A 72,089-nucleotide genomic window follows, 5' to 3' on the forward strand; every position below is an offset into this window, starting at 1 on the left:
TGCAAATCTTACCTCCCTCGCTGCTGTCAGTTTATAAATACAATGTTTCTGTATGTACAAAAGTATTTAGTGTGCCTCAAGGCTCTATTCTAGGACCACTGTTATTTGCTAAACACATGATGCTACTGGGTGTAGTTATCCCTGTCATGATATGACATTAGCTTTCAATGTTATGCTGATGGCACTCAACTACATGCATCAACCAAATTAAATGGCAGGCACCAGCTTAATGGACTGTGGGTTAAAACTGAGGATTCTATTGAGGATTTTATTAGGCCCAAAGGCAGTTAAAAGAAAATTGTCTGCAGACTAAGTCTCATTGGCTTCTTGAAAAAAAATCAGTAGCAGAACTATGGATTCTAACTTCTCATTTGATGCACATCTAGATAACATTACGAGAACAGCTTTCAGCAATGTACGTAAGTTAACAAATATACTATATGTAGTCCTTACAAGATGAAAACAGTTCATGCTTTTATCACTTCTGCGTTCCACTATGTTCAACTGCTGTTATGCTTTGCTAACAGAAGTTCCAGTAAACATGCTTCAATTAGTCCAGATTGCAACAGCCAGTCCTTATTAAATCCAGAATGTTTGTCCATATTAGTCTTGTGTTATTTACACAGCAACAGCTTCCAGTCAATGCCTGCATGGACTGGAAAAATACTAGTACTGAGGTTTAAAGGTATTAATTGTCGTTCCTGACAGTATCGCCGTACAGTTTTAATTCATCACCACTGTAATCTTTAGTTCTACTTTTTAATGAGGCAAAAATTAATGTTAACTGAGGTGTTGGTGCTGTGATGAGCTCTGATCTGGGTCTTCCCTCATGCAACAGTCTTTTGCATTAAGACACATCATGTGTTAAGTACAATGTTTTCCCAATATACCTAACTATGTGTTGTGCCTCATTTTGGGATAAACACTGGCTTTTGATGCCTAATTTGATGATGTTGCATTAAAGTGATGTGGCATTTCTGCTATGGCTCCTCCTGCGCTTTGGAGCTGCTTCACCTCAGAAGCGTGAATGGCATTCGCATGTGCCATTCACGCTTCTGTGCCGATGAAAAGCCTCCCCTGGATGCTCCAGAGGTTTTATTGATTAGTCTACCATAGAACTTCCAACTGTCATGACTTGTAATTAGCTTCTTTATGGCCAATTCCCATATTAACTCCTAACCTGTCTCTTGATGTTATAAACCTGATATTAGCTCATATTGCACTACCTACTTTATCCTTTAGGAGTTCAATACTATCTAACGTCTTTCAAGTGTTTTAACATTTGAAACTTGGTCACTGCTGGCTTAATATAATCCTACATTTGTAAATTGACATAATAATCCCCATTATTTGTTTGTAGCTAGAGGACGAGTTGCCATTTTAACTTTTTGTCCATTTTGGTGTCTTTATGTCATGCTCTTAGGAAGCCACTGTTGCCACTGGCATCTCAACCTAGAGTTCTATAAAGCTGCTTTGAGACAATGTCGCTATACAGTACAATTGGAACTGCATTATTTGTATGTACTATTAACAGTTCCTAACTCTGTAAAGATTACATGACTTACATATTTGTTTCTTAGACAATAATGTTCATCATTAGTATGTTAAAGTTTAACACAGTTAGAGTTTGTCATTCATTTAGCGTCCATACAGTCCACAAAAGGAAAAGTAGCACAATATTTTTTTTCTGTGACGTCATGGAAACCATATATTCAGCCAACAACAGTCTACTCATGTTGAAGTTATAAGGAGAGTTTCAGGCCTGAATGCATTCTGAATGTGGCACAATACAGGGCAGCTAATCAGAACAGAGGTCATTTGCATATGCCAGTATTAAAAGCATAATAAAAAAACAGCCTGTTTATTAATGATAAGGAGGTTTGGGTTGCAAAAAAACAAACAAATGCTATACGTGGCCTTCATAAAACACAAGAAAAGCATAGGATGTGGCCCATTTAAGAGGACTAATTTAATAATAGGACAGAAAACACATCAAAATGAAAACCCCAGGTACCTGCTGAGAAACAGTATAAGAGGTTTTCTAATAGGTATACAGTTGAGTATTATTACAAGATCATCAGAAAAAAGGATAAACAAATCAGACTCAAGATCATTACTGGGCAAAACTGTGAAACTGCTGGATGGTGGCACAAACTCCTGCTGTGGCAGTTTGCTCTGACGTGCTGAGTTTGGGCGTGGCGGTCCGTGTGGAAGTCAACGGGATGAGGGCTAGGACATGGTCATTTGTCATAGCGTCAGCGGATTCAATAATTAATGGGCCATATCGTGCCGCAGCTCAGCCAAGGCCAGTCGGCCGGCCCTCTCCATCGCAGAAACCATATTGCGCCCTCGGTGCAATCCATGACTGCCTCCTTCTTCTTCTTCCTTTTTTTAAATTCCTCATCATTAAGGGACGTTCACTTGCTTTTATGTGACATTTATTTGCTCGCCGTGACAAAGTGGTGCCTTCTCCGGTTCACGCTCTCTTTCTCACGTCCCCCCAGCGCCTACTGTTTTAAATCATTTGTCCCACGGGGTAGAAAGACCTCTTGAAGCTGCTGAGATAGATAATTGCCTATAGTACAGTGCAGACATGGTGATGGAGAAAAAAAAGAAATTGCCTTAAATGTAATATATCATCACCCCAACTGTGAAGGTGTTATTTAGACTAATGCGCTGTCTCTTTTTTGCCCTAAAAAAGGAGGCCTGTTAATGTAAGCACAGATGTAGCCCTGTGCATCCGAATGGCAGACCGAGAGAGAAGGGGGGGGGGGGGGGGGGGGGGTGGGTAAAAAGGAGAAAATATAGCAGTGAGCTCTTTCACATGGCTGTGTCCTTGTTTGAGAGAGCACTGAAAGGTGAATGCTGCTGGGCCCTAAACACATAGGGAAGTTTAGGCAGCATTTGAACAGCTGGAGGAGGCCCGTGTTTACCCGGCTGAGAGAACAATGGCAGCTACTGCAGTCTCCCAGAGCCTGTCTCAATACAGCTGCTACCGGTCAGCAGAGGAGAGGTGAGCCGAGAAAACATGGACCGGTCCTTTTGATTAATGTATGCATGAGCGTGGGAGTGTGAGAGTGTGTAGCTGTTTTAGAAATGGTACATCATCACTGTTACCTACACTGGAAAAGCAGAAGTGCTATAGCCAGAGTTGCCAGTTTCCTGTAGGTTTCCTGTAGCTACAATATTTTTTCATTTTATCAGCTCCATCAGCACTGTGCAAAAGTCAGAGGCCATTCAGTAATTATTAAATTTCTAGTTAAAACAGGCATTAGGAACACATTATTCATTTTTTAGCATTAGGGAGGAGGAAATGTGTTAAACAGAAAATTACATAAAAAAGTCTCAACAAAGTTTTCCTTTCCTGGACAATTTTATATCTCCTCTGAATATCTCCTAGAAATGAATGACTTGTGCTTAAGGGTCATTTTGACCAAAAATTAAATAGATTTTTGCTCAGTGTTGTAAGACCTAAGAAATGACGCCAGAATCATCAAACAACACAGACCATATAAGTATTCTATATTTGCTATGGTATTGAGGTGCACTACACTGAAAAGGCTAATACGTTAGATTTACTTGATTGAGGTGTGTGTATAATTTTCTATTAATTACACAATTATAGCCAAAAAAGACAAATTGTGTTGACATTTTTATGTGGAAATGATGCAAATTTGACTCAAGTAAATTCAACACATCACTTTTTTTTGTAATAGTTCACTGGATATTCTCCACTGATACATCATAATGCATTATAGTCGTTACAGGCATACATTCAGACCAAACCTGCGCATTGTAGAGAGAGAGAGAGAGATACAGAGACAGAGACAGAGAAAGAGAAAGAGAAAAAAGTTGGAGTAAGCAGCACCGCGCCATCCACAGCCGTCCCGATAAGATGCGTGTGAATGAGTGTTCCGCTCAGTGCACATGCACCATTGTCGTGTGATGCGATATCGAATCCGTACTTGTGCGGGGTTTCGAATAAAAGGAGTGAAATAAATGTATTCTGTAGATGAGAACGTCACAGTTGGGTAGAGTCTCATCTAAGAAAGGCCATTCCGGCACGCCATTAGTTCTGTTTCATCAGACACCATGTTCTATTTTTCCCCCCTCTCTTTTTTCTGTTCCTCTCATTCCATCTCCATCTCAGCCCACAGGCAGGGAAAAAGATGTGTGACAATCTGATGAAGCTCACACAGTGTGAAAATGCCACCCTTCTCTCGCCTGGTCTTTTGTTTACATTGACATTTACCATAAGGGGAAAAAAATGATCAGCCGTGTGGAACTGTCCGAAGTCAAAAACAACGCTGTTGTCATTTATATACAAAACGAGAACTATGCACTGTTGGTCTGGCTTAGCTCATCTATCGCAAGTGCTTTGTAAAACAAACAGAAAGACATAGAAATAGAAAGTTCAAAGTATCGCAAGTACTGAATAACAATCACAGTTCCACCGGATGTGAGTAATACCCAACTTACTGCAAACTGGCCCTTAAAATGAAGTCGATTTCAGTTTGTGTTAATCATCTTCTTGCCCAGTGGTTCTCATTTCGGGTCCACAGGACTGCACATTTTAGAGCTTCTCTTGCTCCCAATGCACCTGATACAACCAATGAACAAGCTCCCCCTGAGATTAACAGGATGTGGGAACACTACAACATGCAGGGCAGTTGTAAACCTACGAAGTTCACCTTTATGGTTAGTGTTTCTGATAAAATGACCAATGAGTGTAGATACAAGGTGTATTTATTAGGTTTCTGACTCCTGGTGACCATGAGCGTTTCTCCACAATATCCTGTCTTCTGTTTGGCTCTTTAGGTTTCTTAATGCCTTGCTCATGATTCAACATCAATGTTCAAAGACATAACGATTTTCATGTCTTGTTATTTTATTGTCCAGCTTTCGTATTCATACAGAATCACAGAGGGGACCACAGCCTGGACAATTCTGATCTTTGTTTTTAGAGACACATCACATTACATTTGAAGATCTTCTCAGGGGTGTCAGTCTTTGTCAGACTGATGACTGATGGATCATTGGCATCTAGTAACTGATTCATCTACACTGAAAAAGAAAAAAAAAAACATCAAAACTTAAACAACAAACTTTATTTACCTTATTTTGCTTTAATTTAATTTATTTCTTAGAAATATTGCCTTTTACTGTAATTTAATACATTATTTCAAATGGTTCCACACAACTGTGTTAAATAGCTTCTAAAACACTTGATTAATACGTACTCAACAAATCCAAGTACATCACACTAAAGAGATACAAACAAATCAATTACTTAAATGGACTGATTATGCATTACCCAAAAATGAATTGTTGGATTTAATTAAAAATGTCAAGTATTGCCACATAGCGGTGTTGTGTAGTTTTAAAGTGCTGAAGTGAGTAATATGTATTCAACTCAAATATGGTAATGTTTAAGTTAGTAGGTTTAAGTTTGGTTTACATAATTTTGTGAAGTTTTAAATGTGCTACTTAGCTATTATAGAATAGCTCTGCAGTTGATTACATGGTAACTTGCACTTGCAGGCAACAACAATGTGGCTAAGCAGTTAACTGTGGAGTATAGGAAAGATGCTCATAAAGTGGAAGATAGGCCAGGGTTGAAGACAACATGAAGAGGCTGAGTAAAACAAGAAAAAACATACACAAACAGATGATGCCAGAAGCCAATAAAACAGATTACTTTACCCAAACAAACACATATGAATTAAAATGGACAGTTTCATTGAAAAAACTTATCTAACTCTGAGGGATCTAAGGGCATTTTCTCTATTTCTCATATCTTCTTAAATTCACCTTTTTCTTAAATTTGAATTTAAAACCAATGACAGAGTGATTTCATTTGTAATGATTCTGGTATTCAGTACCCATTAAATGAACACATCTGTGAAATAAGAGTGATAATTTGTTTTTTTTTTTAACCTCTGTCCTTTAAATGAAAAAAAAGTGAAAATTGACCATTCATTTTTACAGTACTTTAACAGTGAGAATATTTTTTCCCCACATAAGCATGTGGCCCTTTTGTGAAAGAGTGAAATGGTTTTGCCAGAAGGTGACAGCAGACCAGGGTTCACTCGAGGTGTTCAGATGCTCATTTTCTCTTTGGTGCTGCATCACCACCCCTCTCCTATCCCAGGTGGCCATGGGGCCAGGCCCGGCTGCAATGCGATAGGCTTAATCCCATTTAGTCTAATTGCATCTACAGAAGGAGCTCTTTTGCTATGTTTGGTCACGTCCCTGCTTGCCTTCCCTCTGCTCCCATCACACACACACATCCCTGTCACTTCTAAGCATGGTCTTGTAGCATGCAGCCGAAGAAGGTGTGAGAGAATGACAGGTTGATCATCTGCCCAAAAGATAGTAAAGGATGTTAGGATGGCATGAGCCCATGAGCTTCTCCCAAAGGGACCGAGAGAGACACTGCACAGGAGCTGACAGGATAATGAGAAAGAGGGAGTGAGAGAGAGAGAGAGAGAGAGAGAGAGAGAAGGAAAGAGAGCTATTCTTGTACGTTTCTCACTTGTTATCCTCTGCACAATTGATGGAGGTGGCTTAGACATTCAGACAAGTCTTAAATGGGTCAGTCATAATGGACAGTGAAACATCATCACCACAATCACCCTCAGAAAGCCCTTCATTACATACACACTCCTGCAGGACTGGCCTATGGGGTAGTGAGGTGTTAGAGGTGCCTTGTCCAATTAAACCTACCTACTGGCCAGGAAAGCTAAAACAGCATCAATCACACACATATGCAGCATCGCCATGACAACAAGTCTAATCGCCTCATCTTCAAAAATGATTAACACTGTATAAAAAGTTATTTGTTGTCTGTGCAACTGAAACAAGGTGAAACACTAGATGATCATCACAAATTACCACTTTGGTCCTGTCTGTCATCTTTCAGAATGTTGGATAAGCTTCATCTTAATTGTCTTCTTTTATACTGTAACTGTACAAATGTCAAAGCACAACAGAAATATATTCATTATAATATTTTCATCCAAAAATGAAATAAAAAACAGGTTTTCTCTCTATTCAGAGACAACAATCTAGTTTCTAGAATATCCATGTTTTTTTTAACCATATTCTGAAGAACAATCCTAATATATTTCCTAACATATTGCTCATATCTGGATTTATATTAGATTTTGTCTTAAAAATGACATGAAACATTTCATAATAATGATAGATTGTTTTCTTGATTAAATAATAAAACAATAAGGTTTCAGTGATCTGTGCCATAAGATCTTTTCTCTTCAGTTTGTTTTCATGATGAAATAATATATTAATTGTAACATTGTCTGCAAACTAGATTTCAGATTTTTTAAATTATGGAGTTGCTGGCACATTTAAGAAATCTCGTTTGCACATGTAAATGTATTTTTTGCAAAACTTCCAATACAAAAAAAAATGTGAGTAATAAACTGCCAAAGATACTGTATGTGTCTTTTTGTGATTGGTTTTATCTGTTTGCTTTTTATTTAATTCATTATCCTTCATGGCCACTGGTTGGATTCATTCGAATGGCCATTGGGTGGATTCACTCAGAGTGAGCACTAGTTGAATTCGTTCAGAAAGGGCATTGGTAGGATTCACTTAGAGCAGGCATAGATTGGATTCACTCACAGTGCTCATTGTTGAATTCATTCAGAACTGGCATTTGTTGAATTCATTGGTTGGATTCACTCAGAGTGGGGACAGGTTGGATCCATTCAGAAGTGGCATTGGTTGGATTCACTCATAGCGGACACTGGTTGGATTCATTCAGAGTGGTCACTGGTTGGATTCACTCATAGCGGACACTGGTTTGATTCACTCAGAGCAGGCACTGGTTGGATTCACTCATAGCAGACACTGGTTGGATTCACTCAGAGTGGGCAGTGGTTGGATTCACTCAGAGTGGGCACTTGTTAGATTCATTCAGTAATCATATTGTGGACTCATTCAGAGCGTGGCAGTAATTGAATTCACTTAGAACAGGGACTGGTTGTATTTATTTAGAGTAGGCATTTGTTGCATTTATTTGAAACAGGCCTAGGTTGCATTCATTCAGAGTGGGTGTGAAATGCAAAGAAACATTCAATCCATACCACATTTGAGTTGGTAAGTGGAAGAGGAGGTCATTTTTGTACATACAGTGATGTCTTGTGGAAAGAACATCTGTCTAGCATATTTGCCAGTAATTTGAACTGAAAGGAGATAAAGAATAATTAAGACCCAGACTTGAAGAGGACTCATTTTTTAGGCTTTGCCCTTGACAAGGTCTTAGACTCATTATTCTGATTTTGATTATAGATTAAGACTGAGGCGTTTATATGCACTCTACTCAACAATCCAATGGAAATCTCAGTTTACATGCACACTACAAGTAATCAGATCCAAAATTATGTGCATGTGTAGAGAACCACTTAGTGTAGACCTTTCCCTGACAATGAGCATCACTGAGTCCAGTCAGAGTGAGAAGAGTAGCAGTGCTACCTCAGTTTTCCTTTGGCTTTTTAAAAATTTGCTCTATGCTTTGTGTAAACCCACTGACATTCATTGCCTCATATACTTGTTTGAACAGCTTCTTACCGCGAGCTAAATGGCCATCCAAAAATTGGATGGCTTCTAAAGATTTAAATAATTTAAAGCATAAGGCGTTTAAAGTTTAAATAATAAACTTGTTCTCTTCTGCACACCAATTTCTGGCTCCTTTAGACTCAGGCTTAACTCTGTCTTGATTAGTCATGGTCTTGATGGTCTTAACTACAGCTTTACACCCGTGGCATATCTCAATAAACCTTTCTTTATTTACAATCACTGGCTTCAAGCCAACGGAAGATAATGCACATCACAACGGGAACTGGAAAATAGTTCCAATCAGTTTAAACAACTGCGATCAGGTGATTGCGTTGAGCTACCGTTAGCATGGCAGACAATTCACTGTTATGTTTTTGAACCTGCCTATAGTGTTAATTAAGTAGAACAACACAGTAGTGTAGCACTTTAAACTGGTGACACAATGCTACATAACAAAGTGAACTACAATTTCTTATTACATTGAATGGAATTTTTGCAAAAGTTACATAAAGCTTGCCCAGTTTCGTAAACATACCTACAAAAAAGTATATCAGTAGTTCATTACAAGAGAACAGAATACTGCATTCCCCAGGACTTACATAAATGTACATGTAGATGTAGTGTAATGTAAGCAATCCATGATATAAAGATATAATCCATGATATAAAGCTTTGTGTAAGTATTATGTAAACATTGTTTATGCTGTATGGCAACAAAACAAGGCTGTTTACAGCTTTCCAACACTGACGAATTGGCAAAATATGATTATTTAATATAATTTTCTTAAAGTAAAAAAAGAATAGCTCATTATCAAGGATTAAATATAGATGCAATGTAACAGGCTGGTTTTGAAAAACAAAGCGTAAGCTTTGTTTATGCATTATGTAAACATTGTTTATGCTGTATTATATGTCAACAAAACAAGGCTCTTTTTACAGCTATTCTACACAGCATTTGCTTATTAAATCTATTCAGCTCTGCAGGGAATAGTCCACCTCTTTTAGCTGCTATGCATTTACAATGGCTTAGATGAGATCGGATACAAGAAAACTGTGAGATCTATCATAGCCAGAGGAAAGGGGGGTGGGGTTGGGGGGGTTGTATAGAGTAAAATAGCAAATGGTGTAATCTTAGACTGATATTAAAAAAAGCAGCATTTGGAGATTTGGATTACATTTTTTTAGTAAAATAGATTGGTCTCTCTTTCTCTCTCTCTCTTTCTGTCTCTCTCTCTGTTTCCAGGGAGGAAGAGAGAGAGAGCCTTGTGGGCTTATGTAAGGAGTTGTGTGGGTTTGAATATGATTATTCTCTCCCAAGTTAAAGCAATTTCCTGCTAAAAGGGGGAAAAAATCACCTAGCTTTTGTGTGCAGGTGAGCTGCCTGCAGACAACTACACTTAAGACTGTCACCTTCCTGCAGCAGCTCCAGATTCAATTAATATGCAAATTCACCTGACTTGATGCGGTGGCACCTTAACAAATAACCCTGAACAGAGATAAGGTTGTTTAGGGCTGCTTCTTTTAATAGACTCCCACGCAATGTCAAATTAACGAGTGGCAGGCTAGCGAAAGACCAGCAGAGCCAAAAGCATTTCTGTATTCAGCCGTTTCTGCAGTGGAATGCAAAGCGGCCTGTGCTGCATTAGCCGCCTCTCTTTGATTTAGCATCAGTCATCTGCTTCTACATAAAACTAATTTAAGAGGAATATCTATCGATTCTTTTTGCCCCATCCTTTGTGCCATTTACAAAAAGGGCGAGACAGAGGGATGAAGAAAGATGAGATCCATCCTGAGCCTGATTGATCTGTGTCCCCAGTGAATGTTCAGTCTGGCTTGCAAGCCTGCTCTTCCTGTGAATGTCCTGGTTGGCGATGCTACAGGGTCAACTCCCTCTCTCTCCCCCCCCCCCTCTCTCTCTCTCTCTAATGATATTCCACCTTCATCGGAAGAGTATATGAGCTGAAACCGCCGCCTTGATTGCTCAGCGTCCACCAACTCAGCAGTTTTACAAGATTCGTTTCTCAAATGCTCACACGTGGCTGCCTTTGATTGGAGCTGCTGCTTTTTAAAGTTCGCATCTTAAAATGCTTCAATGTTTACAAGTAATTATTGGGAGTGGATTCAATGAAGGAGACTGCCTCTCCTCAAGAAGGGCACCATAAAAAGGGGAGAAAATGAGTGTCAGCGTGATAATAAAATGAGCAGGCTGCTGCAAGAATGCAGAGATACATCAAGTGTTGGAACAATGCTGAATGCTTCCACTCCACATCTTATTCAATGGAATAGCTTGGCAAAATGAACATAATGAACATAATTTTACCTCAAATGTAATTGAACACTTAAGTAGTAACAGAATACATGTAACAGCTTTACGTAATCATGATTCAAACAAGAGGTAACTGTAGTCTGTGGAAAAAAGGCAGTAATCTGTTTACAGGTGCTTACTAGAAAAATACAGTACAAATACTAGCAGGATTACATTCACCACTCACATAGCAAATAACATTTTTGGATGGCAAAAAACAGCATTATTTCATTCATTATCTGTTCATTTCTTGCCATCTTTTGCAGATGACATGAACTCGCTCCACCAATGTTAGCTGGATTTGCAGTTGGTATAGCTAACCACATGGTTGCATCCCAGCAAATACAACTTTTAACAAGCCTTTAACAAGGATAAGTGTGTCCTCTGCTTTGTCATGTATGTTGCTAAATCGCCAAAATCAGCGTAAACCAGGTTACAGACATCTGAGCTCAGTGAAAGTACACAATGGCAACATTTAGAAACGTACAGGACTCCACGCAGCCATGAATGAGACATGAAACATGTTTTAATAGTAAATTATTAAAACAGCAGTTGACTGTTTCTTTAAGCAGCTTCTGACAATTCTATGACATTCTGTTAACTATAAAAATTGTCAAAGGGAAAAAATGACAGATTTTTTTCTGTACTTTTGCTGTACTTTTTTAGTAATTTTAACATTAGCACTGCAGCTTCAATGTAAAGCTAAAGTAGCAAACTTTGGACACCAATCATGCCTTGGCTGAGTAACCTCATTTGAGGTAAGACAGTTGCATAAATGTAATTCATGTATTAATATAATGTACTATTGCTTTAAGATATAACAGGGGTGGCAACACACCAGTGGGACTGTATCAGTGTGCAAAATACTCTTTGGTATTTGGGGGGTCCCATGTTGGCTGGCTACTCCAGCATTGGCTAGCTGTTAACTCACTCACCTTAGTGTCACTGATGGTAGCTTCAATGGCACCAAAATGTTCAGTTCAACCATTGTTGTTTTGGAAATGCTCTGGTTTGGTAATGCAGGCTTCCTCACATTAATTGAGGTCTAGTGTTTGAAGAAAAGAGTATCAACTCACTCTTTTCACTAAACTCTTGGGAGATTGGACAGGTTTTCAGATTTAGAAATATGCTAAAGCATATTGTAAAGTTTTTCAGAGGTATCCTGGGCATAGTTACAGTTGCCATGTTATGAAAGACCAATATGGTGAAAAAGTCTGCACAGCGCCACCCCAAGCAGACCCATGCTGCATTGCTAGATTAAAGAATATTAAAGGTACCTTCCCTGAATTTGAATTTGAAAAAGTGGTGGGCATCAAAAAGTTGTAGGTCAAATGCCCATTTCCCTCAATATTCTGACAGTTATGAGGGAAAACAAGGTTACAAACAGATAAGTCTTAAATGAATCAATTATTATGGAAAGTGAGACACCACTACCATCAGAAAGACAGTAATTGCAGAGCATAACAGCCCATCCACACTATATATAGTCACTGTTGGATCAAAACCATGCAGCATTACAGTGTATTCACTGCCCAATGGCCTTAAATACAGCTGATCTAATAAGATTTTAGGTCTGGAACTATAAGATATATTGACTAGATTTAAGATCATTTTTCTGAATCCCATGTTTTTTTAAGGTGTCCAGTCTGTCTCTTTTGTTTTTCATCCTCCGCGTATCCGATCTTGAAACTTTACACAACTCAGTGGTACAGTCCATCTTAATTTGGTCACACAATATAAAGAACAGCTGTCATCTTCAAATGATGAAAAAAGTAAAAAAATGTGAAAACAAGGTTTATTAAGTTTGAAAGTTGATCTGAATGTGAAGATATGCTTAAAGCAAAGATTACATGAGATATTATAATGTTTTTTTCAGTGCAGCATCAGCTTGGCCTTACACACACACACACACACACACACACATGCATACACACTCTGCGACAAAGGCGGAATTATCAGGCTGAGGGCTGATCATGATTAAAGTGTCCCTCACTCACCTGCCCGAGTCCAATCAAGGCAGCCGGTGATTGCGCTGGTGAAGTGACCATGTGCGCGTGTGTGTGGGTGCGTGTGTGTGTGTGCAGAATGGGCAGCTGGAATCCTGTGAGAACACCCCTCTCCCCTCCTCCCCTTCAGTCAGAGGTGAATCAATCATCTCCAAAGATGTCAGCATCTGCCCATGCAATTTTATATGGGCCTAAATGGCAGATGGGGATGTTGTTCTCTGTTTAATCAGTTCCACCAAACACGGTTTTATCTCGTCCAAAATGAAACCATCTGTACCACAGAGAGGTGTAAAGGTTCAAGCTCGGATAGGCAGAGGATGGGAAGGATGGAGGAAAAGAGACAGTTGGGCCACCAGAAAAAAGACAAAGACTTCAAAAAATGATATCTTGGCAAGTGATCATTGTAAATCAACTCAAGATAATTAACATTTCTCATGATAAAAGAGATCAGATTCTAAAATCTGATATCTTCTTAGCAACTAGATCAGAGCTAGCTAACAGGCTAAACTGCTCACCCATTAATATTCACTGTTAGACTTTCTAAAAAGTAAAGAATATTGTTTAAATGTCTTACATGCTCTGAATGTCAGTGTTTTTGGTTAGATCTGCAATAAGTAAAACAAATGTCTGGCACTGTGAGTTTCATGCTAACACAACAGGAAGCAGCACAGAAGCGCTAGTGGAAATGAGCATTACTGTTGCTGTGGTGTTTTGTTTGATTCTAACTTAAATTATTTGTTAAACATGTATGTATTGTATCATATATATGTTACTTTAAAAGCACGCCATTATATTTTATGCATTACAGAGATTTAACCACAAGTAAGATTGCTTTGTGTCATGCCTATGGACACCACCTACCTGTGATAAAATAACAGTAATGCCTAGGCTCTCATCATCATAGCTTATTACCTCATCATAGCTTACTGCTGTATTAGATTGTTGTTAAAATAATATAAGATCATTTAAGATAAGCAAAAATAATGCTTGAAATAATGTGATACACTGACTAGATTTATGATGACTTCATAGGCCGAGATATGATTTTCCTCCAGTGAAGGACATGTTATAATAGCCTGCCAGTACTACCATATTCAGTATGGCCTTTTTCACTCTCTCTCTCCTGCTCCCTTTCCATCCTCTCACAGGACTATTACCCATGGGCTCCAGCCATTATATCCAGGCCCATTTATTTTCGGCACCTCGAGCCAGGCACTTGGGGCGTAATTTAGTCTCGAGGAATGGTGCAGTGGCGAGTGTTGGGGGGTGGACAGACAGGTCTGATGAATCCCCTTTGTTTTAAGTGGAGATGATGGCTCCCAGTGAGCAGCCGCTGCATTTAAAGGGCCAGTTTAGGGGGCGGCAGCAAGAACCGGGGCACAGAAAAAGACGGAGGCCTAGTGAAGCTCCCAGCACAGTGCGTTCTAAAGAAGCAGCGCCTAGCCCTCTCCATCTGATAGACATCATTAATACTGAGCTGTCATATTCACACACCAGGGGCCGCCAGGCAGGGAAAAGAAGCACCTCAACCGCAACCCCCCTTTCATTTGAGAGACTGTCATTATGCGCTAAATTGGAGAGTGTAGGGATCGTATTCTTTAGCATGACGCTAATATCCGCAGGGCTGCTCCATCACCGAAAATGTCTAAAGATGAAATTAGGTAGGAGGAGGAGGCCATTTGCTTTACCATTTCCCTCCCCTGAAATATGCCTCTGTTTGCTAATTAGATCTCAAGAGTTGTCAAAAGCCCAAGAATGACTTTGAAGGCAGATGAAAAGGCAGCTAAAACTTTGGCTTCATGAGAGAAGTAAACAAAAAAATCAGTTCAAGTTTTCTCGGCGCCCCATCTTTTTCTGAGATAGACCTTTATACCTCTTCAACAAGCTCTGCTTTAGTGTAGGCAGTCGATAGCACTTCAAAACAATTGGGAGACAGGAGGGTTTCAGAGCGAGATTTTCAAAAGCAGAATCGATCTGATCCATCCACTGTGTCTCAAAGATTTTTTTCTTCGTGTAATTAATTTCCGTCAGGAAAACAGCATCCTTATTGATTCGCTTCCCTTGTGTGAGCTTCAAAGTGCATCGGTCCCCATTCTGAGGTGAAAAAGCCCTTGTTATCAGAATTTCTTCAAAATTTTCTTTGGAAAAAGACCACAAGGAGGTTTTTCTAGAAAAACCTAGCAAAACTGGTTCAGCCCTGGCTTATTCTCCACATCCTGATCTTAAACCTCATTGGCTTCAACAGAAAGATAGCATTTGGCAAAGATTTGGCAATCTTTTTAATTTGCTGATTTGCCCCTTAAATTGCCCCCCACCCCTATTTTGAAGATTCCCCAACATTCACTGCAGCAGAAAAAGGCAGCAGGCTGCTGCTGATAGGATGGTCCCCTTGTTTACATGAAAGGTTGTGTCCCTACCCTCCCCCATTCCAGGCCATACCCTAAAGCAGAGGCATTAATTAAATTTTCTGCTTGGTTTGAAGATGAGAGCTGCTGACCTGATCTCCAGGAAGCTGTCCTCCTCCTCCTTCTCCTCTTCCCCATCTGACTGGCCCACCCCCATCACGTGACACTTATACGACGGATATATTGTGACGCGGATTTAGATCCAATAATTTGTTCCGGAAAAAATGACTTTAAGCGTCACATAGTCATGCTAACCCGAAACAATGGGGTGGTGGGGGTGGGGGTGGGGGGATGGGGGGGCTCGTGGAACCGGGGGGCCGTGGGACGCCGCTATCTCCAGCCCACAGCAGCGCTGGCTGTTGCCGTGGCTTTATCTGCCCGCCGGATGAATATTTAATATCGGAGCAAGCCAAGAAGAAAAAGAAGAAAAAAAAATGCTCTAAATAAGTGCGGCTGATGAAAGATTCTGATTCCCTGCCGTGAGAGGAACGCCATGGCGGATTGAGAATTTCCGAAGCGGCAAAGCAGAGGAGGACTGGGGTGATGGTGAGGCTAAGAGGGGCAGGAGAACAGTCAAGAGTCAAGGAGAACTTTACCATCGTCCCATCCATAAACAAGTATACAGTGAAATGAAATAACCTTCTTTCAGTACTGAACAAAACATAGCCAGTGTTTGCTGGGCCCAGCGAGGGGGATGTCCAAGGAGGGAGTGCAAGGGGATGCCACTGTTTAAAAAAAAGTGAATAAACCCCCCCCCCCTTTAAACTGCCAAGCCCTTTCCATCCCCTTTTGATTACTGTTGTCATGTGATATAACTAAATGGGTCTATCATACGTACAATTCCATTCTTATGTAAGATTTACATGCCAAGTTGCCATGCACCTATTTGAAGTAAACTTATATTTGTCCAGTTGTGTGAATCTAACGCCTTACTTAAAATATTTTACTGCTCGATCACTGGCAGACCAGAGCAGTGCAGAAAAAGTGCAAGGTACACACAGACTACTCAAGACAGCACAACACATTAAATTACAGCACAAGTACACTTGCGGTAAAACTGTAACATTAAATGCAGTAAATATGCAAAGAAAGACAGTATGAGGCAGATTTAGTGTTATTTACAGGAATATGAGCAGTGCAAAGAGCATAAACCCAAGTAGGAACTGTGCCAATTAAAAGGTTAAGAGTTAGATGTAAGTTATCCCTTAAAATCTACAGTGTGTTTTTCTTCATGACATATTTAATTGCGTCTAACTGTTACTAAGTTTCTATATGAGTTTTCTTTTATGGTAAAATTTTACCATTTGTTCACACTCTGAAGTACAATGTGATGGCAGGACAACATTGAATTCTGAACCTTCCATTGTCTCCAAGTAAGCTTTTTGGTCAGCAGGTGTGACAGCAAAACTGGAATTAGCCAGAATGCAACATGGCAAATTAGCTGGCCTGTGAAATGCTTTGCAGGTAAGATTCAAAGTAATCTGGGAAATACTGAAAAAGCGAAGCTTAACCTGATATTGTGACAGTGTTATGGCTCTATCTGTACAGCAGTTGTGGCTGAAGATTTTACCAATATTAAATCACATTTACTACCATGTTTTGGGTGTCTTTGCTTTACTTTTTCTTTTTAACATGCAGAACGTTTGCCTGCACGATAACACTGTGTCTTGTGTTCTATTCTTTAAACATACAATATAATGAAACATATCATTACATTTAAATTGTAGAATAAAATGAAACTGCATTCTAAGGTTGTGGGGTATAACACAGGAGTGCCCAATCCTGGAGATCTACCACCCTGAAGGCTTCCAACATCCTTGGCTTTAATATTCAGATGTCCCTGAAAGCCTTGATTACCTGGATCTGTTAGTAGATCTCCAGCAGCAGGATATTGTCAACCCTAGTATAACAGGTATACTATAACCCGTGTCTGAAATAATGTAACCTAACATTGCTATTACAAGATACACATGCAGTATACACCTTGTACTATACAGCATTTAATTTGATTTACAAAGTGGCTACAGTAAGTTCAGAGATGGCCATTAACATGAGCATTCAAATGCTGTGTTTGGACCTAAGAAAGATACAGTGAGAGAGAGATAGAGGGGCCTTGAGGCTGTAGGCCCAGCTTATGATCCAACAGAGCTACTGGCCTTGAGCCTCCTCTGGGGTTAACCAGCGATTGTGTCCATTTTGGAGATTTATCTGCTAATTGCAGTGTCTAGACGGCAGTGATCGTGCTAATATAGGTGGCAATTAGCAGGGCCGGAGAGTGAGCATGCAGACAGAACAGCAGAACATGGTTGTTTCTCTGTCTCTCTTTCTCTCTATCCCTCCCTCTCCCTCTCTCGCTCCCTCCTCGCCTGCTCTACCTGACTGAACGGACAGGTGCCAAACGTCGCAGATGGGAGATCCAAGCACGGCAGGTTCACGTCAAATGCTCATTTCCAGAACACTGACAAAAAGCTGTGACAAGACTGCAGCAGAAGCAGACAAGGCTCAGAGGCGGGAGAGGCATTACTTTAGATTAGGAGATGATTATCGTGCACATGCAGTAAATTTAGATATAGCCATGCACTTCTTAGTTCTGGGTTGCATGGTATAACAGATAACAGACGCCTGAAAATAGTATAACATAACATAGACATTAAAATCCACTGTAATATCATGTATCTCGTGTAATATTAGTTGCACAATCTGATTGGCTGAAAACTGTTCTACCCATGTAGTTGATACTCCTGACTTCTAATCTAAATACACCTCGGTTCTTCTACTGATGTTTTACTATGAAAAATTGATCAATTGAGATGACAGCAACTGTGTTCATGTGGTCAGCTGAGGTATGGTTAATGTAGCCTGCATAGGTGACTGCTCCATTGCATATTTCAGAGTTGTATTTTAAGTTCTAAATACAATGCACTATTTAGTTTAGAAAAAAAAAAAAATAAGAAGTCCATATTTTCAATATGTTAAATTCAGCAAATAAACAGTACTTGTGCATTAAAACGTGCAGAGATGTGTTCTCTATAGAGAACATATTCACTTACTGTCACTTAGAAAGTCAACAAAACATCTCATTTGACCAGTGCCACCCAAACTTTTGCAAATGACATGGTTTTAATATAAGAATATCCCACAAGTAATATTCTGCATCACAACTGAATGCAACATGGGCTCCATTTCAAGCAAATAGTATAATAGTGAGGTTAGTTAACTACTGCATTGCTTTATATGTACTGTACAAAATAATGAACCAGAGCATGTGTGTAGATTGGTGTCCTCAGTGCTGTCCTCAGTCTTGTTACTCCTCCACAGGGGAAAGATATTTCCAAAAAAGCCCATTTCCAGCGAGCTGAGAGGGTTTTGGTCATACATATGGATCCCGCTGGCTAGGCCATGCATTAACGACCTCCCCCTGGAATCTAAAACAGTGTAGCGGGGGCAGAGAGGAGCTCCTGGGGGAAATCAACATATCAGCAGCAATTCAGGTCAGATCCTGTGTTACAGCTCTATTTGCAGCTCAACCAACACTTATTCACACTGTGTACAACCCCTGCATGGTAGTATTATGTGAGTATTGAAAAGGGCTGGGGAAAATATTTTTCTTTTCTCACTACAAAATAAAAAAGGCAAGTTGATTGGATGTCAGGCAGTGCACTTTCTGTCCTTTATTCACCATGAATGTTCTTACCCAGCTGCAATACAATGATTCATGTGTATGCATAGTAACATCAACCTATTCATTACAAGAATAACCAATGACCCCAAAAAAATCAACAACTACTAGGTTACAGGCTCAAAATTTACTGTATATCACATTGATTTAACAATGTCATGGTAACACTTTTCATTTCCCCAGCATGAGATAATCACTAGGCACAAATCAATGTGACATGACTCAGGAGTGCACCTCCTATGCCCTGGGGTAGAGGAGCTGCAGGTCAGCTGAGTCTATGACCCCCATGTGCAGGCTGACCTCGTTCCAGCACTTAAAAGGATCGTCTCATCTAGAGGAGTGGTGGCACGGGGAGTGAATACGCCTTTACAGGGCTGTTATCTCCAAAAGAGGCCCCCTCATTAAACATGTAGGGTGGGAGGGTGGGCTATCCTGCCTCCCCCTTACACACATATATAAACACAGCCATAAACACATAGCTGACACACCTATCTCTGTGATCAAACTCACGTCTGCTAGGAGTGTGTATACATTTGAGTAGAATAGTTTAACAAACTGTAAAAAAAGCTTGATGTCAGAAAATAACAATGATGCTAATAATTTGTGCACAAGGGAACCCAGTACAAAGTGAAAGTATACATTGGTATAAATTAGGGGTCGGTCACCCAAATGTTAATGAGCCATTTTATCCTTTCAACAAAAATTGAACTCCCTTGGAGGCCACAATTTGTTATGTCCATGTTACCATCTTGGCTGTAAATATGTCTCAGTACATGCTAATGTACTAGTATAGGCAAAAAATACAATATAAATGAAAACACACTCGTTGCTGACACCTGGTATAAACACCTACTGCAATTATTCCATGTTTCATTTAAAGACTTCAGGTGGCGGTAATGCACCCTAAGTTAGCCTAGCAACCACCATACACACAACAGAAGAAGGTGTGGGCGCCAATGCTACTTGGCGTTAGGTGAGCTAAGGCTAAGGCTCTTGCGTTTCATGTGACTCTGTGTCCTTGCTTGAATATCATGCTGAGGGTTGCTGCTGCCATGAGCTGCCAGTAGATTTAACCCAAGCAGGGAGAGCTCTAGTGGCTCGTTCTCAGCTCATTTTCAGCTAATTGACAAGGCTAAATTGGCATTAGCCGTGAGCGAGCTGCAGGACGAAAACAAGAACACCTAGCTTAGCTTAGCGTGCGCTAAAGTTCACAAAGAAGGTGCATTCGTTATTCTAATGTTCAAATTTGGAAATGCACAGTATTTGAAAATTAACAAGAAAACTTTTCTTTTTACCTTTTCACCTGAAACAGCACACATAGTTAATAAAACAGTTAATGCTGAAGTAAACAGGGAGAGTAGCCCATTATTTGCCATTTAAGTGAAATTTTAACAAATCGCTGCTGCCAGAACAAAACCTTTTTTGTTTTTTTGTCGTCTTTCAATTTTGACATAATTTGAAAATGATTGTTGCCCTTTACATTATGTGTAAATTTCATGAGGAGTGGACCAAAAGAAACGGCCCAAAATTGATTGGAAAAATGTCTGGTTCTGTTGAGTTATATTAAATGTGAAGTAGGTTCTACCCTTCTCATGTAAAGTTACCATTTTGGAGGTTTTCTTCTAGTAACAGCGAAATAGTTAGTTAATACTGCTTTCTCTATTTAAACACTGTTTAAGTAGCTTTTTATCCACCCAGCTGAGAGCTAACGGTGATTTTCTTTCACAATTTAGCTTATAAGATGGCGGTACGCCTTTTTTAAAATGATGTGAGGTTGGCTATTTAAGCTTGGATTGAGGTCCTGAGAATTGTGAGATTACTTTTTCTTGGAAATAATAAGCAATCCCAGTTTCAGAGAAGTAGTGATTTGAATTGAATATTTTTCTAACTAACCCACTACTGGTCAGTGATGGGTCAGCTTCTTATTTTGGAGTGTAACCATAGTTTTGTGTTCTTGGAGTAGATTGTGTGTCTATGAAAAAAAAAAATTGAAAGGCTAATTTTGGACCATATGTTTGAGGTGGTTAGCTTCCTTTTGTATGCTGCTGTCCAGCTTACTTTTTTTTACTGTGGCTGCTTCACCCAGGCATAATGTATCAAAAGAGCATGTGGCCCTGCAGTCTGGCAAAACCAAGGTTGCTGAGCTTTGCTTTCAGTGTTGTGTGAATGCTACAGTGTATTTTCAAATCAAATTTGAGCAAATTTCACATAGGGTCTTAGATTGGATACATACCTTGTCACCATACAAACTGATAATAATGGTCAGATTGGAATTCATTTTACATGTTTTCATCAACTAGTGTATAGCTTGTTAGCAGCAGCTAACTTGATAGCGTGCTCAATGATCCGTTCACTTCTGAGGTGTCTTTACAATTAATGACAGATAAGTGTTACTTACAAACATGAATGTGAACTTGAAACAGAAAAATCAGCCTTGCATTTTGATTCTGGAAAATAAATGCAATACCACACTTCCCCTCCACACTTAGCCATGGGGAAATCCCTACCACCATCTTGGAAAGCATTTTGATTCTGAAGAAGGTCGAAGGAAGTTTCAACTGGCCACTACCCAAACCCATAGCTTATCTGGAAAGGTAGTGTTTTCAAAACTGTACCCTTCAGACGCTGAGGGGTTGTATAGCTCATATGAGTCATCATTATGGCCTGTCATCTTGTTAAAGTGTGAGTGAGTGATCAAAAATGTTTAGTTCACATAAGGACTTTCTAACACTGGGTGAGTCCAGAGTGATGCAGTCCACCGTAATCTCTAAGTGTATTCCTCCAACACACACACACACACAAACACACACACACACACACACAGTGCAAACTAACACTAAAATCTGTGTATTTTCATCTTCTTTATTTCTTTTCAGCATTCTTATTATTTATGTGTTACCCTGAGGTGACTACCTTGTAATAAAATGAAAACTGTCAAAAGCTTTTAACTTAAACCATGACCGTCACTATTCTACAAATTAATACTATGTAAGTTAAGGTCAGCATTTCTCACTGTCTACCTTCTTGTCATCATCCTCCTTTATTAGCATTTTCATTCTTGAATGGGAAAATATTCCCACAGACACACTCCAAAATCATGTCAAAAGCTTATGGAAAGCTTCCCAGAAGAGTGGAAGCTGTTATAGCTGCAAAGCAGAGACCAACTGCATATTATTGCCTATGGATTTAGCATGGGATGTCATTAAAGCTCCTGTAGGTGTAATGTGTAGGTGTCCCAATACTTTTGTCCATATAGTGCAAGTACTGTGTGATACAGATACAACGTTTGAAAAGGAAGAAGAAAAGTCAGCGAGAAAATGAAAGGATTTTGGAGCAGATCTGAGCAAAAAAACTGCAAATGTGAACTACTGAGTCCACTATACAAGTGTCCACTGACCATGAGACAAACCTGACTCATCAGAAAGAATCCGTCCATGGGAAATACTGTGTGTCATCACTGGCATCATTGTTAAAGGTCCTGTTGTTTTCAGTTTCATTTTATTTTCCTGTAACGGCCTGTTCATCACAGGCACGGAGACTGTGCAGATCTTCACAGTCTAAAATGATTTTCTGTATCAACGTCCAAACCACCCATAGCTGTCCAATAATGCTCTGACCTTCATTTCTACTTAGCTTTTCTAAACAATATCCCCTCTGTTCACAAAGCTGCGCTGCAATGGACGAGCATTTTCAGCGGTTAGTCTGCCCAGGAAAAGCTCAGTGACACAGCCCTTTGGGTTGAGCTCAGCAGAAAAATCACACTCTATGTTCTAGTGAGGAGAACAAAGGGCTGTCTATTGGGTCCTTGTGTCCATCGACTCACCCCAAAGACCCTGTCACACCCCGGCTATGACAGGCATGAAAAGTGAGTGGGGAGGGCTCACACGCATCCCATTTCTCCATCCCAGCATCAGCTACTATGTGAAAGAGTGATCCCACCAGCAGACGCACAAGGAGAGAAGAGAAACCGTTCATCACTAGAGTCTCAGAATGCCAACAATGCGTCCGTCATCTGCATCACAAGGGACGAATGACCTGGCAGTGACGCACATACTCCCACGCACACACTCGCAACGCAAGCCATGTCTTCGTCTGATGTGTTTTGCAAGGGATCTTGGGTGGATAGAAAATAGACCCCCGCTGGCGCCAGGAGAAGGAAACTATTGAGGCTAGAGTTTATGAGAGAAATGTGTATTTCATTGAATGTAATTAACCATGTCAGGGCCAGCCAAAAATGGCAGTCTGAATCCATAACAGGCCTATTTTTAATGGACCATATAATGTTAAGGAATGGAGTAAATAGAAGCAAAGTAATGTAATGTAGATTTCTGGTCCTTATTTGGGTGTGCTGAACAGGACACCTGTGAACACTATTATTCCTGTATCAGATCCTGTATAAACCATATAATGAGCCTAGTGAAAGATAATCCAAAGGTCCACTGAGTGATGAAAAAAGACACACATATAAAGGCGCCAAAAAGGATTTTAATTCTTAAGTTATTTCATTTAAAAAAATTATATTTGACCTTTCAAATCAGTGATTTTAGGTAAAAACCTTAAATGAAATGGTCTTTAGAGAACAAAAAGTAGTTATTTAAAAGAAGAACATAGCTATGGGAGGGCTGGAGGGGGAGGGCTAGGCCTTCTCACTTGGAAGCCAGGTTTCTAAATGCTCAAAAATGAACCCAGTGGTGCTAGCACCAGATAGAGCAGAGTCAGTTAACCAGCTGAGTCACAGCTGACAGGAATCAGTAAGTAAACTTCCCAAAAATACTGACCTTTCACTTTTACTTATCCCTCAGTGAAACCAGCAAATAGTTCTGGACGGTCAGTAGTAGCTTCTGTTCTCTTTATATGTGAAATATATCCCATTGCTCATTGGACAGAAGGCTGGAAACACCTTGGACAGGTCGCCAGTCCATCGCAGGGCAGACACAGAGACATGCACAGTCACATACACACTCTCACACTTTAGCATCTCCAATTAGCCTGAGCACCCAAAGGAAACCCACACGGACATGAAGAGAACATGCAAACTCCACGCAGGGAATCCAACCCAGGCCCTTTTTGCTGTGAGGCAAGTAGCATAGTATAGTATTGTACTGTATGTAGAAATATTTAATGTAAAAAATGATATTCAAACAATTACTCTCCATACTTAGATTTAGGCCCTACTTTAGGCTGTACAATGGAATAGTGGCTATAATGACCTAGCCCTGGGTTATAGGGTCTAGACATGAAAACCTCCACCTAAAATGAAAACTGATTCCTTAAAGAACCTTTAAAAAGGAGTATTTTCAGTTAAAACCACTCATTTTTCAACAGGAACCCCATGTATGTTTTAGCAAAGGTTCTTTTTGAAGAACCAAGAGTGGATCTTATGTCTCATGGTTCTGAAGAATTATTTATGGCACCTTTAGTTTCAAGAGTAATGAATTCAGCTATAGGTCTATCATAAGCATTTAGTGTGAAATTGACATAATAGACCTGCATTGCTGCTTTTGGGATGAAATTACAGTGACTTTGGGCACTGAAAATAAAGAGCTAATGACAAATCTCATTTTCCATCTCATCTGAAGAAGACCCTCCAGCTTCTGTCAGATGGACTGTGCGACTCAGATACAGTGCAGAGACAGTGGCCTATTTATTCTGCCCAGTCTGTGCAATCACATTGATAGACTAGATCTAAAAGAACTCTCTCCTTCTCTCTTTCTCTCTTTCTTGCTTTCACTCATGGCCTGCACCATCCATCTCCAGCCGTGGCGTGCGGGTGTGTGTTTTGTGATGCAGTATGTGAGTGTGTGAGTGTATGAGGGTGAGGCGGCGGCTGCATGGTGATTTATAACCCCCGCAGTGCGCTCATAAATCACACCTGAGGCTGGGCGCTTCTTAAACGCCCCGCGTGCTGACAGCATTTACCTTTTATAAATGATCAGCCTTTACCGCCCATTGAGATTCAGCCTCCACTATACTCTCTCTCCCCTTTCTCTCTCTCATGCTCTCTCTCTCCTCTCTTGCTTTCAGAACACTCTCTCTATTGCACTTTCATTCGTTCTCCACCTCTTATTGTCTATCGCTCTTTTACTTGTTTACCTCCCAGTATCTCTATCCCTTTTTCTTTCACCACTGTTTTTCTATTTCTGTTTTCAACTTAAAATCGGCCTTGCTCTGTGTGTGTGTGTGTCTCTCTCTCTGTCATGCCTGCTGCCTCAGGATCTACAGACATTCAGGTAATTAATGTGTCACTCTCCTTTGTCTGTATCCCTGGCCTTTCTGAAGCCTTTTAAGGGGAATTCCACCATTTTTTTCCAAATATCCGCATAATTCATTGGTTGAGAAAAAGTCAGTCAGAGTGGTTGGATGTGAGTGGTTCATTGTAGAGAAATTTACTGACTCTGCTTTCTTTACAATGGTGGTGATAGGAAGCAGGAGATACAATGTCTACAACAGAAACATAACCACTTTACCATCCAAAATGACCAGTGAACCTGCATGTGTCTTCAAAGTTGTCATTTGCCATTTTTTGTTGCAGCATTTAAAAAATAGAGAAAACAAACTTAAAACGATTCTAACACAATGTCTACATATCAGCCAATATATCCATATTCATTTCATGTAAAAACTATTCTGTGAAGTAGGTTTTAGAAGCATTAAATGCTTTGTATTTCACCACCTATTATTCTTTATTCTCTAGATTTATTTAAGGTAAAAAAACAAGCCAACCAAAAGTAATATTTAACACATTATTTCATGTGATCACATAATTTTTCACATGTTCATCACTTTTCAAGCTAATCTCTATCTGCCTCCATTCTAGCATGTTCATGTGAACGCTGGCCAGAATGGCAATCCAAATCCATTTTAGGTCTATTTTTAGTGGACTATCTCTAAAGAACCTTTCACATAAATGATTGCAAGGTAATGTAGTATTCTGGTCTTTATTTGGAGCTGAACAGTACCCCTGTATGTTCAGTATAAACCATAAACCATCCATTGAAAGGATCTTTTGAGAAAAGTAGTTCTCTAAAAGAATGGGCATAGCCATTGGAGGGCTTTGGGGGGGCGCTAGGTCTTTTCACTTGGAAGCCAAACCCCCCCGCCCCAAGTTTTCTACCTGCTCAAAAATGAACCCAAAGGTTCTTGCATTCATGTTCTTTTTTCACCTTCCTCAAATAAATATGATCTCCAAAGCACTTATGTTTTTGGCAGCTCCTATCACCAGTGGTAATGACTGCATGGTTATATCAGTTACATACTGTCACTGTTCTACACAAATTCTGCAATGAGGCACAGGCCGATTCTTATTTTCTCTCAACAGCAACATGTAAACACAGCATTAGTCTGCTTGACTGTTACTGTGGGAACTTAACTGAGCTTAACCTTGTGGCATGTATATGCCGGTGTACTTCTGTGTGTGGTTCCTGTGCAGCAGGGTGTGTTCATATGTGCAGAAATGTGTATCTTGTTGCATTTGTGAGTTGTGAATAAGGGATAGTGAAGAGTGAAGCCACGGCACACCTGTACACTGTATATTGTGTCAGCATGGGGTAAAGGAGCGAAAGCACAGCTGCAAGGCTGCACTGCCAGATGAAGGTGAAGTCTCAGGCACAGCAGCCGCAAATATAAAGCCTGCTGACTCCATATAATAACACAGAATAGAGCCTGTGAGAATAAACACACACACAAACACGCAGCAGCAACACTGAGAACAAATAAATACAGCTTCATGCAAACTACTTGTCGTTCTTTCACCAAAGTCTCTATGTATGCATCACCTGCATGCAAACTCACACACATCCACGTGTCTATTGGTAGAATATGCAAATAATGGAGACCAAACAATTACGTTAAAGGTTACTCTAACATACAGTACAGTCGATTTCCACACAGTATGCATTTGCTCTTCAAAAACAACAAAAAGCCCCTTCAGAAGGGTGAGTGAGAGTCAGTGTTGCTAAGATCTTTTGAGGAATGAACAAGCACAGCAGTAGTGGTGCATTTGTGATTGATAAATAAAGACTTAAAAAACAATGGTTCTTCAGGGGTTCTTTAGTAAATATAATGGTTCTATGTAGAACCATGAACAGTCAGAGAACCATTTGAATGGTGAAATAGTTAGAAATAGATGGAAATCAGATTGATGGAGAATGTGTTATTTATGGTTCTTCATAGCACCAAAAAGGGTTCTTCTGTTGTTACAAGCTTGATATTGTAACAATAGCAAAACCCTTCTGATGCTATATAGAACCAGTTATGAAACTGTCACTGGGGCAGTACCCTCAGTAGTACATCTCAGTACCTTTAGTCAGGGAAAATAATTGTACCAAAATCCAATGAAATGTTATCTTCTAAGACTCCATACACTTAGTATCATCTCCAGGCTTTTTATTTTATTGTTCTGTTGGAAAAATAAATAGGTTATAAAAAAAGGTACAAATGTGTACTTTTCACCTGGGAAAAACTTCTTTAAGGTACACAACTAGACCTTAAAACCACACTTTGAGGGCACATTTACACTGTTTGTACCTTAATGAACAAAAACAATCATCTGGACCAAGCAGGAAACGCATCAAAATTACTGCCTGTTGTAACTGACAGCACAGTACAGATGTTGCAGCTTGAGATTGGGTTGATAAAAACTAGAATATTCCTATAATTTCACATTTATATCAACTGTGTACACTGCTCTTGGTCTTTACATTATGCAGAAAAAGAATATTAAATATAGTGCATTCAGTGCATTATAGCAGCTATGTGGATCAGGGCATCTGTAACCGCTTCTGTCTTATTTATGACTCTTCCCCTGACAGACGCCTGATATCTGAAGCAGTGATATAATTCAAGTTGAGCCTCAGAGCCTGCTGTAACATGAGCAGTCAGTATGAAATGTAACAGTGTGTGCTAGAAAGTCACCACTGTGCTCTCATGACATGGATGGAATTTATTAAAGCCAAACATCGCTACCAGGTGAATTTCTTTTTTAGAATTTTCCAAAAGCAAATCATCTACTCAAATAGCCTCTTCCTGTCAGGTACCTAGTGCTCATTCTACTAGGGGACTTGACTTGAATATTTTAATTATAATATATAATGTACTCTATTTTCCCCTGCAACTTTTCTCAGATGTAGACTCTGTTGGCTCTCTGTGTGTGCAGTGTTCAGTGTTTAAGATGCTAGTGGGAAATGTGGGGTGAAAGGGGAGAGATGAAAACCTCCTATTGTGAAAATAATTCACACCTCATGGAAATACAATAAAAACACTTTTATAAATGTGGTCTTACTCATGTATGAAGACCAAAATTTACTTCCAGTTTTATAAATTATACACATGTCCATTGAAATATATTCCATTGGAATGCATGATTGAATGACCTAAATACAATGAAAATTGTTTAATAATCTCATAGTCTTGAGGTAAATTCCTAATTATGGCTTTAAACTATGCAAAACGACATGTGTTGACATCATTCATAATGAGCAGTTCACACATATAAAACATTAAAAAATGGACTAGCACACCAAAAATTACAATAAACATAGAAGCAAATAAAAATTACGCTTCATTACCAAGATGTAGTGAAAGAGATACTGTAACAACTGTTTATCATTATTAAACCACAGAAAAAACCCTGAATCTCCAAAAAATGCACCCATCATATATCAAATAACCAAAGACACTGTAACTAACTGCCAATGATGTATAAATACTATCCATGTATCAGCTGCTCATTTAGTCAGCAATCCATCTGTTAAATTGTTACACACTTGATCTTTCCTCTAAAGTGCCATTTCTTATTCAGTTCCAACTTTTCATGGCAAGATATAAAAAGGAAGATGGGACAAACTAGATGAATCAAAAAAAGTCCAGCAGCCTTTTTTTCCCACATTTTTTTAACGTGACAGTTGTCCTTTGTGTTTGTGTTGGCCAGGCTACAGTGGAACTGAGAAATGTGATAGAAATGAAGAACGGTCTCCCAGCCAGACTGCTGGGTAGATATAGAACGAGCGTTTAGAAAGAGCGAGCGCTCTTCTCTTCAGTGAGACAACATCAGGGCTTTTGGGATGACCAGAAAGAGGGGGAATTCATCAGGGAGGAGGAGTGAAACAATATTTACAAGATAGTTTCTTCAAGTCCAGTATCATATCTTCTACTCAGGGGATACTTAGCATTTTGCAAGTAGATGTTTATGGATAATTGCTGAAATTGTAACATCTTGTTTTGCAAGATTATAACAAAGTAAGTGAGACAAAGTGAGAATCATTCTGCAGTTATTTGGTATTCTGTGAAGTCACTTTAATGTGTGGAGATCCAGTTAGTATTGTTAGCATGTTTCTTGCAGCCATTAAATGCTAGAAGAAGGCTGGATTACAACACAACAAGAAGCAGTATTTGCAAGAAATAAAGTTTTATGGTCTGATCCGCAACATAATGGCTAAAATGCTAAACCATGGTTCACAGAAGCAAACCGGAGGGAGTTATTAGCCTAGCGCTCGACCTTCATCTTGTAAACAGCACGGTGACCCTTGTGTCTTCTTCTAAGGTAAGTGCTCTACAGGAACATGCTTTCTGAGGGTACAGTGGGTTTGCTTCAGACTTTAGAGCTTTGAGCCGAATCATTAGCCCATGGCCGAGGGCAGTGTCAGTGGGTTTTAACAACCTCCCCTGCCAAAGCAAATATTGCATTCATATGTTATTAATTAGCTATTAAATCCAGATTGTACTCTTTACAAAGTGGAGCAAGGCCATGGCATTGTAATTGCATGTTCTTTCACATGTCTAGCATTCACTGTGCACATTTTTGGAAAAGTGTCCTCATGTTCAACAACCCAAGGTCTATATGCTTTGCTGAATTGGAGTCAAATGAAAGTATTTGGCTTGTCGAATTGCAAACTGATCCTATAAACCCGTTCAAACATTTTGAGCGCTGAAATTCTTCGACTGCCAATTCTGACTTTGACATTTTAAATAGGAATCAGCTAAACACATATTCCCAAGAGGTACATTCCACTGAATTGATTGAAATGTTGTTAATATATTGAGCATGAGTCAGCTAATGCTTGCTTTTGATGGAGCGATTTGGAAAGGAGGCCGTAATGCTGAAGAAATGCTGAATTTAATGAGTTGGATCACCTTGAGACCACAGCACAGGTCTCCCCAGCCAGAGATATGCTGGTGTGGTGATTAGGATGGAATGTCTTAAGGGGGTCAGATGTGATAGGTAGGATATTTCTCTTTGAAGAGGAAAGAAATATAAAACATTTCCTAAAATGCACTGTATTGTCTTCTACATTGTGATATGTTAGGTCACATTAACCTCACCTTTGTCAGTCAGGTTTTCTCAGTAAACATTATTAGGAAGTCTAGACTGACAGCCTATAGCGCTGTCAGTGTTGATGCCAAACAGTTCTTGAAAACTGGTAAAATTCTACTGAAAGGTAAAACTCCTTCCAGCCTGACATAAAACCAGTGTGAAGGCAACAAATCTATCTGCACTCTACAGTCCATCTGCCCAGGAACGCTTCCACAGCAGTAAACACTATATTAGAATGTCAAAACTTATTTCATACAAAATACCACATTTCTCATTTTCTCCGTGCACCTGTGGTAATTGTTCCACAATAGCTGTACTGTACATAGCACAACATTTAGCTGTAAAAATAAATAAATAAGGGTAAACAGCAGCTTTCCCAACATTTTTTTTTCTCATCCTCCGCAGAACATGCAGGAGTAATGAGAGGCTACCTGTAATTACATCCAGCTGCTGTCTTCCCTGACGAACGCTAATTGCCAATAATGATTTTGGAGTGCAGTAAAAAAAAATGTGCAGACTGGGAGCTGGCACCGTGGTGGGAGCCCTCTTACCACTGAGAAACGCTGTTAATCTCGGCCTCTGACTTATCGAGACACCCGCACTCACCTGTTTGCCATCACTTTCATGAGCTGATAACGAGTTTATTGGAGTCATGAGGCACAGGTGGAGTGTAAAGGTCTAGGCTGAGTTCGGAGGCCTTCTGAAAGCTAGTGCAGGAGGGAAAAAAGAACAGGGACTGGGGATGGCTTAGGTGACAGTTGAGGATACTAATGAGATACATGTGTAATTAAATGACGACTGCAACTGGTAATTAATAAATTGTTGTGCCGCAACGGTGTGTGGCAATAAGAAAATTGGTGAGTCAGGCAGGATGAAATTAGATTTTGCAGAGCCAAGCGGAGAGAAGCAGAGGAATGTAAGACATGGGGCTGATCAGAAACTTGTATGTAGTGTTAGGATTAGCTGCGATGAATTAAAAAGCACGTCCTGAAATTAATGCCTGCACTACATTCCAAAAAAGTTGGGACAGCAACAATTGTGAAATGTTCCGAAAAGCATCTTCACCAGATGATGCCATCATGCTTGTACATAAAAGATCCATGAAAGGCTGCATCCTTTATGAATAACCACTTTGTCAAAAAAAGTGGCAACAGTGGAGGAACAATGTGGAGAAACAATGTTCCTCAATGAGCAATTCCAAGGATTTTAGGTATGTCACTCTGTATGGTGCATAACGTCATGAAAAGATTCTGAGAATCCAGAGAAATCTCTGTGCATAAAGGTTGACGCCAAAAACTAAAACTACATGCCAGTGACCTTCAATCACTATGGGCACAGGAATTCTTTGGAAAGACCTTTGTTAGTAAAAACAGTTTGTCACTGTGAAAGGACTCTACAGTGCAAAGTAGAAGCCATATAGCAACAACATCCAGAAATGCCACCGACTTCTCTGGGTTAAAGCTCATCTGAAAATGTGTGCTGTGGTCTGATGAGTCAAAATTTCAAATTGTTTTGAAATAATGGATGTCATACTTTTTAAAGTTAAAATGACCATCCAATTACCAGCTGTTTAAAAGCCAGCACCTGTCATGGTATGGGGGTGTTTTAGTGACAATGGCAGGGGCATATCTGTAAAGGCATCATTAATGCAGAGGGGTATATACACATTTTGTAACAACATTTGCTGCCATCTACATCTAGATGACGTCTTTTTCAGCAAGACGAAACCAAGCCATTCTGCACTGGTTAAACCAGCATGGATTAATGGACATTAAGACAGTGCAGGTGCTACACTGGCCTGCCTACAGTCCACTGGAAAAAATTACACTTTCACAACAACTGGGGTCCTTATTTCCCAAACAATACTGAATGCTGTTAAAAGGAAAGGTGTCATACACAGTGGTAAGCGTGCCTCTGTCCCAACTTTTTAAAAAATATGTTGCAAGCAAATTTATAATAAGCATATATAATATGAAAACAATTAAGACAATTAGTTAAAACATTAAATATTTTGTTTTTGTACTGTTCTCAGTTGAATACAGACGAAGAAGGATTGTCATTTTTCCCACTGTCTTCACTTTTTTGGAACTGGGTTTGTAGCATCAGAATTAAATTGGATAAGTTGCACAGCACTGAACTATAATTAGTTGATACCAACTGATCTGATGATTTGAATGAATCAATGAATTTCAGCTCTGCTGTATATGCCTTGACATGACTGCCATGGTGTGAAAATATGAAGGCCTTAATGAGAATCTGATTAATCTACCGCTTGTAAATAAGATTTCTATCATTCAAGCCCATGTGACTTGGCTTTGTGATGTGAGCCACCCAGTGGGAGAAGCCAGCTTTTATCTTTATCTCAGGCCCTATTGATCATTCTCTTCAGAGTTTTGGCTTTTGTCAATAAGATAACTCACTACTTCAAGAGAAAACAAACACACCAGTACACTACATATCTCCTTAAGACCAAATAGGAAAGACCTGACTGAACGGTTTATGGCAGCCTATCTTAGCTACAATGCAAATCCTCTCACAATTATGAGGTATCGTTAAGGCCATGCCTTTGCCGTAGAGACCGTTCATGGTCTAAGGCCTGAACTCGTTAACATGTTTCAAGCTAATGAGGGGAGTTCAATGCATAGCACAGCTCCAGATCTCACTGGGTTAACTAGCACATCTATGATCATTATCATCATTAGCATAAAGTTTCTACAGACTTGGTTGGGAATTATCACCCAACTTTAATTGTTTAAAGTGTTAAGAAGTCTATGGCGTCCTTACATGGCTTCACATGTCATCAGTCCTAATCATGAGAAGCTTTGTTAAACAGTAACTCTGAGCAAAGTACAGCAAATACCAAAGTGTATGAATAATAAAAATTATTGACAGGAATTAATAGCTCATAGTCATACATCCATCCACAGATCTCGCCCGGCTCATTTTTTATGAAGCTCACTGTGTGTATAAGGGTAGACCTTTGAACAGCCGAGGCTGTGGGAACCTTCTAGAATAACATCCTGCAAAGTGGGCTATCTTATCTACTCAGCTATGCATTTCAAAGGTTCACATGTTTATTGTTGTGTGTGCAGAGAGCGGTACATTCTCTGGATCGTGTGTTTATGGAGGGATGATTGCAGTGGCACCACCCTGCTGTTACTTTTACTTAAAGATTGTGCTTCAAACATCATCTCCGAATTGCTGCTGGGAAAAAATGCTGGCTGTAATCTTATGTCTAGTTTTGAAATCTGTCATGAGTCACATCTGAAGGTTTGTGTGTCAGCCTATCAAATCTACAGCTGATATTTCGGCTTCTGTATCAGATTTCTGACTATCAGGTAATGTAAAATTTGTTATGAAGGGGAAACAAGACTGCATATCCTGGATTTCGTGCCAAAGCGTAATGTAGGTTATTCATCTTTACTCAGTCTTTAGCTTTTTAATTTCTTCTGGATTCTACTTTTCCTATATACACTCTGAAAAAAAAGGTCCCAGTAGGGGTTATTTGAATGGTGCCATACAGGATCTACTTTGGGTTCCCAAAAGAACCAAGTTTGAACAACATTTCTGAGCATAAATAACCTTTTAAGGAACCTTCACATAATGTAAAGGTTCAATAGCTTTTTGAAAAGGGTTCTATATAGCACCAAAAAGGGTTCTGCTATTATTACAAGCTTGACATTGTAGCAATAGCAGAACCCTGGTGCCATTAGAACCATATACAACACATTCTATATTTATCTGAAGACCAAGTTCATCACGCAAAGAACCATTTAAGCATGCAAATGGTTCTTTGAATGTTTATGATTCTATATAGAACCATCATCTTTACTAACGAACCCTTGAAGAACCATAATTTTAAAGAGTGAATAGGTTTTCTGTCATACAGAAGAACCATTTAACAATGCAAAGAACGATTTAAATATATTTTACTGATCTCCTGACACCATTCAAAAATGGAACCGGGACAACTCAAAGATGGCAAGCTGGTTGCATATGATTGAAGTTTTTTTTTTTTTTTAATGGTTCTATATAGCAACAAAAAAAGGTTCTGCTACACTCTTTGAGGGTTCTTGAAGAATGTTTGTGGTTCTACATAGAAGCTTTTTGAAAATTATGCTATATAACACAGACAAAGGTTACAATGTTAAGCTTATAACAACAGAAAACGGTTTTATATAGAACCATCTATATAGCACATTCATGCCCATTTTCCATCAGTTTAGAGAACCCTTTTTATGATGCAATGAACCCTCATGCAAAGGTTCTTTAAGTGTTTGTGATTCTATATAGAACCCTTGAAGAACCATCTTTTTTTTAAGAGTGTACTTATAAAAGTCAGAGCACCCCTTTTGGAAAGAGTGTATCAAAGAATTCTTAATAAAGCCCTTTTTATATGTGCAGGGTACAGTTATGCCCAGTTGGTTCTAGGCCTGCATGATTACTGTCAGTTCATTCGGTTTTCAGCCACACATGTAGTTTCTTTACAAGAAAATAAGAGTCTTAGAATCATAACTTCTCCTTCCTTTCTTCTGCAATCAGGACATGGAAAATAGAACATTCTCTGGCAAAACACAAATCCCTTACACATTTTGTCATGACACTGTTATGATGAGTAGATGTAATAAAGGCCCTCATGACATCCATAAATTTATCTCACACTTAAGAAAAGGAACAGATCCATATAGTCACACTCTGGAGGCTATATGAAAGATTATTTGTTTAACTGAGTCCGTGGACAACGCCACTGATGCAATGGAAGCTTTAAAGAGATACGATGTAGGATTTTAAGATCAGAAGTTGGCACTTTGGCAGTTTATACACTGAGTCAAATCGTGTTAAGTAGTGTATTTTTTTTCATAGCTCCACTTTTTTTTGCTATTTTAAGAAAAGTAAACCTAGTACACATTCACACCAAAGGTTTCACATTCATTTACAGCTGGCCAGTTGGCAAAACAGTATCACATGGCAGTGATATTATCATGACAGAAATAAATCCATCTCTGTTACGATGCCGATGATACAAATCTGTCACCAGTGAAAAATTAACCTGAGCTATTATAGCCCATCATTTTTAGAGTGTGCACTCCACTAGCTCTGTGAGTAGCCTACAACTTTTGACAATAAGGCAATTTGCCTTTCAGTATGCCACTGCCCACCGAGCATGTAAAAGCTCTGTCTCTCTCTCTCGCTCTCCTCCTGTCCCTGTGCCTCAGCCTGCTTGGAGAATCAAGCGACACGGCATCTGATCCACAAACTTGGCAGGCACTCAGGAAATGAAATTTCATATGGGGGCGAGCACGGAGGGGAAAGAAAAAAAAAACACCATCAGGGATAATTGAAATGGAAAGCTCTGGGTGGGGAAAGGAATTGAGATGTTGTCGCCTAGTTGTCCCTATCATCGCCTGGGCACGGAGGAAAAGCAATTAAAGAAGCAGGGAGGATGGCAGGGTGGTGGTGGGGGTGGTGGTGAGGGGGCAGGGTGTTCGTCACAATCCGAGCGAGGCAGGACGACTCCCGACCGAGGAGTTGGGGAGGGGCAGGGGGGGGCATGGCTATTAGTGGGGGGTGCAGAGTAATTGGGGCTGGAGGTGACAGATTGAAATCATTAACACGTTGCGTTTGCTTAAATTTGGTTTTAAGCTTAATGAGTAGACCTGCCTATTCATTTTCTCAGCAAATCAATGTCATTTACTTGGGTGCTGTCACGAGGGCGAGAACAGGCCTGGCTTTATTATCTATATCCATTAGAAGGGGGTAACATATCTTGGGTATATTTGTGGCTATTAAGGATTTCAAAATGTAAATGTAGGGCATTCTACACTGGGCCTACTATGAACACCAGCATAGCAGAGCCATGGGCTGCTTTAAGCCTGTTTTCAAGGACATTCTCTGGCATGAAACAATGAGATTAATACTCGTCTTTTTCCTCTTTCTAATGAACGCGTGCAGAGATTAAAATGGGCCAACGCTGATTGATGCTGAGAGCTGTGATGGAGAATTAAAAACTTCCTGACAATTTGGGGGGGAAAAGGAATCACAAGGGGTGGGGTGGTGCGGTATGGTGTGGGAGAGAAAGAGAGAGAGGCAGGGGGCTGCGCGCTTTTAGAGACAATTCATCAATCCCTTTTTTCCTCCGTCCAATAAAGTTGGCCATGCCTCTCTGTGGTGCTGGCCTAACAGCCATCGTGGCCTGAATCAGATGGTAGATTACGTTCCACTGAAAAACCCACGGTCCCGGAGGCCCTGAGAGAGAGAGAGAGAGAGAGAGAGAGAGAGAGAGAGAGAGAGAGAGAGAGAGAGAGAGGAGGAGGAGGAAGCGAAAATGGCTGTGGCCCGGCAGGGGGGCTCATGCTAATGAACAGGTGGTGGGGGAGAGGTAAGGTTAAGCCCGTTTGGGTGGGTGTCTCTGGAACCCCGTGCTGCGCGGACAGATGTGCGCGCGGGCGCTCCGCTCCTCATCGCCCCCCCCCCTCCGCGCGCGTGCACTGCCAAGCGAGCAGCCTGTGTTCAAAACGCGCTCATTTATCCCTCTTTGTTCTTTGTTATTTTTGGACCCGGCTCGCGGGCGGCCGAAGCAGGGAAAAAAAAGAAAATCACAAATAAATTAAATAAATAAATAAATAAACAAACAAAAAAACGGGTCTCCGTCTCTCCGGTTCTCCGCTCGTATCAGCTAAAGAACAATGTTTTTATTTTTCCGAGTGCTCGCGCGACACTTGGCTTGTTGGGACGGGAGTGTGAAAACGACCACTGTGACCCCTCCAAAACTGTCTTTTGTCCGCTTCTAACGAGTTTCCACGTTCCAGCGCTGCCCAAAAAAACCACACAGAAGGACTAGCGCGGCGAGACTTCTCTGACCCCTCGGAAAGCAGCGCGGAGCCCGAGCTGAAAGTGAGCAGCGTTTCTCGGCACTCAGAGCTACTGCAGCTCGCGGCTCGAGGCGCTCAGCAGGTGCTCGCGCACGTCTATCTAGTCACCCACTCCCTCGACTCATCTCCATTGTTGAGATTCATCAATCAGACCTCGCAGCTATTGTGGTAAAGTGGTAATTGCCTCAGCAGCGGAAAAAAACACCCAACTGCCTCGCGCTGATCAGAGCAGCTGAAGGCCGATCTGAGGAGAGTCAGACGTTGTTGACTCAGGGGAGTGGAAATCACCTGCTCTGCTGCGAGCAGCTCTTTCTGCTTCAGCCCGGAGAGCAACACCTGCAGCCACCACGGGGGAGGAAAAGTCAGTTAACAGAGTGAGCACTCCCTGCCTCCCTTCACCCATTAGGCTCCTCTTTAGCCGCTTTCAGACAGAAAACTGTTCCAGCACCGGCGCCGGATTCGCACGTTCAGCCCGGAGCGTTTCATGAGAAGGACGTGACGTAAAACGCATGCGGCGAAAAACGCGCGTTGTTTCGAACGAAACGTTTTCAGAGTATCTGTTTGCTGAAAAGGCTTTTCATTACAGTCCTGGGTTTTACAGTCCTGGGTGTTACAGACCTGGGTTTTACAGACCTGGGTTTTACAGTCCTTGGTGTTACAGACCTGGGTTTTACAGTCCTGGGTTTTACAGTACTTGGTGTTACAGTCCTGGGTGTTACAGACCTGGGTGTTACAGTCCTGGGTGTTACAGACCTGGCTTTTACAGTCCTGGGTTTTACAGTCCTGGGTTTTACAGTCTTGGGTGTTACAGACCTGGGTATTACACACCTGGGTTTTACAGTCTTGGGTGTTACAGACCTGGGTTTTACAGTCCTTGGTGTTACAGTCCTGGGTGTTACAGACCTGGCTTTTACAGTCCTTGGTGTAACAGTCCTGGGTGTTACAGTCCTGGATTTACAGTCCTGGGTGTTACAGACCTGGGGTTTACAGTCCTGGGTGTTACAGTCCTTGGTGTTACAGACCTGGGTTTTACAGACCTGGGTTTTACAGTCCTTGGTGTTACAGACCTGGGTTTTACAGTCCTGGGTTTTACAGTACTTGGTGTTACAGTCCTGGGTGTTACAGACCTGGGTGTTACAGTCCTGGGTGTTACAGTCCCGGGTGTTACAGTCCTGGGTGTTACAGACCTGGCTTTTACAGTCCTGGGTTTTACAGTCCTGGGTTTTACAGTCTTGGGTGTTACAGACCTGGGTATTACACACCTGGGTTTTACAGTCCTGGGTTTTACAGTATTGGGTGTTACAGACCTGGGTTTTACAGTCCTTGGTGTTACAGTCCTGGGTGTTACAGTCCCGGGTGTTACAGTCCTGGGTGTTACAGACCTGGCTTTTACAGTCCTGGGTGTTACAGGCCTGGTTGTTACAGTCCTGGGTTTTACAGTACTGGGTGTTACAGTACTGGGTGTTACAGACCTGGGTGTTACAGACTTGGGTGTTACAGTCCTGGGTGTTACAGACCTGGGTTTTACAGTCCTGGGTTTTACAGTCCTTGGTGTTACAGTCCTGGGTGTTACAGTCCTGGGTATTACACACCTGGGTTTTACAGTCCTGGGTTTTACAGTCTTGGGTGTTACAGACCTGGGCTTTACAGTCCTTGGTGTTACAGTCCTGGGTGTTACAGTCCCGGGTGTTACAGTCCTGGGTGTTACAGACCTGGCTTTTACAGTCCTGGGTTTTACAGTACTTGGTGTTACAGTCCTGGGTGTTACAGACCTGGGTGTTACAGTCCTGGGTGTTACAGTCCCGGGTGTTACAGTCCTGGGTGTTACAGACCTGGCTTTTACAGTCCTGGGTTTTACAGTCCTGGGTTTTACAGTCTTGGGTGTTACAGACCTGGGTATTACACACCTGGGTTTTACAGTCCTGGGTTTTACAGTATTGGGTGTTACAGACCTGGGTTTTACAGTCCTTGGTGTTACAGTCCTGGGTGTTACAGTCCCGGGTGTTACAGTCCTGGGTGTTACAGACCTGGCTTTTACAGTCCTGGGTGTTACAGGCCTGGTTGTTACAGTCCTGGGTTTTACAGTACTGGGTGTTACAGTACTGGGTGTTACAGACCTGGGTGTTACAGACTTGGGTGTTACAGTCCTGGGTGTTACAGACCTGGGTTTTACAGTCCTGGGTTTTACAGTCCTTGGTGTTACAGTCCTGGGTGTTACAGTCCTGGGTATTACACACCTGGGTTTTACAGTCCTGGGTTTTACAGTCTTGGGTGTTACAGACCTGGGCTTTACAGTCCTTGGTGTTACAGTCCTGGGTGTTACAGTCCCGGGTGTTACAGTCCTGGGTGTTACAGACCTGGCTTTTACAGTCCTGGGTTTTACAGTCCTGGGTTTTACAGTCTTGGGTGTTACAGACCTGGGTTTTACAGACTTGGGTTTTACAGTCGTGGGTTGTACAGTCCTGGGTGTTACAGTCCTGGGTTTTACAGTCCTGGGTGTTACAGACCTAGGTGTTAAAGTCCTGGGTTTTACAGACCTTGGTGCTACAGACCTGGGTTTTACAGTCCTGGGTGTTACAGTCCTGGGTGTTACAGTCCTGGGTTTTACAGTACTGGGTGTTACAGTACTGGGTGTTACAGACCTGGGTGTTACAGACCTGGGTTTTACAGTCGTGGGTTGTACAGTCCAGGGTGTTACAGACCTGGGTTTTACAGTCCTGGGTGTTACAGACCTTGGTGTTACAGTCCTGGGTTTTACAGTACTGGGTGTTACAGACCTGGTTGTTACAGTCCTGGGTGTTACAGTCCTGGGTTTTACAGTCCTTGGTGTTACAGTCCTGGGTTTTACAGTCTTGGGTGTTACAGACCTGGGTTTTACAGTCCTGGGTGTTACAGACTTGGGTTTTACAGTCCTGGGTGTTACAGACTTGGGTTTTACAGTCGTGGGTTGTACAGTCCTGGGTGTTACAGTCCTGGGTTTTACAGTCCTGGGTGTTACAGACCTAGGTGTTAAAGTCCTGGGTTTTACAGACCTTGGTGCTACAGACCTGGGTTTTACAGTCCTGGGTGTTACAGTCCTGGGTGTTACAGTCCTGGGTTTTACAGTACTGGGTGTTACAGTACTGGGTGTTACAGACCTGGGTGTTACAGACCTGGGTTTTACAGTCGTGGGTTGTACAGTCCAGGGTGTTACAGACCTGGGTTTTACAGTCCTGGGTGTTACAGACCTAGGTGTTACAGTCCTGGGTTTTACAGACCTTGGTGCTACAGACCTGGCTTTTACAGTCCTGGGTTTTACAGTACTGGGTGTTACAGACCTGGTTGTTACAGTCCTGGGTGTTACAGTCCTGGGTTTTACAGTCCTTGGTGTTACAGTCCTGGGTGTTACAGTCCTGGGTTTTAAAGTACTGGGTGTTACAGTACTGGGTGTTACAGACCTGGGTGTTACAGTCCTGAGTGATAGATAGATAGATAGATAGATAGATAGATAGATAGATAGATAGATAGATAGATAGATAGATAGATAGCTCACAACAAAGGGAATGAGAGTGTGGTGCTTTGTCATCCCTTGAAATGAGGTAACTAAGTAGGTATATAAGTAAATAAGTGGAAAACATTTATTGATGAATATTTGAAATTTTAACTTGGTGTTATAACATCTTTAGAGGGCATTGGTGAGTAATGTTTGTTTATTTCCGCTTCAGCTGTTTCTGTCTTCAGTTAAAAGTTAGCATGAACCCCATCCTAAGACAAATATATCCTAAGGTAACTATAAGCACTTTATTCATTCACATTAATGTCTTTCAGGACAGATTTATGTGTAGATGAATGTAGAAGACATTGTTTGACTTTAAAAAAGATATCATTTGTCATTTTCAGTAATGATGTTTTTGTTTACTTTGAGGCTAATGCAACTAAAGTAATGGTGGTCCTCCAGTGTCTCTTTCCGTTGGTCACTTCAGGTGTTCCGTAACTCAACTTTTCCCTTCAGATCGAAGAAAGCTAACCAGCAAGACTTTTATGCCTAGAGAAATATTAATTGAGAAACAAACAAGAACATGTTGGGTTCCTGCGGTACATGCAGAATTACAGGTGTTTACAATGCTTGAAAACTGTTTTTTGATGTGATTTGTATTTTTTGGAAGAATAAAGTGCCGTACTAAAGCAGGAACCCATGCTTTTTTATTTTCTCCCAGTGATTGGCAAAAAGACAAGGGAAATATGCAACACTCAGAAGTGGCTGTAATTAGGGGACAACAGATTTTGACGGGATGCTGTAATCCACATGGGAGAAAAATATGTTTACATGTATGTGTTCAAAATATGTAAACATGTAAAAATGTATCTGCACCATATTTGCGATACACCTCATGTTTTAAAACATGCTAAATATATTTAATCGTGCCATTTTGAATGTTTTAATTGAATGTATTGTAATACAGTTTAGTTTTTTTAAAAAAAAAAAAAGATGGTTAAATAGTTAATCATATTTATTTGTGCAAGTCGGTGAAACATCAGTTACAATGCATTGTTACATTTTTCTGTGTAAGGTACTACACTGCAAAAGAAGTGCTCATGCTCTGAAAAAGGCTAGCAAATTAGCCTGGAGCAGAAAAGAACATGATTAGCTAAACTAAGCATAAAGAAGCTACACTGCTTTGAACTCCTGCAGACATTTCTAACATTGGTATAACGTAACATAATTACTGATGGCTAATTGCTCATTTGCTAGCTTTTCAAAATTCCCATTTAGCCTAAACATTCAGTTCATCATTGCTCAGAGCAAATATGGCCTGAATGCAAATGGTGATTCAGGTCACTGGCCGGCCCACCAGTTTCACTGGGCTACACAACTGAAACAGCCCACCTCTTTCTTTACCCGCAACTAGCTGAGCAAATGACAGCTCGTGCTCTTGTCACACAATAAACTCCTTGCACAAAAAATTACAGGAAAAAAAATTGGTCCAATTTTTTTTTTTTTTTTGGCGAGCTCAACCGAGGCTGGAGGTCAGTAGGGATTTTTGGGATTTTTTTCCTTTTTTCAGCTCTGCCGCCTGACGCCCACTCGGCGTGGCCGTCCTTTTGAGCGAGGCGGCTCGGCCACCTGCTTGCATTGTGGCCGGCAGCTTTGGAGCGCAGCAGGGGGGCCTGCGGGGACGGCCGAGCCGGCAACATGTTCCGGCGAGTTTGTTTGGAAACGGGCGGGCCGGGCCAGAGCGCCGCTCGGGAGGAGGACGGAGCCAAGCACAGCTGACAGACACACACGCCCACTCTCTCGCTCACGATCGCTCGCTCGCTGCCGCCTGCCTCCTCCGTTTTTACACAAATGCTTCTCCTTTCTGCCCCCCACCCTCTACCCACAGACCCCCCATCCACTCCCCTCCTCCCTAACAGGGTCTGAAATCACAGCTTAATTGGCCATTCTTTTGTGGATGACCATCATGGCTTGGCATTTGGGTCCCACAGGTGTGATGTCATCAATAATCGCAGGGTGGCGGGTGATTGTTTATGCTCTCATTGACTACTTTAAACACTATGCCAAAATAGAACTGTAGTAAAATAAGTACGCCCAAAACCGTAGAACTCAAATAGCGGAAAAACACTGCCCAGATGCCATAATACATTCAGACTAGTAGTATGAAAAGGCGTACCTTCTGAGGTGACAGTCAACTTTGAGAAGATTGAGAGGCAGATTTACTAAAAGAGGCGCTTATTACAGATAGTCTACCAATACTTTGTGCTGATGGAAGCGGTTTAGCCGATTATCTACTAAGAACCTCAGCGCAGACGAACACAGGTGCAGCTTTGTAATTAACCCATGTCTAGCTCAATGGTAACCTCTGTTTGTTCTTCATTGTTTTCGTATAAAAGCCCTTTTCCACCACGTAGGAGAAAAAACCTTCTTCCATCCTTCTGTTTCTGGCTCAAATGGTGACTACTTATTGTGTCTATGACTGATTTTCTTGAGATTTTAGCTTAATTAGACAAAATAGTGAGTAGAAAAGGTTGAGAAAATTTGTTATTATTCTTCGATAAAGCAGGTCCAACATTATTTATGTATAAGTCATTATATTAAGAAAATAATATGCTATTTTGACTTATGACTCTGTTTCAAAACAGTTTCATTTAGCTGATGAACTGAACTTGAAACTGATCACTGTTTAATTTCACTGTACATATCCTGGTCGTTTAGGATTTGTATGATTTTAACCTCTTAGCTACGTGCACTGCATCAAAGGCAGTGACATTTCTGCCACAGAAGCCACAGCGCACACAAAGTAACGAACTAGTGAAGCAATGTGTAATTCAAGCATGGCAAAGCCAAGAGAGTTTCAATATGTGTTTATAACAATCCTTAAAACTGCTAAATCTCTATTTAAGATTAGATTAAGTGACCCACAACGGGGAAATTTCACCTCTGCATTTAACCCATCTGTGAAGTGAAACACCACATACACACTAGTGAGCACACACACACTAGGGGGCAGTGAGCACACTTGCCCGGAGCAGTGGGCAGCCCAATCCGCAGCGCCCGGGGAGCAGTTGGGGGTTAGGTGTCTTGCTCAAGTATTCAGAAAAAGCTGTTTAAAACATTCCTTTACTAAACAAAGTACACCAATCAGGGTGCAGCGCACAGTTTGTTTTGACCTGTTGGACATACCGACCCAGTGCAAGCATACGGTTCAACATCAGTGCAGCAGCGAAAAAGTTCGGGAGAGTCTGTTCAAACATAAATGATGGAACTGACCTAACTTTGTGTAAATAGACCACAATATAGAAATATGTACACACATGCAGTCGTGATTGATGTCTTTTTTACTTAATTTATACAAACACTTTCATGTTTTAACAATTGAATTTTATAGTAAACTTGTTTTTGCTAGTTTATGTTTATGAACAGAGACCTACAGATGCAATACAGTAAAGCAAAACACATCTGTGAACCTGCATTTAAAGCATGTTTTTATTAAACTCAAACTTGTAACTAAGTTGCAAATAAATCTCAAACTGAAACTTTGCTTGTTTGTAAAAAGTGATTTCAGAGCCACTCAGTTCTACCTGATGAAAACTGTTTGCCTTCAGTGTTTTGTGCTTATGATCATTTTGATCATTTTAATAAACATCAGTGTCAGACTAATTAATGACATTCTATTAAAAGATTGGTTTATCAAGAGTGGCACTGGAGTATTTTTACCTAAAATGTGTTAATGAAGCAAAAGTCTTGTTACAAAAAAAGGTCATAAGACATTAGAGTCGTAATGTACTTTTACTTTCAGTACTGAAGTGCATTTGAAGGCAAATACTTTTGTACTTTTACTCAAGTGGAGGTCTAATGGGAGGACTGCTTTTACTGGAGTAATATTTTACCTTGGGTATCTCAACTTTAACTCAAGTACATGTTTTGTGTACTTCATCTACCACTGTTTATCCATATCTGAGCACAAACAATGGCAACCATATTAGGACCCAGAATAAGGCAAGCTTTTCACAGGCACAGTCAGTACTGACTACCAGTCTGGTTGTGGTTAATTACAATATTCTTTCCCAGTATTTTTTGCTTAGTGTATTCCTATAAATGCATATACAAATACACAAAAGAGCAGTACCCCCCCACCCCCCAACCCCCCAACCCCCCCCCCCCTTTCGTTTTCTTATAACTGAAAAAAAGGTTGCATAAAAGTCAGATTTACCTGATTCAAACGCATACGTTGGCTCAACATGAATGAAATATGTTACATCATCCATGTGTGAGTACTGTTTTGTTCAATTTGAGTTGGGCGGGACTAAATTAGGCAGAGGTAACATCAAACCTGCCAAAGTGTCAATCAGAGTTAGCAACACAGTTGTACTTTACAGGCATGGTGCACAATTAGGCACACAACAAAACACAACTTTCTACAAATCACAACCTTAAGGATTTGAAACCAAGTTGACCAGGGCTTTAAGGAGAATAGCATGAACCACTGCAATTAAAGACTCTGCATGTGGTACTCTGCATTTCAGATGTCACTGTTATCTCAGTATTGTAAGCCACTGGGCCAGCTCACCTGAACAAGCCCCTCCACTCCCTATGGTCTCATTTAAAGTGGTTTATATATCATCATGCTACCTTTAAGGGTACCACTGAGGGAACAGCAGGGCCACGTGCTCACGAGCAACTCTCAGGAGCCACAGTGGCACACAATTACTTCCAGTGGTAATGGGTCTCATTCTGAAAATTCATGAGATACATGCAAGTCCCTTTAATGACCAAAGACCTGGGGAACACTTTTGTTTTTTCCTACTAATTTATGAACCTGCTGTCTCCAATTTTTTCTTCTGTTTTTTTTTCTCAAACACAACAGTGAGTGAACACTGTTCCACCCTTTCTCTTCAGATATTTGTAGACTGCTGCAAATGGGTGCTTGTTACAGTCAGTATCACTTTGTTATAGCAAAACAGGGTTATAGCTAGGAGATTGTCATACGCTGAATAGCGACATTGTGCTCACATCAGATCTCCAGACATACTGTGACCTTGAAACTGAAACTTTCCATGCCGCATTACACAACATATGGCAATGATAACACTCCATCGTGCTTCAAATGTCAGCTCTGATGGCCTGCTGATAGTCATTCAGGGACGTTGGTATGGTTTATTCATGAAACATCCATCTCTCGTGTCATTTCGGGCATTTGTTATTGTTGCTAGTGCCATTAGCGCAGAAGGTGACACGACCAGTAGCTAGTTTTTAAATGCCAACGAGTTCAACCGGGTCTTTATCTAATAGGAAAGAGGGACCAGCAACACAGCGTGACTCAAAACAGCCAAATGCACGAAACCTTCCATCAGCAGTAGTGCTGCACCCGGGTAGTAGCTGCAAGGGAAGGCATGTGGGCTTGCACATGCACAAACACCAACACACTCACACATTGACATGACTTCAGCATTTTCAGTGTCAACGAGGGGTAGATTGAGGACGGCGGTTTGTGGGCCGGCGAGGTGACAAAGTCATTGAGAGAGTGTGTGAGAGAGAGAGTGAGAGAGAAAGAGAGAGACAGAGGGACCTCAGGGGGAAAACACCTGGGCAGCAGAGGCACGGGCCAGAGGAGATGAAAGCGAGTTGGAGCAGCTTTTTGATAGCCCTCTTCAAAGCCCTAACAGGAGAGAAAGAGAAATTCTCCCAGAAGACTGCGCTCACCTGCTATATCTGGCACAGCAGGCTTCCGGAGCGCGCTGTACCACCGCGCAACTTTTGCTTTTATCAGCCCTTCCTCTTCCTCTACTTTTTCTTTTCTTTTCATTCCTCCGCAGTCAGGGAAATTACCTTTTACTTTTTTTTCTGATTCTTTTTTTTTAAAACAATAGCAGGCACAATTTGCCGAACTACAGCTATGTGAATAAGTTGTTTCCAGAGGTGGAGTGTTAGTTATCTGAGTGGGATTTTTTTTAGCATATTTTAGTCATACAGCAAAGAAAAGACGTCTAGCTAGTGACATTTACAGCCCACACCGAAGAAACCACATCATGTCTCATCATGCAAATATTGCATTTTGGTAGGTTGTGACGTGCCCTCTTAACAACAAAGGTTATTAAATGGCCTTTGCCTTGTGTGTCCAGTTCAAGGAAAAATCTTTAATCTTGGCAGAGAATATTTACAATGTAGAGGCTCTTTAACTCCTTAAATGACCAGGACCCACTGGCGGGCCTAAAGTTGTATTACACACTTCTATAACCTAAGAACAGCTATAAACAGCCAATTTTGCTCCTACAGTGGTGCCGCAGTAGAGACAAGAGTGAGATTTTCCCGTTTAAAGATTAGAAAAACCTTAGATGATGTACCTTGTAGGTGGGAGGAACTTTGGGAAAATTGCAAGCACTTTTTTGAAAGGGGGGGCGGGGGGTTGGGGGGTGTATTTAAAAGTGAACAGTTTTGATTGTTTTGGTAACAAAGATAGCTAACAGTAATGCTAAGAAGCCAAAAAACATTTAAAAAATTCATGCATTTTGTCAAACTTGTAAGGTGGTGGTATGCAATGTTGCCTACTTGACAAAAAACATGTTAAATAAACATAAATCTAAATAAATAACATGGAAATTTTAGTTCAGGATGCCCCTTTAAGGAATAATGCATTGAAAGTTTTTTAGGGAACCAATAGAGGTTCTTCTGTAACATCATTCAAAAACATTCTTTAGCACATCAATTCTAAGAGTGTAGATGTGCAGACTGTGGATTTGCATTGCAGAAGTGAAAGTTACAATGAATATAGTTTTCAGATTTATTGAAACAGCCCTTCACTGGCAATCTTCAGATCTAATATAGACACACAAGAACTTTGCTGTGCTATGATGAATGGTAGCTGGCCTGATGGACATGTGTGGAATATTAGTGTGTTTATTAGAGAGAGAACATTGATGTTGCTTTCTATCCGGGTGGAGAAGAGAACATCTCAGATCCCCTGACTAACGATATTTATGCACCAGCACGGTGACACTCGTAATCAATCATTAATATTCACACGTCCGTATCTCATACAGCGACTACCAAACACACACACACACACACACACACACACACACACACACACACACACACACACACACACACACACTCAGAAACATTCAAGTCACATAAACTTGCAATGCCCTGATGCTCTCGCTGACATTCAGCTGTCCCCAGTGCACCTATGGGAGACATATTCACAATGTGTTTGCAGAGATAAACAGCCAAATGTGCAGTCACATTCATATTCCCCTTCCGACAAACTAGAATCAATGAAAAGAAATTCTGGTCATAAATGTGGATTAAAATGATCACAGTTGTGTAGGATAAAATTCATCAAGTTTTGAAATACACCTACAACTTTGCTTTAGGATTGGATTTTCATGTAGCTTTGATAGTGTTAACTCTTTGAAGTTGCAGTTATTGCTGGTGTCAACAAAAACATGGTGTGATGTTATTACATAAATATTAATTACCTTGCTTGTAGCCTTTTGGAAAAAGAGGAGAAATAATGTTTAAAGTTCTAAACATTTAATGAACTTGCATTTGTAACAATTATAGTTACATATTAATTTGATGAAAAGCAAAGGCAAACCATGACTTCTAGAGCTATTACTAAATGTCAAAGCATGGTCAACAATGAGAAGAAAACACATCTACAATAATGCTAATCTATGCTGGTGCCCCTATAGGATTCTAATAGTGTGTTAGCTTTAAGCTATCTGCAATTCACATCAACATTTTTTGCCTTTTTTAGATTAAACGCAGACAGACATTGGAAGCTTGTAAAAGACATTCAAATTTTTATTTGAAACTAGTGGCACATTTATTAAGTTATACCTTGTAGCGGTTTTAAAGTGACCTGACAGCCCTGACATCGAGCTGCCGCTGCTTATTTCCATTTCTAACACCTGACTGAAACCTAGTTTGATTATGGCATGTACTCACACAGAGTGACAGATCTAGGATCTAGATCTATCCATAAGGCATTATATCACAGGATTAGTCTCACTCTTTGAAAATGATAATATAATTGTTTGATTATACCATCAGTTTCTAATTATGTTAGTGGTTAATGTGAGAGGCTTTCATATCTGCTCGTGAAGTCCTAACCTGGCTGTATCTATGTAGATGCACCAGAGGAAGAAAAATCCTGATTCGAGCTTTCTTCTGTTTGCTGTTTTCAAGTACTCTTTTTTCAAAACTCTTTTATTTGCAATGAAACTCAACAATGCAATTATTACAATGCTTGCAGAATTTAAATACAATGAGCATGACTATTATATTAAATATGAATGAAACAAAAATTACACATATGTATTTTTATTTTACGCGATCATTAGGCTTAGAAGGCCCTGAGGTTTCCCACTGATTAATAGTTCAGTACCTTTACAATTTTTCCACAAAATAAAACATTTTGAAAATGGCACCACTGAATGCAAATCAAATGTAAATGCAATGCATTACAATACTCTGTAATTAATGCAATTATGTAATTACTTTTAATTAGTACAGCAAAATGACAGTAATAACTCGACTTCTAAGGGATATTCCTGCTGGGTTCAGAGAGTGAAATGTTGAGTCTACTTTTGTTGCTCATAAGTGATGAAGCTTTGAAGACGGGGTTGGGTGTTAACGTGTGTTATTGCTTTCTTTTTCCTTTTTTTTCTTTTCGTTCCAGAAGCCTGTGAGGCAGGCCAATTATTGCACAATCGTACTTTTTTATTGTTCCCAGCTGCTGAAATGATTACTAAATGTCAGTAAGATGCAACATTTCCTGTGAAATTACTGACAGTAATCACTTCTCCTCCCAGCGCCGCACTCCCTAATATGAATACACTGCCGCGGCAGTCCGCCTTGATGCTTTACGCCCGGACTTCTTCATCTTCTTTATTGGATTCTTCTTCCTCCAAACCCAATCACGGTAAACACGCACACTGCATCACTCCCTCATTGAGTGACTGCACCTCCTGGCATGTTTGGTAATAATGTGTTGTTGCATTGCATTTCTCTGTGTAGGGACCCTCGATCACAAGGAGTTTGGGGGCTGAGATTCGGTTGCAGCCTCGTGAGGATGAGCGCCCACACTTTCATCTCATCTTCGCCTTATCCCTTTTCCTTCTTTAAAAGTTGTTAAATGCTACTTTGTGCCATGGTGTCGATGACAAAGTATGATAAGTGAAAGAAGATGAAGACAATCAACATATCAACATAAACTGGACAAATGATATATTTTGTTGATTTTCTAAGTGAAAATAAGTTACACCTTCAATAGGACACAAACTTAAATATGGCTTTTTCTTGTAAATTGTAGTGTGCAATTTAAATTTTTATTTTAGTTTAACCTGTTAGAAAAAAATAAAACTCATATGTAAAATAACTTTTGCAAAGGCCAAACTTCATGTGCTTTTTGTCTACAATATGTTAAATTCAGGATATAAAAGGTAATTGTACATTTCAATGTGCAGATGTGTGTTTTCTGTGTATCGTATGGATGTGTTGTCATTTTCACTTAGAAAATCAACAGAATTTGTCAGTGTGCTTCTTGTATCTCCACTCTTTGTCCATTTTATCAGGTCTACCTATCAAGTGGGTGCACTTTGTAGTTCTACAATTACAGACTGCAGTTCTTTTTGTAGATCTGTAGATCTGTTTTTCTGCATAATTACTTCACCCCCTTTATTCTGTTCTTCAGTGGTCAGGTGACATCCCATTCTTAATCCATAGGGTTTAATATGATGTTGACCCACCCTTTGCAGCTATAGCTTCAACTCTTCTAGGAAGGCTTTCCGCAAGATTTAGGAGTGTGTTTATGGGAATTTTTGACCATTCTTCCAGAAGCGCATTTGTAGGGTCAGACATTGGTGTCAGACAAGAAGGCCTGGCTCGCAGTCTCCGCTCTAATTCATCCCAAAGCCGAGGGTCTATCGAGGTCAGGACTCTGTGCTGGCCAGTCAGGTTCTTCCACACCAAACTTGCTCATCCATGTCTTTATGGACCTTGCTTTGTGCACTGGTGCGCAGTCATGTTGGAACAGGTAGGTGCTATCCCTGAACTGTTCCCACAAAGTTAGGAGCATGAAATTGTCCAAAATCTCTTGGTCTGCTGAAGCATTAAGAGTTCCTTTCACTGGAACTAAAGGGCTGAGCCCAACTCCTGAAAAATAATCCCACACCATAATCCCCCCTCCACCAAACTTTTCACTTGACACAATGCAGTCAGACAAGTACTGGCAACTGCCAAAACCAGACACGTCCATCAGATTCGATGCTTTGCATTGCACTTGGTGATTTAAGGCTTGGATGCAGCTGCTCGACCATGGAAACCCATTCCATGAAACTCTTTACAGACTGTTCTTGAGCTAATCTGAAGGCCACATGAAGTTTGGAGGTCTGTAGCAATGGCCTACCACTTCATGGCTGAGTTGCTGCCGTTTCCAGTCACTTTTACTTTGTTATAATACCACTAACAGTTGACTGTGGAATATTTAGTAGTGAGGAAGCTCCTGAGAGTGATTCATTCTTTCACAAGTGTTTGTAGAAGCAGTCTGCATGCCTAGGTGCTTGGTTTTATGTACATGTGGCCATGGTAGTGATTGGAACACCTGAATTCAATGATTTGGATGAGGGACTGAATACTTTTGGCAATATAGTGTAGATAGATAGATGGATAGATACATAGGTTTATCTAGAGATAGATAGACCAGACCACTGGGTATTCTTGGTTGGTGGACTGTTCTCAAACCAACTGTGACACTGCTGTGCTGAGAATTGTCCCATTGGTCCCATGATGAATACAATAGAGGGGGGCTGGTAAATTGTGCAGCAACAGATGGGTTATTCTCATGAACAAGACAAACACTGGAACTTGAAAAAATTGAAATGAATGAAACAATGTTTTCTTTTTTCCCTTTTTTGAATATGCAAACAATGATATCTGGTCGAATAATTAATGTTAAACCTTAATGATTTAAAGTTTTTAATCAATTTTAGTACTTCCACTTTAAGTGACCTAATTCTACTTACTGCAACACAGTAAGATAAATTTGTAAAAAATATATTTTTTCCCATTTTTTAAAAAATATCTACAAATCATTGTCAGAGTATTTAAAAGCATTTTAAAGAGTTATTAAACATAGATAAAATATAGTATTTACCAATGTTATCTCATTACTGCAACACAATCAGTCATTGAGATTTGTGTTATTGCTTGTGCCAGTTTACATGAAAAACAAGTGAAAAGGCAAACCTATTTTTCCGAATATAAAAAAAGTTAAATATTAGAATCAAGTTGATATAGCATAGTTTACTGTAAAAAAAAGTACTGCTAAATTTGATGGTCAGTGTCTGGTTTCAAAATTTTTGTAATTGAAAAAAAAACAACTTTTTTTTAAATTTTGATCTTTATTTCACAGATGTTTGTGTTTATTTTAATGATTGCTATTGTTATTATTATAGTAAAATACTGTATGTTACTAATACTGTAGTTGAGCGTAATTGTTTGATTCCCTGCTCGGGCATGTACATCACACTATAGCAGCAAGACACTACTTTTGCCAACCTCTGTAACAGCACTGATCAAATCCATTAAAGCAGATATAGTTAGAAAGAGATCCATTGTGATTATAATAATTTTAGCAAAAAAAACCCAAAAACTTTAAAACATAAAATAAAAATAAAAAAACATACATTAGGTTAGTTTGATATACCAAATTTTATGAATACCATTTATCTGAATGACGTTCCTAGACATGTTTACGGCTTTTTAATGAGAAAGACCCAGATGGGCTATCAAGTCATTATAAACCTGCAATGTGCATCTATATGGAAGGTGTTTCTGATAAAATGGCCAATGATGTATTTACAAGGTAAGCGTACCTAATAAACTGTGTACACTTATTTTTCAAATGGAAAGATGCATTGTGGCTGGAATTCAGGCAAAGATGAAAAAGTAGAAGAGACAGCACTGTTTTAAGGGCAGAGGATGAGAAGTTGAAGGGATGTTATGGTGTTTAAGCAAAGCTCCGTCCAATTCTCTTTGATAATGAGGAATATTTCTCGCCGCAGGTGTGAATTCATTGTGAGGCACAGGCCTTAATGCACGGCCATGCATGTCGCAGACACTGCAAACATAACTATTCGCATTAAATGAATTCAATTAAAGCCGACACATTGACAAACACCCTTAAGGCTCGTAGATAGAAGCTGTTTACACAGAACAAGAATAAGTTGTCTTATGAGAGGCACAGCTGCCACTTACCAGGAAACCAAACATGAACACATGCACAGGCTCTGCGAGAGGTTGAGGAGTATCTAACGAGGGTTCGGCATGCAAACAAACATTCCAGCGATTTTGTGCCTGCTACCTTGTTAGTCTCGGTGATTATTAAAAAGCTGGCGGGCTGTTTGATCTGCAGAACGGATAATACTCTTGCCATCTTTCTCTCCCCGTTTCACGCCCACATGTGTGGCATAAAGAGAATTATTCATTGTTTTTCACCAAGCAACAAAAGTGTGCCAGCTCAAAGAGCATCTGCCTTCCCAGTTAATTTAATGTTCGTCAGGATCCAAATTCATTGATGATTTGGGGTTGATTCATGTAATCTGCCCGCTGTGCCAAGTTTGGAAGGGTGAATAAAATGGATGTATTCTTTAAGAGGGAAAATGAATATGTTCTGAGAGTGTCTTCATTTTTGTACCTTTAAAAAAACACAGGAAAATTCTTTAAGATAATGTTCTTAATGTTGTTGGAGCCTTTTTACTCTGCTAGCTTTTAGAAGTATAGATACTTGTTAATTCACTTGTTTTCAGGAACAAAAAGATCCATCTGCTTGTTTTGTGGGCTATGTTTCTAGGAATTATTCTGGCACATCATACTGTTTTGCTCTTAAATCCATCAACAGCTCCAAACAACCTCTGAGGCTTCTTTCCGCTTTTGCCTCCATGTACCTTGCGCAGCATTTTAGTTTGTGTGCCTGCATGTGTGAGTGAGTGTGTGTTTGTGTGTGTGTGTGTGTGTGTGTGTGTGTGTGTGAGAGAGAGAGAGAGAGAGAGTGTGTTTTCTCACCATTGCTATTGTAACATGCAAAAGGGTAACCTTACAGGAGAAGGACACAAGCATTCTTAGCATCAACATCTTTGTAATTTAATATGTTTTTTAATAGTTTAATGTGGTGCATTTCTGTTCATCTATTAATCATAAAATGTACAACCCCAATTCCAATGAAGTTGGGATGTTGTGTAAAACATAAATAAAAACAGAATACGATGATTTGCAAATCCTTTTCAACCTATATTCAATTGAATACACTACAAAGACAAGATGTTTAATGTTCAAACGGATAAACTTTATTGTTTTTTGCAAATATTCACTCATTTTGAATTTGATGCCTGCAACACGTTCCAAAGAAGTTGGGACAGGGGCAACAAAAGACTGGGAAAGTTGAGGAATGCTCAAAAAACACCTGTTTGGAACATTCCACAGGTGAACAGGTTAATTAGAAACAGGTGAGTGTCATGATTGGGCATAAAGGGAGCATCCCTGAAAGGCTCAGTCGTTCACAAGCAAGGATGGGGTGAGGTTCATCACTTTGTGAACAACATTGTTGAGAACAATGTTTCTCAACATGCAATTGTAAGGAATTTAGGGATTTCATCATCTACAGTCCATAATATCATCAAAAGGTTCAGAGAATCTGGAGAAATCTCTGCAAGTAAACAGCAAGGCAGAAAACCAACATTGAATACCCGTGACCTTCGATCCCTCAGGCGGCACTGCATTAAAAACCAACATCATTCTGAAACGGATATTACCACATGGGCTCAGGAACACTTCAGAAAACCACTGTCAGTGAACTCAGTTCGTCGCTCCATCTACAAGTGCAAGTTAAAACTCTGCCATGCAAAGTGAAAGCCATATATCAACACCACCGAGAAACGCTGCCGGCTTCTCTGGGCCCGAGCTCATCTGAGATGGACTGACGCAAAGTGGAAAAGTGTCCTGTGGTCTGACGAGTCCACATTAATTTGTTTTTGGAAATCATGGACGTTGTGTCCTCCAGGCCAAAGAGGAAAAGGATTGTCCGGATTGTGATCAGCGCAAAGTTCAAAAGCCAGCATCTCTGATGGTGTGGGGGTGTGTTAGTGCCCATGGCATGGGTAACTTGCACATCTGTGAAGGCTCCATTAATGCTGAAATGTACATACAGGCATTATGAAGCGCAAAATACGACAACGGAGACCCCAGACTGTTGAGCAAATGAAGTTGTACATAAAGTAAGAATGGGAAAGAATTCCACCTTCAAAGCTGCAACAATTAGTGTCCTCAGTTCCCAAACGCTTATTGAGTGTTGTTAAAAGGAAAGGTGATGTAACACAGTGGTAAACATGCCCCTGTCCCAACTTCATTGGAACGTGTTGCAGGCATCAAATTCAAAATGAGTGAATATTTGCAAAAAACAAAGTTTATCAGTTTGAACATTAAATATCTTGTCTTTGTAGTGTATTCAATTGAATATAGGTTGAAAAGGATTTGCAAATCATTGTATTCTGTTTTTATTTATGTTTTACACAACGTCCCAACTTCATTGGAATTGGGGTTGTAATAAAATGAACTAATGAGGTTCACTTACAAACTGAAAAATGCAACATTAAATAAATGAACTCTGTCATTTTTAAGTAACTGCTTTATTCAAAATGGATCAAGAATAATGAAAGTACATTTTAGTGAATGAAAACTGTTGGGTACAAACAGATTTCACTTCAATGAATTGCAGTGTTTTCAAACTGCAGATATACAGATATATATAAGAGCCATTAAGTTCAAGTTAATTTTTCAGATTCAGGAAAAAAAAAATATGTAGAAGCCAAGAATATTACCAAATTTTGTCAGTACTTAGATTGTCCACAAATAGCTTTTATCAAAGCTTCCGTTTTTTTCAGGAGAAGAAGTCTGCAGGGATATTTTTTCACACCTCCAAAATTCAGTTGGTTACACTTTCTTCTTCTAACAAACCAAGGAATCCCAAACACATTCAGTGATGTTGAGATCTGGACTCTAGGGTGTTTAGACAACACCAAGTTGTTTTTTTTTGCGAATTTTCTTTTCTCATTAACACCTTTTTGACACACATCCTTCATAGTTTTCTTCTCACAGTGGAAGGACTGACAGACACTTGTGGATAGTTTCAGATCTAATTCAAAAGTGGCGCTTCATATTCTCCTCTTTCTCAAAGATGGAAGCTTGAAATACCGTTTATCTGATGGTGACAGGTTTGGTGGTCTTTTGATATTTTAATAATGTAGCTTTTTTACTTTTATAGTTTGATTGTTTATTCGGTCAGTCTGTGAGTCAGTAAGGGATGAACTGTATTGCACAATGTCACAATGCAGCGTTAATAGTTTAAGGGCTGTCCAGTAAAATAGTTGGGGACATTCCAACATGAGTGTTCCAAAAACGCACCTGTTGCCCTACTCTGACTGAGTCACCCCACGCCACCTCTTACACAGGGGATGTCAGAACAGTAGGGGATTTCCTGAGTGTGACAGAGACCTGAGGACAGATTGAATGCTTGAGGATTAGATCAGACTCACTCATTCAAATGTACAAAGCTTATTTTGGTCCGTTCTCTGTTTTGTTACGCGTTTGGTGTTGTATTATTTGATTAACAAAATACCAGCCTTTGATTGACAAAATTATGTATCGTATTGAGTCATCTGGTGATGCAAATGCACTGGAAACAGTAATGCATTGAAATTACTCATGTGTACATCATTTGTACATAAATAAAACATTGCCAGAAATAAGTCAACAGATTTTTTTTTACAATTCATGTAGATTCAAATAATTTAAATCCAGTACTTTTTCAGTGCACAGAAAGAAAGTTATTGTTAAAAAATGTTTGCTGTACATTGCACTGAGGGCACTGTTACACTAAAGCAAAGCTGAGCAACCACAAAGCATGAACTGAAAAGTGCAAGTTAACTTAAAATGCATCAATCAAAAGGAGAACCCAGTCTTTCTGAGTTTGTTACACACATGAAGCAGATAAAGTGTCTGCTCAGACAGATTCTCAGAAGAATCCATAACAGGTTTCTGCAGAAGAGGGTGAACTGTTGCATATCAGATTTCAACTAGGAATACTGAAGAGTTCATGATGGAAAGAATATAAAGACCCTTCAGTAACCTTCTTCAGAAACACAGTAGAGATAACATCAGTAACAATGTGGAGGAGTTCATGTTTCTGGTTTCTAACTGCCATTTGGATGTTATGACAAGGTTATGATAAACGGCAAGAATTTTTCACAAGGCTCAGCTGAAGGTCCTGCACTGCAAATCAATGTGGTATGTGGTAAATAGATTTTTAAGGTTTTTAGCAAATGCTTTGAAGGAAAGTTGTACATCACTGTGCAGTTGGTGGCAAAAGAGAAATAATCTATCATGCACAAAAGGACACTTAACTGTATGAATCTTCAAAGAACAAGTTCTAGATTACCTGGAATTAATATCTCCTGAGGGCCTGGGGTCAGATTCACAAAAGCAAGTAAACCAAAGATGTTAAGATCAACACCGGACATTCATAAGAATGTTCTTAAGTGCAGTGCTCAATGAAATAAATAAATGAATCAACAAATAAATGTAATTTTAAATATTTTCTTAAAGGGCTACCCTGGCCAAAAATCCATATCGGTGGTAAATGTGCTTATTAACCCTCTGCAGTGATGCCAGATGTCCTAATGGTAAGATTTTCAATTTTAAGGCTAGGAAATCCCTGATTCTGATGCTGTATCGTCGTGGTGGGAGGAGCTTTTGAAAAACCACAACTGATGTGAGGCAGAGACCTGAGGGCGGGCAGTTTGACGTTTTTTTTAATCTTCTTCCGTTAGCTGGCTAAGGCAGAAAGACGCCAGATAGTTAACATTACTTATAGGAAACTGAATTTCCCATCTGTATTTATAAGCCTCTACACCAGTGGATTTCTGTATTGCTGTAGAGGAGACTCCCACCATTTGTATGGTATGTGTGCATACTGGTTTGTATGCATGCTGGGTAATGTAGTGAGCAGACACTGATGAAAGCACAAAAAGGATTTAAAATAATGAATTCTGTCAAACTGATGAAGCTGAGAGACACACGCCTGTAGTACACAGCATGACAAATGACATATTAAATGCTGTTTATTTTCCTTTGCAAGCTATAGGTTATTTGTTGTGTAGCATATCAGTATCATGACACATTTTGTGAAAAATGATATTAGATTAGGGCTATGAAATGTAATATTTATATACTGTTACTGTCATCAACTGTGATATTTGTTGTTGATCAATCACATGAAAACATGCTTTTCTGAGGCTACTGTGGACATCATCAGTGCTTAAAGAACACTGACCAACTGCATGTTTCATTTTAAAGGGAGCAGAACTAGTCTCATTTACCTGGATTAAGTACTGTGTGAAGAATTGAATAAAAATATAGTCATAGTTAAAGAGTATATTTTAAATGTAAAAGTACATTTTAAATTACTTGCTCTTTTTGTCTGTTACAACTTCAGAAAAACAGAATATTGTGATGAATAAAATGTATTGTTAAAATTTTCTTCCTTAACTGCTCATTCATTTTAATCAGCTCGGTCTGGGAGGAAAGGAAAATGTTAAAAAAAACAAAAACAAATACATTTTGGTAACCTTGATCTACTTTAACAAGTTAAATGCATGTCATTGTCAGGGGTGAGCACTTCATTTTAGGTTCTTAGCACAGCATTGTGCCCAGGTTCCCTTACAAGAAAATGAAGTGAATGTTTATTATGTTTTATTTCTTTATGACATTGGTTGGTTTGCATTAAGGGTAAAACAGCTAACAATCAATGAGGTAAATCGTGCTTTCACTGATAAAAAAATGGTATCTTGGCAAGTGAAATGATCTTAAACAGTCATTATATCTAATTTTTTTTTTAAATTTTGAGATAATTAAAAGTTTTTGTAGGCATTTTAACTTGATTTAAGTAATTTTGTCAGGTAAAATGATCTCACTATATTGGTAGATAATTCTGCTGCTTTCAGGCATGTTTCTTAAAATAGTGAGATAATCTGACTTGCTAAAATTACATACACCAAGTAAAATGTCTAGAATAGAGTTAAATAATCTTAGAGTTACATGAACCTCAACATTAGAAGTATTAGATATATTAACTAGTTTTAAGATTTCACTTGTCAAGTTACCAGTTTTTGCAGTGTTGAATCATCAATCTAACTGTAGTTCAAAAAGGATTCAACTTCAGGTTTGTCTCTGTACAAAATGTCAGTCTAATTATAGATAAAAAAGCATATTTATTCTAATTTTTTCTCAAACTGCTCAACAAATGGTTGATTGTAAGTTGAAATAACTAACTCACTTTGTCTCATGTCTTCAGCTGCCTCAGTAAAGGAAGAGGTGTCATCTTTTTCTCCCTCAGTGACTGCAGCTGCCTCTGGAACTAGCAGTGCATGTGTTACAGGTTAGCTGCTGAACTGAGGCTGAGTTATGATTACAGACACGTCTGTTAACTCTCAATTAACCATTCCTACAGTGGTTACTAGCCCCATTAAATCAAATCCTGCTTCTTTATCAAACTTATACTTGTTTGAGTAATCGCTAGTTAGCAAACGAGCTAGCTTACTTCTCTGCAGACTATGTAGCCTACTGTTTGGCACTTTAAGCTCACCTATTTGCTGAAAGACGCTTGTCAGCAGTTGCCTGCCTGCCCTCTTTCAGCTTTTTCTCTCACTCTCTGCACTCCTTGCACTTCTGGAATCCTGTTTTTGGTTTTGGTTTCAAAGTTGGTGAAAGTCGGTGACTACTCTCTCTTTATTTACACCGTAGGAGGATCAAACCACTTTTGCTTTAGGGGAGGAGGGAGAGTGGGGCAGGAAACAGACATATGAGCAGATAAAGGAAACAGGCAGATTAGCAGAACTTATCATGGAAGCTAGTATTTATTTCTGTATTATCAGAAGAAATAAAAATGAGCAAAATTAGAAACTAAAATGAATTTATTTGCTTTTGGAGGGCCTCTCTTCCTGTAATGGGTAGCGGGGAGGCAGACACACGTGCTGAGATAAGCGAGATTTATTAAGGGCGAATCCAGGGTCATGGTCAGAACGGTCCAGGTTTATATAGCCTATACGGATAGATCGGGGGGCAGACATGACATAAACCAGACTACAACAGACCAAACACCACAGCAGATAACACCAACAACAGAGACAAAGATCAGCACAATCAAACAAAGCAAACACCAATACAGCAAACAAAGATTCAAACAAAGACCAGCATTAGACTAATGAAAACACAGGGTTTAAATACAAGAGGGCTAACGAGGGTTCACAAGACACAGGTGGAAACACAGGTGAGAATAATCAGGGGCGGAGTCATGAAACAAGGGGGCTAAACCAAAACAAATGCACATGGGCTAAACCAAAACATGAACATGGACAGGACTGGCACGGGCCAATCGTGACACTTCCAGGCAGGGCCCTGGTTAGTCAGGTCCATCATTACCCATGGTGCGACACCCCTGGTGTCTGTGGTGGTAATTTGGTTTTAGTAAATGTAATTCATTACTGTACTTAAGTTGTTTTTTCATGTATCTGAACTGCAGTATTTCCATTTTGGGTGACTTTTTACTTTCACTCCACTACATTTCAAAGTCAAATATCTTACTTTTTACTCCACTACATTATGTGAAATCTGTCATTCCTTTTGGCTCATGTGTGTATAAAAACATAACATTTTTCAAAGTGAAAATGAAAGAAGCGTGAAGCACGAACACTAATCAGGGTATAGCGTGCAGTTTGTTTTGAGCTTGTTTTGACCTGTTGGTCATACCGAAACAGAGCAATCACATGGTTCTGCATCTATGTTTTAAAGACACTGGTCATAAAAATAAAAATAGTAGCCTTCAAGATTAAAGCCGTAATGTTTAGAGAAAAAAAATATATTTCAAGAAAAAAAGTCATAATATTTCGAGGATAAAGTGGGCCAACTGTAAGGGTCTGCCATAACGTGCTGTGGTCTTGGTTGCTGTACTTGTGGATCGATCATTTTGATTATTATTCTCACTCTCATGCCCTATATATGGTAAACATTTATGAGTGTTTTCTTGACAGTTTTGCAAATTCCACCACTGGTCTTCAGTCAGATAACACTATGTAACACAAGTTTTGTTCCCAGATTTTTTATGTTATATTCCAATTGCTTATGTCTAAAACAAATTAAAAATTGCTTACATTCATCATAAACTTCGCTTTTGTGACCACGGCAACGAAAATTATGAATTTTTATTATAGAAACAGACGATTTTGCATCTTCTCATTTATACAGTCAGACTAAGAACGCTATAGGCATTGCAAATTTACACAGAGTGTGTGGTTTTCCGAGATTTACGACTATACTGCAAATCAGATTCACGAATCAATCCCCAAATATAGTCGCCCATTATGTTCTCGTTATATTGTCCTTGGTAACGGCATTCAAAGTTCATAATGTCCTGGTGGAAGTGCTCGCCTTGCTCCTCTGAATAAGCTCCCATGTTCTCTTTGAACTTGTCAAGATGAGCATCAAGGATATGGATTTTGAGTGACATCCTGCAGCCCATTGCAGCATAGTTCTTTATCAGAGTCTGGACCAGTTGTACATAGTTTTCATCTTTATGATTGCCTAGGAAGCCGCGAACCACTGCGACAAAACTGTTCCAAGCCGCTCTCTCCTTCCTATTCAGCTTCTTGGGAAATTCACTGCACTCTATGATCTTCTTGATTCGTGGTCTGACGAAGACACCAGCTTTGATCTTTGCTTCAGACAGCTTAGGGAAAAGATCTTGGAGGTAATTGAAAGCTCTCGACTCCTTATCTAGAGCCCTGACAAATTGTTTTATGAGCCCCAACTTGATGTGTAGTGGTGGCATCAGCACCTTGCGTGGGTCCACCAGTGGCTCCCACTTTACATTGTTCTTCCCCACAGTGAACTCTGTCCGCTGAGGCCAGTCCCGCCTGTGGTAGTGCACTTTAGTATCCCGGCTGTCCCAAAGGCAAATAAAGCAAGGATACTTAGTAAAACCACCTTGGAGGCCCATCAGGAATGACACCATTTTGAAATCTCCAATAACTTCCCAGCCATACTCATCATACTTCAAGGCACCTAGCAATATCTTGACACTGGTGTCAAGTGAACTACAGGAAGAGATGGGTACTTGTTCCCATTGTGAAGCAGCACGGCTTTGAGGCTCTTGCATGAGCTGTCTATGAAGAGACGCTACTCATTCGGGTTACAGGTGATACCTATAGCCTCGAATAGACCGGCCACATTGTTGCAGAAGCACAGTCCGTCTTGATGACTGAAGAAGGTGGAAAAAACTTGGTGACGCTTCCTCTGACCTGTGACTTGGACGCTTTCATCTAATAAGTTCCATTGCTTGAGCCTTGATGTCAGAAGCTCTGATCAGATCGTTGAGGTCTTTTTGGTTAGGGTAGTATGGCTTCCACTCCTTATCTGCACATGAAGAGAAATCGTGATCTTCAACATCTTCCTGGGTGTCTGACCTGCTGCTTTCTTCTGAAGGTGGTGTTGCTCTGTCTGGAGGTGTTGGTACAGGAAGTTCAGGGCAGTGTGGTACTGGGGCAATAGATGAAGGAATGTCAGGATACGTTACAGGCGTTGCATTTTTGCCAGTGCGACGTTTGGAAGGGTCCACCATGCAGAAGTATGCTTTGTAGCACACATCTTAGCAGATGCTTCCACAGAGTACCTTTTCGCTCTTGTCTTTATAAAATGGCCACATACATAGCAAAATGCGTCTGCTGGATGTATGCAACCTCTTGATGCCATCTAAATTGACTAAGTTGCTGTGTACTGTAAGGAAAAAGGATGTCTCTCTAAACTCAATAAAATGGTCAATCTTTATTCCATGCAGTATCAAAGTACAAGAGTGTACTGAGGATTCAGCAGAGCAAGACTGATCACCTGATTACAGCAGAGTAACACACAATATATACATTTGAAAGTAGTGGTCTTTCCTAAGCTCCTCCTATAATGGGTGTGGGGTGAAGTGTGAATACTGTCGTTATCAGAATCTGAATAGAGAATGAATTCACACCTGTCTGTCTAGGTCAATTCCCCTTTGTCTGTGATGGCTGTTGCCCACTTAATATGCAATCCCAATCAAATAGATCATGTCTCTCCGTCTCTCAGGAAGGGCTATAGTGGCCCTATATAACTGTGGTTATACAGCTACCTACAATTCTGTACAGTCCCAGAAAGTTCTAGATAATTCTGGACAGTTCTAGAAACTTCTTGATAGTTCTCACAATTCCAGAAGCTTCTTAAGTATCTTGAAATATGGCGAATATCCTTAAAAATAGATCAATTTCAAAATATCATTGTGCTGAACAAAAGCAAAGTTTACAGGGAATAATAACTTTTTTCTATTCATTTAGGGTACAAACAATCAGGAAAACACACTTAACAACTGGGAACATTTTTTTTGAAAATTGTTACATAATCGATTTTTATTCCTGGTCCATCACTAATGCCTAACTAACCATGCTGGAATGACCCACCACCCACCACCCTTCATCCCCCCTACATTGCAGTCCAGTCACTGGCAGCTCATACCACCAATCATGAAGCCTGTTAGCAGGACAGATGATTGGGTTCACGCTAACAATGGTGCAAAATTGCTCCAATCTCAAGCTGCATTTTCGTTCAAGCATTACTGCGAGGACCACAGAACTGGCTGAAGACTTCCACACCTGTTCGTTCACTCTTTCATTTTTAGTATTCTGGTTATTCCTCAGTCTGAGCCAAGCCATGGCAAGCACATAAATCACCCATCAGTCCAGTGAAGATTGAAGTTGGAGGTAAAAATAAGTCTGCAGAATACAGAGAGGGGAGATTTTAAAAGATGATACAGAAATATTGTCTGGTGCACTGAAGTCTGCATCAGTTAGAGTCACACTCTAAGAACTTTAGATTGGCAAAGTAAGCCTGGAGAGGGAACATCTTGTGATTGCACTTCTTTTTCTTTTTTCTTTTATTTCTTTCTTTCTTTTTTTTTGGTCCTTCGCCAGCCTGTGTTTCTAGCCAAGATAGGGAAAAAAGCAGAGTTGTCTAAACCTGGTAGACAGCACAGAATGTGTGAATTGACAGGTATTCCATTGCCTGCCAAAATCAGCTGTCTGAATCTTCCGCCATCGCAAGATCTGCCTTAAATAATTCAGCGAGTGAATACGCATTCAGTGACATTCTCTTTGACATACTCAGTGTAAAGTCAATTACTCTGATAAAACTTTCTGTTTTGATGACAGGATAGAAAGATGCAAAATTGTTCCAGAATTTTCATGTTAAAATGGCTGATTTCATGTCATATTTTGTGCTCACTTACTTGATTAAAAAGAGACTTATGAGTATAAATATACTTCACAACAAATAAGGAATAATAATCTATAAAAAATGATTGCAATGCAACTTATAGGCAGGGACACATTCACCTACATTTACCCTCTTTATGTGCCTGTAAATTTTAAGTGGTGTTTATTTACATTAAAGTATGTGAACACCTATCCTAATTATTCAGATGTTTCAGCCACACCCATTGCTAGCAGTTTATAAAATCAAGCACATAACTATCCATAGCCTTACATTGGTAGTAGAATGGGACCTGAAGAGCTCAGGGACACTGCCACAAATCAGTTCATGAAATTTTTGCCCTGCTAGATCTGTCCCAGTCAAATGTAAGTGCTATTATTGTGAAAAGGATGTGGGCTAGCTTCCTACACTCTCAGAAATAAAGGTATGCAACTGACTGGGGCAGTACCCTTCTTGTCGCTGAGGTGGTACTGTCAAGAGTACATCTAAGTACCTTTAGTCAGGGAACATAATTGTACTGCTATCCATTGAAATTACATTTTCTTGTATTGACTACACACACCCCGTCTCGTCTCCAGGCTTTTTATTTAACTGTTCTGTTTTAAAACATTAGATAATGAAAAGGTGCAAATATGTACTTTTCACCAGGAAAAACTTATTTAAGATACACAACTGCACTTTAAAACCACTGCTGTACCGTTCTTGGGATTTCTTAAAAAGGTTCTTGTTTTCACCGAACACATCTAGGAATTGCTTGACTCTGCTTAAGTGTTTGCTGGGGGTTTCCTGGACAACGGTGCCACCCCAGGCTCCCCTCAGACATGCAACTGCACTATGATGTACTGCTAGACAAGGTGGGATTTTAAACTAAAGCAAATTATCAGTAACTATATCATATTGGAACTTTAACAAAACATTTATGTTTTATGGAAAGTACAGCATATGCAATAAAGGAAACCAAACATGTGCAGTTCACATGAATTAATACCACTATAGTGATAAAAACATATGCTTGGTCTATGTATGTGTTTGTCCATTATTATGCAGGTGGTACCCACTGAGGATTAGGGTTTACTTACCTATTTACATCTACATTGTATTCATTTGGAGAGTAATTACTACTATAGCATGTTTATATTTTTTAATATGTTAGAATGTGCCAGGAAAGAAAGTAAATTAAGTCTTTTTTTCAAGAAATACCTTACAGAGAGAAGAAAAATGTGTTTTTTGATAAAGTACATTATACATGTATTCAAACTTGTATGTGCATTTTTTTTACAAATGAACATACAGCATTTCAGAATAAAACTCTTCAAATTATCCCTGTACATATGTTTATTATACATTTTCCTTACTTTCTCATGTTCATAATCAATGAATGCAAACTATCTTACCTCAGGTTAAGTGCAATACACAACAGCATCAATGATCCAACCACTTCCAAGATGAGCTTGTAGCATTTTTGTAGTGAAATAAAGCTGTTATGTCTGTCTTTTAATCTGTTGTAGTAAGGTACCTTCTTGATGCAGTTGTCATTTTTACTGTGATATAAAAAACATTCAACAAAGCTGAGGATTTGTAGAATTTTGAGCAAGCAAATAATTGTATAAGAATATAATTCACTATAGTTGCATGAAACAAATCAATAATAAGCCCTTAATGATCTGTATTCCGTTTTGATCTCAGTGCATTCAACAATGAAGTCAGTATTGTATTTCTTTAATTTACCGATAGAAAACATGGTATCACCCAGAAACCTCAACCTCCAAACACGTTGGAATCTGCTCTCAAGGCATATTTTGTTGACAGCAGGTAAGATAGAGTTATCATGAGGTAGAACATTTCAGAATTGAAACTCAGTGATCCAAAGCCTGAATTTCTTTCCTATTTCACTCATTATAGCAAGACATACATAAACATACATGAACACCTTACCAACATAACCCTCTGGAGACAACTCTTGTGAGTGGTTCTTGCTTTGGCTGGCAATGTAGAATTTTAGCACACCTGCCTGCTTCCTCACAGGATCTGCACATGCTGGACCCAGATGAGAGCGCTCTGAAGTGGACGCCAGCAGATGAAAGAGACTCCACTGTAGGATTAGCAATCATTTTGCATGCCTTGATGACTCTGGAATGGTCCACCTCCAAGCTATAATAATTTTCAAGAAATTACGACCAAAAATCTGCTCCCAGGGAATACTGACACATGAGTATGGTGCATTCATCCTTTGCACATATATTACATGGAAGAATGGTTCAGTATTTTCCTACACTCTCAGAAATAAAGGTTCCTTAATGGCTCTTGGCTGTAGAAAAAAACTTACAAATAGTCTATGAAAAAGCTATAAAAGATACCAAAGCTTCCAGCTCACAATTTATTCTGTCAAAAATATCATTAAGAAATTTCATTTGGAGTGAACTGTGGAAGTCATGGCAAGATCTTGAGGAAAAAATCTGTAGAGGTTAGATAGAACAGCTCATATGCTGGTCAGAAAGGCAAAGCAAAACCCCCATATGACATAATCGGTTAACTGATACAGGAGGAGTGGTGCATTGTTCACTGCTTGCAGAAATGATTGGTAAGGTATCAATAAAAAACTTCACCTGAGACCTCATTGCGAAAGTCAGTTATGCAAATTAGGAAGTCTGAATTATGCACAGCAACTTCTAGATAAGCCAGATCGCTGTGGACTGATGAAGCACAAATTGAAGAATTTGGCCACAGTCACCAAAGGTATGTTTGAAGGAAAAAAGAGCAGCATTTGATTGCCAACTCTTAAGCATGGCTTTGGATCTACTAAGCTTTGGCATTTTGCGGCAGCTTGCATAGGTAAATGGAAGAGTAAATGTCACTAAATATCAGCAAATTCTACAAAAAAATGTGACACAGTTGTGAAACTGCAACTAAAAAGTGTCTGACTTCTAGAATGTTGACAATGATCCAAAATCCACTTCAAAATCCACCATGAACTACATCAAGATTTCTATTTTGTGAATTATTCAAACATTTAGTAACAGTGAATTAACAACTGCAGAAATTTTTTTAAAAAAACATTTAGTGCAGAAATGATGTCTACATATACAACTATATTTGTAAATGCAGAGGTTCTTTAAACTTTAAAGAACCTTTAAATGTTCTTTAAAGAGCTATTGACTGACTGAAAAGCTCTTTGGGGTATTCAAAGTGTTTTTTCCCTGCAGCTTTATTTTTAAGACTGCATGCAAATATCAATATGACGCATAGCACTATACCATTACAAATATCACACACTACACAGCAACATGCACCGCTGGGACATCCCCCATCATGTTCATTTACATGTAATATAATGAATGGTAGCTTAGCACAAAATTTCCATGTTGGTAAGGAAATAACTCTCTGCAGTGTGAGCCCAGATTGGAATCACACTATGCCAGTCCCACTTACTCTCCCTGGAAACCTGAGTGAGAGAGTCAACAGCTCTATTTATTTCATTAAGTGAAAGAGAACGGTAGCATCTGTACCTGAGAATGACACATGGCTGCTGCTGTCTACACTGAGTGGCCTGCTTCAGCTGGAGAAGATAGAAGCTAACTTTATAAAGTTTCACCAGCTTTTTTGAAAAGTAATTTGATAAATGAACATGTTACTTGATAAAATGAACAAATTAAGTGCAACTTAATGTGGGGTGAAATGTTACTTGGCTTTCTTTATGTTGTTACACATGTAGAGCATTCTTGTGGCCTTCTAATATTCTCTAAGCAACATCATCTGTGAGTTTTGACTGCTGTCTGGCTGATGTTCCTTGAGACTTTTAACATAGTATTATTTCTTTGATGACTGTAAATTATCATAATTTTGAACAATATAAATAATCACAGCAACTCCAACCAGCCTAAAGTACAGCTTCCACATGGCTGGGTTAGTCTTTAACACAGTGTTATAATTAGGCCTAATCAGTTTTCCAAATTTCAATTACTTTCTTTAAACTTTTGTATTCACATAATTCATCAAAAAATGTACCGTACATGCTGGAGAAACCGTGGTGTGGCCAGTGATCATGCTCATGTCTTATGGGATTGTCCGAAAATACAGATGTTCTGGATGTTAAAGAGGAGTTGCAGAAAATTCTGGAAGTTCATATTCCCTTGGACCTATTATTGGAAGTGTTGCCTGATCACATATTTACCAATAACCAGTGTTACATTGTTCATAGTTGTAAGAAAATGTATTATTATTAATTGGATAAAGCCTCCCCCAAAGATTGTTCAATGGTTACAAAAAGCCAAGCATGTTTATATGATGGACAGCCCAGGACTAGATTTAAAACCACATTTTTTTAATAAGATGGAAACCTGTTATTTTTTACCTCAGGTAAGTTTTTTTTTTTGAGCATGTGAGTATATGTGTATGGAAGTATAGAATGTGTAGATGTATGTGTTCTGTCCCTGCAGCATGTATGTTAAGTGAAGCCCCAATCTCAGGGTCAATTTGTTATATGTTAAATGCCTGTCAATGTGTGTCAGCAGCAATTAAGTCAAAAAATGCACTATACATGTCATGTAAACAAAATATATTGTCTCGGCTGTTGCATTTTGTAGTCAAAATTTATTTACAGCCTCTTTATGTATTTTTCTACATAATTACTTAAACTATAGATGACTTGCAAAACAACAGAATCATATGGAATTAATTGTGTAATTGTGTTACAACTAGTCCCATAGTCTGTTAACATTTTGACTTTTGGCTGAATTTATCACAAATGGTAGGTGCAGACAAAGACAAAGTTTAAGCTTTCATTTGGTGCAGAGATGTATAGGTTGTCTTCCAATATTACTGCTATTTCTCAAATATTTTTAAAAATATCCAGTAAACAACAAACTGTTGTTGCATGGTCATGCATGCTTTCCTCTACGTGTAAAATGTCAAAAGAAGACCAAATGTCCCCAAAAATGTAAAAAGCGTATGATGATGCAGAGTGCCATATGGGTGAAGATCAGGATCTGATGAAGAAAACACAGTTCAGGGTATCTTCTACCTGGAGCATTTTGCTGAACTGAGCTTTTCTAAGAAGTCATCGATTTTCAGGACACTCATGCATATGTGGTCCACAGTGAGCCGTTCCAGAGGAGACAGGGCCATAAGAACAGTGGACCAGTAAACAAAGCAGTAAACAAAACTAAGCTCTATTAAGATGCAGACACAGGACTATGCTAATTTTACCCTATATCCTACAGAAGTAAAACAACAGGACTACGCTTCATTAAGAAAGGCCATGCATTATTCAGATAACACACGACTAGAGGAAAAGACCTCAGGCCAATTAAAGGACTCTGCGCCGGAATTTTCCAGAGCCTGCACTTTCCTCTCAAACAAATGCACCCAGACACATGCTCGCTGTTCATTTTTAAACAGCCGTATATCTTATCATTATTCAGAAAGGAAAAAAAAAACTAAAACAGAAAGGAGAATGAAAGAGACTGTGGGTGTGAGACTGAAGGAAGCAAGACTGAAGGAAAGTGAGAGAAAGAGAGAGAGAGAGAAAGAGAGAGAGAGCATGTATCAGCTATTAAAATGCTAACTGTGCAGGTATCCCCAGGGTAAAATGGTTGACCTATTTCTCTAATGCCAGGGTTCAGCTCTTTGCTGCTCTTTGAATGCATACTCACAGAGACAGCGAAAAACCACCCAGAGACGTCTCATATTTCTCTCATATATGATGCGCAAACACACTAATATCATGACATTGCTGTGTTTAATAAACCTATATGTTGAAATGGTACGTTTAAGGAACAGGAGAGAATCAGTCTTTATTTTAATGTATGTTAATAAGATTTTATTCCACATAATTTTGCACCATTTCAGTTCAGTCATCGTTTCATATAAAAAATGTGATGGTATGCTACATGCTACACTAGGTAATACAATAAAATTTTATATATATATATATATATATATATATATATATATATATATATATATATATATATATATGTGTGTGTGTGTGTGTGTGTGTGTGTGTATACCAATTCAATAGTTCACATAGATAGATAGATAGATAGATAGATAGATAGATAGATAGATAGATAGATAGATAGATAGATAGATAGATAGATTAAGAGTGGCAGCAAATACTGTGTGTGTGTGTGTGTGTGTGTGTGTATGTGTGTGTGTGTGTGTGTGTGCGTGCGTGCGTGCGTGCGTGTGTGTGTGTGTGTGTGTGTGTGTGTGTGTGTGTGTGTGTGTGTGTGTGTGTGTTTGGCAAAACAATGGATAGTCACTGAGCTGATTGCTCGGCTGAGTGAGCGTGACCCTGGCTGACTCCATTAGAAGTGACTCACTATCTCTGCAGGCACCTTCTTCTCTCTCTCTCTCTCTCTCTCTCTCTCTTACTCTCGCTGCTCTTTGTTCTATATGATTAGATGATGAAGTCATCGTTCATTTAGCCTCCAGAAAGTGTGGTCATACTCCTGCAAAAGGACACTGCATCATAACAGACTCTTCACTGGACACTGTCACAGTGGAAGCACTATTAAATGCCTGAACTTTAGAATATAAATGCAGCACTGTCTTCCAGAGGCACCAGCAATCATCTGTGTATTCTCCTGATTTACAGTTTGTGCTTTATATGACTTTGTCCATATTATGATTTCTCACAACTTTTTCACTCCAATGGTTCAATATCAGTACGTTAGTTAAAATAAGATGTAATTATATCAGTTTTTATGGTCCATCTAAAGGTTTAGCACGATTAAAATGTGGTGCAGACTGATATTGGCCAGGCTATTCAAGATTTGGACATGTAAACACTCAGATCGCTCCAGTGACTCAGAGTTCTGCGCCATTTTACGACACTTTCTGCAACACCATATGTGTGAAGACAGCTTCATGACACCAAAACAAACATGAGTGTGAAAAGGCTAAAGGGCTTGCACTTTTCATGAGAGAAAAAGACATCCATCATGTAACTGTGAGCCAGTAATGTTTTGTGCTGCCTACAGTGGGCTAACAATGTATAAACAAACACATATAAACACAAGAATATTCACACGAACCATAACCACCACAAGTCTACATTTGTAGTGAACTGGGGTGGGTGGGGGCGGGGGGGGTTAATTCATCTACCAGAACATCATGACCAGAATTTAGAAAAAGTAGATAGTGAACTAAATTTGAACAAAGATTTGGTGGCTTCTTGCATATCGTTGCTGTTGGAAGAAAACCTTGTTTCTCCATTTTTGGCATTTTTCAGTTTTTGACATTATTTGAAAGTATCTGTTATTCTTTACATTGTTTGTAAATTTTATGATGAATAGCCTTAAAGAAATGACCCAAAATGACATGGGAAAAAATCTGGTTCCGTTGACTTACATCAAAAGTGAAGTAAGTTTTTTCCTTCTCCTGTAAAGTTACTATTTTGGAGATACGAGGTTTTCTTCCGACAGCAGCGGTATGCAAACATGGCCTCATTCACCAATCATTCTTGGGAAGAAATTCCTTCACAAAACTCACTTATGCAGTTTTCTCAAAGATTCTGAGATTCACCAATGTTTTCTTTTTTGGGATTTGTTCCTTGGTAAGAACAGAATCTGCACACACTCAAAAGCACAAAGGTGCGAACGATTCTGTGGTTTAAGAACATGTCATGAATCCTTTTCTTAGGACCTTACTCAAGGACAAACTTAAGAAGAAACTTAACGGTGATGTTAGTGAATGAGGTCCATTATTTTTAAACTTAGTTAACCAGTAAATAATGCTATAATATTTTTCTGATTCATTTTCATGAATTTGGGACCCCTTTAATAATTTTCTCAGTACATTGCTCTGGATTTTTCACTTTGTAGACCTCCCTAGTTGCTCTCCACTGTAGCACCTTTCTTCTGCGTGCCTGCATTTGAGCTTTTTTTAGCATTAGGAATGAATTACAAGTGCTCATTAAGGATAGTTCCAAGGATTTATTGCATCCATGTCACTATGATCTGTGACAGCACTAAAAAGTAGGTAAACAACATGCTTTTATTTTCCATACGTCTTTGTAACTATGGCTCGTGCTCTCTTAGTCTCATTTA

General features: G+C 39.7%; 1 long non-coding RNA gene across 1 annotated transcript; it reads right to left on the bottom strand.

The window, feature by feature from the left end:
• Positions 1-4,870: 4,870 nt before the first annotated feature.
• On the bottom strand, positions 4,871-59,475 carry LOC108425631. The gene is made up of 3 exons (XR_001857720.1): positions 59,339-59,475; positions 59,030-59,110; positions 4,871-5,064 (listed from the first exon to the last, which is right to left on the bottom strand). It is a non-coding gene; the product is annotated as an uncharacterized LOC108425631 (long non-coding RNA).
• Between the last annotated feature and the right edge of the window lie 12,614 nt (positions 59,476-72,089).

Source organism: Pygocentrus nattereri, chromosome 10 (genome assembly GCF_015220715.1).
Source record: "Pygocentrus nattereri isolate fPygNat1 chromosome 10, fPygNat1.pri, whole genome shotgun sequence".
In the NCBI taxonomy this organism is placed as follows: Eukaryota; Metazoa; Chordata; class Actinopteri; order Characiformes; family Serrasalmidae; genus Pygocentrus; species Pygocentrus nattereri.